Source organism: Pleurodeles waltl, chromosome 5, assembly GCF_031143425.1.
Source record: "Pleurodeles waltl isolate 20211129_DDA chromosome 5, aPleWal1.hap1.20221129, whole genome shotgun sequence".
In the NCBI taxonomy this organism is placed as follows: domain Eukaryota; kingdom Metazoa; phylum Chordata; class Amphibia; order Caudata; family Salamandridae; genus Pleurodeles; species Pleurodeles waltl.
In genome coordinates this window covers 996,807,652-996,879,740 of record NC_090444.1, presented here as the reverse complement: position 1 = coordinate 996,879,740, position 72,089 = coordinate 996,807,652, and positions in this window count along the sequence as shown.

The window sequence follows — 72,089 nt, the reverse complement described above, 5'->3', positions numbered from 1 at the left end:
GTGAATTGGGGTGTGGTGGAATGGATTAGAGTGGGATAAATTGCATTTCAGTGGATTGGAGTGGGGGGGTTGGATTGGAGTGGATGGGATCATTTGGAGTGGGTGGATCGGAGTGGTGTGGACTGGAGTAGGATGGTTTGGAGTGGTGTGGATTGTAATGGAGTGGATTGGATTAGATTGGATTAGATTGGATAGGATTGGATAGGATTGGAGTGAACTGTAGTGCAGTGGTTCCCAACCTTCTGACTTTTGTGAACCCCCACTTTATCATTACTGGAACCCGGGGACTCCCACTGAATCATTTTTGGAATCGCAGGACCCCTCACTGAGTCATTAGTGAAAGCAGGGCGCCTAATCTGTTAATATTATTTAATTTTCTAAGCAGTCATGGACCCCTGAAGGAGGCTTCACTGACCCCCAAGGGTCTCCGAACCACTGGTTGGGAACTACTGCTGTAGTGGAGAGGATAAGAGTGGGGTGGATTGTGTGGGGTGGGGTGGGGTGGGGTGTAGTGGATTGGAATGGGTAGATTGGACTGACTTGGGTAAGGTGGATTGGAGTGGGGTGGATTGCATCAAGGTGGATTGGATTGGAGCAGGGTGGAAAGGACTGGGTTGAATACTGGGGAATGGGGTGGATTTGATTGATTGGATGAGGTGGATTGGGTTGGATTGGAGGAAAGTGGGATGGACTGGATTGGAGTAGGGTAGATTGTGGTGAACTGGATTGACTTGAAGTGGGTGGATTGCATTGGAGTGGGGTGGATTAGAGTGTGGTGAATTAGACTGGTGTGGGGTGGATTGGATTGGAGTGGAGTGGGGTGGATTAAGGTGGACTGAACTGGATTGGAGGGGGTTGATTTGACTGGACTGGGGTGAATTAAGGTGGATTGGATTGGGATCGACTAGAGTAGCATAGGTGGAATGGATTGGTGTGTGGTGATTGTATTGTAATGGGTTGGGACAGATTTGAGTTGGTGTAATGGAGTGGGGTGGATTGACTTGGAGTGGGGTGGCTTCGATTGGAGGGGGTGGATTGAAGTGGGATGGGTTGGATTGGTTTGGGGAGGAATGGACTAGGATGGATTGGATTAGATTAGAGTAGGGTAGACTGGATTGGAATGGGTTCGACTGATGTGTGGTGGATTGGATTCTGGCAGTTTGGAGTGAGGATGATTTGATTGGTGTGGGGTGGATTGGATTGGGGTGGGTTGGGAGGGTTGGAGTGTGGTGTGGTACATTGTAGTGGATTAGACTGGGGTTAGTGGTGTTGATTGGAGTGGTATGTTGTGGTTTGGATTGGAGTGGGGTGGATTGTAGAGTGGATTGGAGTGGGGTGAACTGAACTGGTGTGGGGTGGATTGGATTGAGTAGGGTGGATTAGAGTGGGGTGAATTGAATTGGAGTGGGTGGTCAGGGGTATACTGCATGATTATGTGCTAAAGCATTATTTAGGAAATGACACATGAGAAAAAAACAATGTTGCTTTGCAATATTTAGAAAAGGATAATCATCATCTTTTTTTTTGAACAGCGTTCACAAGCAAAAACACAACGAAGCACGAGTGCAAAGTGAGAAAATAAGACTTTGTAAAAAAAAAACAAGAAAAGAGTTAACTATAGGAAATTAAACTTTGCAATTTTGTTTGTACTTCTGGCCATGTTTTTGCCAGTCGCATGCCCTTTGTTTGCAGAGCACTAGAATTGAAAAAGAAGTACCTCAATAACATCGGAAGCAGCACCTAATTAAGTTAAATCTGTAAGTGCTTGGTCCCTGCTCCACAGAAGGGAAAGACAATGATTCTAGGCCTGCAGTGACCAATTATGAGGCTGTAAAGAAGAGTGCTGCGCAAAACAAATGGTAAGCAATGGGTGGGCGCCAAGCCCTTTTTGTGTTAATTACAGTGTCTAACAAGCGAGACGCATGCACTGGCACTGGCACTCCCCTTTTTCTACATGTAAGTAACCCCTAAGGTAGGCCTTAGGGAACCCATAGGGCAGGGTGCTATGTAGGTAAAAGGCAGGACATGCACGCATGTCCTCTAAGTGAAAAACGAATTCATTTGTTTTCCACTACTGTGAGGCCTGCTCCTCTCATAGACTAGCATTATGACTGCCCTCATACACTTTTGGGTGGTAGATTCTGAGCTGGAAGGAGTGGCCCTGTCATGTTTAGTATAGCCAGAATGGCCATAGAAAATCCTGCTTATTGGTGAAGCTGGATTTAATATTACTATTTTAGAAATGCCACTTTTAGAAAGAGGAATTTCTCAGCACTTACTGCAATCTGTGCCTTTCAGCCTGTCTCCAATCCATATCTGGTCTGTGCTGATTGACAGCTCCCCTTGTGCATTCCACCCACACAACCACAAGCACAGGACACTCAGGGCCATATTTATACTTTTCGACGCACAACTGCGCCAACGCAGTTGTGCGTCAAAAAATCTAACGCCGGCTAGCGCCATTCTGAAGCGCCATGCGGCCGCCGTATTTATTCAATGACGTTAGCCGGCGTTAGCCGGCGGAGCTGCCTGGTGTGCGTCAAAAAAAATGACGTACACCAGGCAGCGCCGGCGTAGGGGAATATGGAGCTTGGGCGCCAAAAAATGGGGCAAGTCAGGCTGAGGCAAAATGTTCGCCTCAACCCGATTTGCGACATTTTTTTTTACTCCCAACCCCCATTGAAATGACTCCTGTCTTAGCAAAGACAGGAGTCATGCCCCCTTGCCCAATGGCCATGCCCAGGGGACTTCTGTCCCCTGGGCATGGTCATTGGGCATAGTGGCATGTAGGGGGGCACAAATCAGGCCCCCCTATGCCACCAAAAAAAAAAGAAAATTACTTGCCTGAACTTACCTTAAGTTCCCTGGGATAGGTCCCTCCATCCTTAGGCGTCCTCCTGGGGTGGGCAAGGGTGACAGGGGGGGTCCCTGGGGGCATGGGAGGGCACCTCTGGGCTCCTTCCGAGCCCACAGGTCCCTTAACGCCTGCCCTGACCAGGCGCTAAAAAAACGACGCAAAAGCGGCTGGACGTCATTTTTTTGACCCGGCGTGTAAATACGGCGCACATGCCTCGGAGTCAATTTTTTAGACAGGAACGCCTACCTTGCATATCATTAACGCAAAGTAGGTGTCCACGCTAAAAAATGATGCAAACTCCATGGACTTTGGCGCTAGACGCGTCTAACGCCAGAGTATAAATATGGAGTTTGTTTTGCGTCGAATTTGCGTTAAAAAAACGACGCAAATCCGGCGCAAACGGAGTATAAATATGCCCCTCAGTCACATCTGCATTCATCTGCAGACTGAATGGGTCTTCCTGGGCAGGAAGGGTGGAGGGGCTCACACTTACATTTCAAAGGCCAGTGGCCTGCCCTCGCACAAAGGACTAACACCCCACAGGGATCCTGGTAGACAAGACTGGGCTGAAAGGGGAACTTGTGTACTTCAAGACTGTAGGAGGCTGGCCTGGTTTGTAGAGGGTACTTTGAGTACTTACACCTTATACCAGGTCCAGTTATCCCTTATTAGTGAAGCAGTAGTGTTCTAGCAGCTTAGGTCGATAGAGGTAGCTATAGCAGAGCAGCTAAGGCTGAACTAGGAGACGTGCAAAGCTCATGCACTACCACTTATAGTTGCACAGTACTTATACAAAAGCAAAGACAATGCTCAGTGTTACCAAAAATAAAAATAAAAAATAAAGGTATTTATTTGGGTGACACAGTACCAAAAATACCTTAGAGACAATACTCCTTCTGGAGGTAAGTATTATATACAAGATATACACTAGACACCAAAATTATACAAGTAAATAGTCATAGAACAATGCAAGGAGGAGGAAATCCTATAGAATGCAATGGGAGAAAATAGGTCTAGGGGCAACACAAACCATATACTAAAAAAGTGGAATGTGAATCACAAATTCCCCCCTAGACAAGTGTAGTGTGTGCAGAATCGCTGGGAAAGTAAGAATGCAGTAAAGATAAGTAAACTTACCCCACCCTAGAGCCCAGAAAAGCAGGAGTAAAGTACTGCAAGTTTCCTTAGGACACACTACACCTCGTTTTGGGGATTTTGCAGCAGCCAACCAAGTCTGCAAATAACAACTGCTGGGTTATTGGACCTGAAGACCTGAAAAGGAAGGGGACCAAGTCCAAAAGTCAAAAGAAGTTCTAGGAAGGACAGGAGCCCCTGCCAACCCAGAAAAGGGTGCAAAAGAAGAGTCCCTGGTTAGTCGAAGACTGCAGAAATGCACCCAAGGAAGATGCCAGCGGGTTCCTGCATGATGCAAAAGATGTCCCACAGCATGAAGATTGTTGCAGATGAGATTTTGTGTTGGAAGGCACAAACAAGCCGTGGCTGCGACAAAAGTGCATTTTTCATCAAAATGGCACTGGATGGACCCAAGAGGGACTTGGGGGCCTCAACTCTGTGTGAGGAGGAAGAGGGGGCTCTCAGCACTTTTGAGAGCCCTCAGGATGCCAGCCAGCACCCCCAGAAGCCGCAGGATCTGGGTTCAAAGGAGGTACAAAATGTGGTTGATGCAGCACAACAAAAGAAGGTCCCACGCTGCCGGAGAACAACTCAGCAAGTTGAGCATCCAGGGTGGAGTGCTGGGGATCTGGGTCAGGCTGTGCACAAAGGAATTTTGCAAAGAGTGCACAGAGGCCTCAGGAGGTGAAGAAGACACAATACACAGGGGTACCGTCGTTCTCAGGGAAAGGCAAGGTCTTACTTTCTCCAAATTGCATCCACAGGACCTCAGGACAGTCTATGTTGATGATGTCTACCCTCTGTGTCCTTAGGAGCACGCTTGTTGCTGTGAGAGGAGTCCCAGGGTACCGATCGTCACCTTGGAAGGTGCCTGCTTGGACTTTGTCACTCCACAGGAGATTTCTTTGGTCCTTCTGGTGCAGGATGAAGACATGGAGTCCCCAGAGCATGCACACCATGGAAACTGTTGCAGTTGCTGAATTGGAGCTGAGGTTGCTGAAGAAAAGTGTCTCTTGTAGACACTTTGTTGCAGTTACAGTGTTTCTTGGAGCAGGCTACGGTTGATCCGAGGTCAGAAGAGTCTGAAGTTGTTGTAGAGAACTCCTGAAGGAAACTTGCAAGCAGAATCTGAAGAGAGCCCACAGGAGAGACCCTAAATAGCCCTGAGAGGGGGATTGGCTACCTTATCAGGTAGGACCTATCAGGAGGGGTCTCTGATGTCACCTTCTGGCACTGGCCTCTCAGAGCCCTCCAGAGTGCCCCCACACCTTGCAAAGCAAGATGGCTGAAGTCTGGGACACACTGGAGGAGCTCTGGGGACCACCCCTGGGGTGGTGATGGACAGGGGAGGGGTCACATCCCTTTCCTTTGTCCAGTTTTCCACCAGAGCAGGGGAGAAGGGGTCCCTGAACTGGTGTAGACTGGTTTATGCAAGGAGGGCACCAACTGTGCCCTTCAAATCATTTCCAGAGTGTGGGGGAGGCTGCCCCTCCCCAGCCTGTAACACCTATTTCCAAAGGTAGAGGGTGTAACACCCTGCTCTCAGATTAAATCCTTTGTTCTGCCTTCCTGGGACTGGGCTGCCCAGACCCCCGGAAGGGCAGAACCCTGTCTGTGAGGTGGCAGCAGCTGTAGCTGCAGTGCAAGCCTCAGGGAGCTGGTTTGGCAGTACTGGGGGTCCATGGTGGAGCCCCCAGGATGCATGGAATTGGCTCCCCAATACCACATTTGGAATGGGGGGACAATTCCATTATCTTAGACATGTTACATGGCCATATTCGGAGTTACCATTGTGAAGCTACATATAGGTATTGACCTATATGTAGTGCACACGTTTAATGGTGTTCCTGCACTCACAAAGTCGGGGGAAATGGCCCTGAACTATGTGGGGGCACCTTTGCTAGTGCAAGGGTGCCCTCACACTTAGTAACTATGCCCCTAACCTTCAGCAAGTGAAGGTTAGACATATAGGTGACTTATAAGTTACTTAAGTGCAGTGAAAATGGCTGTGAAATAGTGTGTGCACTATTTCACGCAGGCTGCAATGGCAGTCCTGTATAAGGGTTTGTCTGAGCTCCCTATGGGTGGAAAAAGAAATGTTGCAGCCCATATGGATCTCCTGGAACCCCAATGCCCTGGGTACCTAGGTACCATATACTAGGGACTTATAAGGGGGGGGTCCAGTGTGCCAATTGAAATTGGTAATTGAAGTCACTAGCCTACAGTGACAAACTTAAAAGCAGAGAGAGCATAAGCACTGAGGTTCTGATTAGTAGAGCCTCAGTGACACAGTTAGGCACTACGCAAGCATACGCATTAGGCCACAAACTATGAGCACTGGGGTCCTGGCTAGCAGGATTCCAGTGAGGCAGGCAAAACACACTGACATATAGGTTTTTCTATATGAGCACTGGGGTCCTGGCTAGCAGGATCCCAGTGACACAGTAAAAACACACTGACACACACTCACAAAAGTGGGGGTAACCATGGTAGAAAGAGGCTACTTTCCTACAAAGACCACCCTTTGAAGTTTTCCCAACTTCAAAGGCATTTTGGGGTATTTAAACTGGCTCCACCAAATCAGAAACTTCTCGACCTACACCTGCACTCTGTTAGAGGAACTACCTGGCTGTCCAAAAGATGCATCTGGACTGCTTTGCTGAGAAGGACTGCTGCCCTGCTTCTTGCCCTGTTGGCCTATGACTCTGCTGGAAAGTCTCTACCTTCCCCCTGAAGTGATCTCCAAGAGCTTGGGTTGAGCTTGAATCCTGTTTTTGAATTCTCAGGGCCAACAAAGACTTCATCTCTTCAAGAAAATCCTTGTGTGTCAAAAATCAACACAACACCTGTAGAAATCGACGCAAAGCCTGCATCGTGGCTGAGAAATCGCCGCACTGCTGACCAGAACAATGCAGCGCCTGCCTTGCAACGAAACATTTGACAGATCATCTACTGGATTGATGCAGCGCCTGCTCCATCTACCTGCACGTGAAGGTTTTTCAACGCATGGTCCCAGGACATCAAAATATCCCCACATCGCAGTGAGGAACCAAGACTGCACGCCTGAAAACCTACACTACCCCTTGCAGCATAGAAAGAAACAATTCATCATCTCTGCTGTGCCGGAAAATCCCACACAAAACCTTATTTTTCCACGCATCTCCTCCTCTGCGTTCTCCATGTTGTTATTTTGACACATCCCAGGTACTGTGTGCTACAAAGAAACAACTATTGATTTCTAAGGATTGAGACTCTTTTAAACCTTTTAAAAGTGATATTTCAACTTGTGCTTGTTGGATCTTTGTCATTTGGACCTTATGTTATACAGACAAATATTATCTATTTTCTAAACCTGTGTGGTGTATTTTTGTGGTGTTTTCACTGTGTTACTGTCTGATGTATTGCACAAAGACTTTACGCATTGCTTTCTAAGTTAAGCCTGACTGCTTAGTGCCAGCTACCAGAGGGTGGGCACAGGATAATTTGGATTGTGTTGTGCGTTACCCTGACTAGGATTGTGATCCCTACTTGGAAAAGGGTCTATACATATGCCAACTAGACACTCAGGCCCATATTTATACTTTTTGACTCAAAACTGCGCAGACGCAGTTTTGCGTCAAACTTTTTCCCGCCGGCTAACACCATTTCCTTGCGCCGTGCGGGCGTCAAATGTATACTTTGATGCACGGCGGCGCAAACCACTGGTGTGAGTCTTTTTTTTTTACGCAAACCATTGTGTCACGTCGTAAAGCAAAACAACGTTAACGTGACGAAAATGACTGTGAGCCGGTTTACGACATCGCAAACTGGTTATGCACCGTTTTTTGACGCAATTGCGTCAAAAAGCGGTGCAAACACAGCAAAATGTGCTGAGGAGAGCCAAAATTGATCCCAGATGCTTGCACAGACCCCAGGAAGATGACAACAGACCAGGAACCAGCCAGGAGGACCCACAGAACACCCAGGACAGGGAGAAGAAGAAAAGAAAGTGTCGCTTCAGTGCAGAGGAGCAGGAAATTCTGGTGAAAGAGGTGATGGAACACCAGCACCAACTGTTTGTCACCTCAAAGTTGCCAATTAATAGGAGAGACGCAATATGGCAACAAATTGTTCACAAGATCAACAGTGTGGCAGAAGTACGGAGAACAGTCATCGAGTGCAAGAAACACTGGCATGACTGCAAGCACAGGACCAAGGAAAGGATGGCCAGGAAGGCAGCACTGCAGACTGGAGGTGGAAGTCCAGCACCACAGGAGCCCCTGGACCACATGGAGGAGATGGGCGCAGCCGTCATCCCTGAGGAGATCGTCAAAGGGATTCAAGGACAGGACAGCGCAGACTACCAGGAGACAACACACATGCAGGGTAAGTTGCATGGGGAATTAAAATGCACAAATGTTAACTGCAACCAGGTGGGGGGACATACCTACTACAAAATGCATGTAAGTGATGACATTCAGGGAGTGGCATGGGTAAAGGGGCACGGCACGGGGGCATGGGCTGTACAGAGGAAACCTGGGGCACAGTACTACACTACACCAACAACCTTTGCATGAGGGTATGCTGCCATGCCAAGGCTGTTGGAAAGGTAAAGCCAGGCCAGGAGGGTAGAGTACAATGTCAAATTGGCAGCCCGTCAGACGTCAGCCAGTATTCTCCCTACACGAACTAGGGCCCAATTAACAACTTCTGGCCATATCTGCAAGTGGACTATAACATTGACAACAGTTGCCATTACTACCTCTGCTGTGTGTGCAGCTAATGACAGTAACGTCCCCATGGACCAAACACACCCAAATTAGAGGGTTCAGGATGACAACTTTATCAATCCCCTGAAATCAATACACATGTACCAATCCTGTCAAATGTGATTGTCCAAAGTTGCTACAAACATCAGCCAATGTCATAAACATTATGAGGTACACAGCACTAATGCCATACCCTTGCTGCATATGTCAGGGTCCACCCTGTGCCTGGGTCACAATAGCTCCAATTACACCATGCAACATCCCAAATGTCATACTGCTCAGACAACAGCATTGAGGGGAAGGACATATGTAACTGGTTACAGAAAAACACCCACACAGTCAGAGGAGGAAATGGAACACTGCTAGGACAATCAGTGCAATCCAATGTAGCACACATTCCCCAACATCAGCAGTACACATTACCAATGCTGACATCCGTATCATGCCATGCCAGTGCTATACATATTATATGCAGATCTCAGCAACATATAAGTGGATGTGAAAGATCAGAGACTGGGGCAGTTCCAGAATGTTAAGTGTGGTGCTCGTGCCATCAGAACACCCACAGCCAGTGAAAGGCCTCACCATGAGAATGGAAGTAGACGGAGTGTTGAGTAGGACAAGAAGGTGGCAATTCACAATCTGGCCAGAAACAACACCTAGAGGATGTGATGCTGACAAGTCCACAAACTGACCACAATACATGTGACATGCAGGTGGGGCATAGGCCTGGGAGAATGCCAATATGAAAGACAGGAACAAGGAACAGGAACAAAGATCACAATGTGAAAATAATCGGAAGGCAGGCATGTCACATTACAAATGCCACAACACAGACACACTAATTGTACCATATCTTGCAGAGGACGATGGCTCTCCTGCGGATATGCCTGTCCTGGACGACCCTGATGACATGGATGACGAGCTGACAAACTCACCCGTAAGAGTACCCGTAGCACTAGTCCCTGCCACATGGCCACCTGTTGCCAAGGTCCTGTGCTTTGTAACATGCCAGTCTTGCAACAACTGTACTCAAGCACTGTTCTTCAGCCCACTGATTATCTTGTCACCCTGCCCTGTGATTGTCTCTCACTAACTCATAGGCAAATCCTGTCCCTCTGCCCTGTCTGACACTTCACCCCAGCATGTCCAATGACATGTCCTTTTGCACATGTGTATGATCACAATGGAAGATGTCACACTAATGGACTCACAATCATGGACTATGTACAGATATAGCAATCACAATGGAAGATGTCACACTAATGGACTCACAGTCATGGACTATATACAGATATAGCACTACAGTCCTTTCAAATAAATAGCACTTACACAAAAACTTTGTCTCTGTGTAGTGTGACACATCAACCAAGGGAGATCAGTGATGTTTACCTCCGGTCAATGATTATGATCAATGATTACTGATAGTCAATACACCTGACCTGAACGAAAGTTGGCTGATAACTATGCACTGTGGTCTGGATTGTACCCTCATCTGCCCTTCCTGAGGGTTATTTCTGAGGAAATAGAAACTATACACCATAATGCTGTGCTGGACAGAATAACGCTTCCTCAAGGGATGTCTAAGCCAGAAAATAGTGCCTTCAATTTTTGCCCCAATTTTTACCTAACACACACCATACAGCATGAAGGGATGTGTATGAGTTTCCTTACAAATAAGTCACCGGGCTGAACACTGTAACAAATGATAGGTGTGAGTTATGTATACCATACTACATCAGAGAATACTACCACTCACATTATAATGCTTCGCTTGGACATCAGGCTGCAGGCAGACTTAACACAGTGTCCTCAATAACAAATCTGGTAGCAAAGTATGTGAGAATGAAAACATACTCCACAAATTAACAACACTTTGGGATCCATAGTAACCTTGAGTGGTGGGTGCAATGGATGGCAGAATATTAGCAAAGTAGCTTTGGTGTAGCTGCCAATGTAACAGCTCAGTTGGGATTAGGTTGCAGAATGGGACACAAAAGCTATTACTAAAGAGATACTGTTCACTCATGCCAAGGCCCGGATCTACAAGCATTTGACACATACTGTAAAGGGTGACCTAAATATTTATTAAACAGTAAAAACAGAAGCTAAACCATGGGAAACACCTTACCTAGCCTAACCTACCCTAACTACACATGACCCACAACTGGCCCTAACTAACCTAAGCTAAACTTACTTATCACATTTAACAAAATGATCTAAACATCAACCCCCCCCCATAAGACGGGACACATGGAGGACAACATATAATAACCGAAACACATACTATCTTATACTAAACAAATATATATTTTTTGGTATTTTTTCAATATATTTTTTATTTTTTTTATTTTTTTAAACACCAAAACCCCAACATTGTCCAACACACATAATAAAAAACAGTAGTAAAAAATATGATACCCCCAACCCCCACCCACTACTACTAACTTAACTAACAGCCTATACTAACCTAACACTAAGCCCCCTAAACCCACTAAATTAAAGAACCAGGAAAGAGGAGGGAGGGGAGGGAATCATGGCTGAGTATAAGCCTATAAGTTAGCCCTCCGCAAGGTTCTTTTGATAGCACGCACCCTCCAATTCACTTGTGCCACCTCCTGCTGCAGCCTGGTCATTTTATGCAACACACGGTCCAAGTTCCGTTGCATCTGGTTAAAAGCTGCAGGGTCTGGGACTGCAGCAGGGGTGGTCTGTGTGCCAGTGGAGGAAGTATGGGCCCTTGTCAGTGCCATGTCTGTAGGAGGGGGTACAGGTGGTGATGTGACAGGTCCTGGAGCTGTGGCTGACAATGGTCCAGCAAAGGTCCCTGCTGATGTTGGTGCCAACTGGGTGGTAGTGGTGGTGCTGATGGCTGTGGTGGACACCGAAGGGCCCCCTTGGGCAAATGCCCTCCACACTCCAGAGGCTCTTTCATGGCGATAACGCCTTGCCATGTTGCGATTCCCGACTCCACATCCAGAATGTGGCGGTAACGCACTGCCCTGCACTGAAACTCTTGAAGCTGAATGGGAGTCATATTGGCAGCTGTTAAGACAAATAGAAAACCAAACATTAGGTATTTCATTGTGTGAAATGGCTCAAGACGTAAATTAGACAACACATCTAATGTACCTGAAACAGCCCATATCATCATACAGATCACTGATTGGCCCTGAGGCAGTACATGCCTAGCCAGTCTACATATGTCCTACCCTCAAACAGCACATCAAAACCCTAAAAGATGGGTAACAACTGGAATGACTTTGGCATCATTGTTCAGCCATTTGTCAGGTAAAAATCATGCTGCATATCCTCCACCACTGACAGGCCAACAAATTACTGTGTTCTTGATTACAATCTAGGTCCACTAGATCTGGGAGCTGTAAATGGAATTGCCAGTATAGAATGCAGTTGCTAATCATGAGCGGGTATCCTAGGTTTGGACAAGTGATTTAGAGATTTACATGTCTGTGTACTAAACTTGAATCATCAGTCCTAGGTACACTATTCACAATCCTACGCCTGTGCCTAAGGGGGGGGGACAACCAACAAAATTTTCAAACAACAATGACACCCAGGAAGCTTTGGAAAGCTGTACATGGCTTTGGCCAGCACACCACATGTAAGGAGGAAGTCCAACTAGGATACACCCAAACCTTGGACAATCCCATCAACACTTATCTTTGGAAATGCAGACTATTGTCAACATCATTTCCTACCAGTAACCCATGACTTACAACAAACAGATAGATGCAAGCACACCTCTGGCCATGAGCTGCATGCACACCTAGGCCGTTGTACTCAAGAATCATACTCGTAGCACAACATGTGGAGCTACATGCTGCTAGGAAGTCAAACATACAGTCAAACATGTTCATTAGTGAATAGGGAAGCTAAAGTCCGTGGGTAAGACTTTGGCATCCCTATTCTGGGAGAATCAGGGTCTGACTTGCTGACAAAATCACTTATATGGTCCTCTGCTATATTTCCTGAGTTTAAGTTTTATCCACATAACTCATACCTATTCACATGGCCGTGCCTACAGGAATGACCGACAATCCCAAATTATGACAATATGCTAATGATTGGCCAACTCAAAGAGGTGGAAAAAACAATACTCCACTCAAGGAACATATACAAACATCGACCATCTCATCGCAACTTGCTATGTGTCCAACACACAGAAGTCAATCACACATCATCAGCAAACACAACACAGAACAGAAATATCAACACTTACTGAAGATGTCGGGGTCCGCAAATCGAGACACCTCTCCAATAGTGTAGGGTGCAGGTCCACCTGTAAGACGTGGAAGGGAGAAATGTGCTCAATGTCTGTGCACTGTACAACACTTCCAAATACAAATACTATGGGGGTCATTCCTAGATTGGCAGGCGGCGGTCGCCGCCGGCAAGCGGGAACCGCCAGAAGACCGTACCGCGGTCAAAAGACTGCGCGGTCATTCTGAGTTTCCCGCTGGGCTGGCAGGCGACCACCAGAAGGCCGCCCGCCCGCCCTGCGGGAAACCCCCTTCCACGAGGATGCCGGCTCCGAATGGAGCCGGCGGAGTGGAAGGGGTGCGACGGGTGCAGTTGCACCCGTCGCGATTTTCAGTGTCTGCCATGCAGACACTGAAAATCTATGTGGGGCCCTGTTAGGGGGCCCCTGCAGTGCCCATGCCAGTGGCATGGGCACTGCAGGGCCCCCCAGGGGCCCGACACCCGTTCCCGCCAGCCAGGTTCTGGCGGTGAAAACCGCCAGAACCAGGCTGGCGGGAAGGGGGTCGGAATCCCCATGGCGGCGCTGCTTGCAGCGCCGCCGTGGAGGATTCCCTGGGGCAGCGGGAAGCCGGCGGGAAACCGCCGGCTTCCCTTTTCTGACCGCGGCTTTACCGCCGCAGTCAGAATGCCCCCGGAAGCACCGCCAGCCTGTTGGCGGTGCTTCCTGACCGCCAGGGTAGGAATGACCCCCTATGTGTAAGATTAACTCAGAAAGACAAGCCTCTCAGACATGATGATACTGCATCCTACATACCACTGCAAACATGTACAGAGCCAGGGACTCCAATGAGTGAGACACACATATCTGCACACATGCAGTGGCCCTGACTATCATGTGGTGGCAAACATGCTCCTTCATCAGTTAGCCGAAAAATTCATGGTGTGTATTCCTCTCATCATGTAGATCCATGTGAGACATGCAAAGCCACTTTTCGTGAAGACTGCAATACCAGTCACCAATACATTGTGACTAAGACCAATTTAAGACACACCGGTACAATGTACAGAGGGCCAGGGACAGTTGTTAGCCCTCAATTTGTCTCATTTTATTCATTTGATGTGGCACAGCTATGGTAAGTTGCACCAACCATAGAGATATAAACCTGCGTGCATACCTTTTGCCATCCATCCCTAATTTAAATGTGGCACTACAAACTCAAAATATCATTCTAAGATGTTACCTCAGGTAAGCTATAACTTGTTACGTATGTGTCAGAATCCAGTTCAGACATGTATCCGAAAACAATTGAGGGACACATTATTTATTGAAAAAATCTGGATTTTAAACATATGTTTCCTGATACATTCACAGACCATACATGAAACATATGTTAGAGCCACGTTGGCATCTTCAATTGACATGAAGCCAGCACTAATTTACAGGCTCCAGTTGTGTTTTGAAAGTTAGTCTAGCTGTTGTGTCAACAAATGACGGTAATGTGTAGGAAATATTGTATACCTCACAGGCAACTGTGGCCCATATTTATACAAATTTTGCACCGCATTTGTGCTGCTTTTTGACACAAAGGCGGCGTAAACTTACAAAATACAACTGTATTTTGTAAGTTTGCGCCGCTCTTGTTTCAAAACAGGTCGCATCTGCGGTCCTAACAAAGTCGAACTATGGCCCTGTACGTTTAACTGGCATTCCACCTGTTCAAAAACATTGCCTGCAGCATATGAACAAATCAGCTACTGTCACTACAGAGCATTTAAACATGAACATTACTCTGATTTGTACTCACCAACAGGGCCACCAATCACAATCCCCAGGTGGTCCAGCAGGTCTTTCTCCCTGGAAACAAGGTCAGCCCAGCGGTGCTTCAGCTGGTGGTCATTGCACGGTGTGTTGTAGATTCTCTGGAGATGGTACAACACCTTTGCCCACCGGAGCCTCCTTGCCTCTGTACGATAGCCTTGTATCACACGACCACCTGCCTCTATCATTAAGGGTAGGAAGTGGCACACCAGCCAAATAAACCCACCCAGCTCACCCATCTCCTCCTCTCCCATCCTGCCCAGACGAGGTCTACCCAACATGCTTGCACAAAAAAAAGGGAATAAAGGGGTACAGAGGAGAATAGAGGGAAAGTAGGACAGGGAAATGCCAAATAACTAAGAACACAGCCCAACTATATCCACACTCCCACTACCCACAACTGACTCCTGACACAACAAAGACAAATGTTGACACTACAAATGACCACAAAAACACTAAGACAGGATGCCACAGATAGTTATGAAACAAAAAAAAGACAATTTAAAGACCACACTGTAGACAAAATCACAAAATGCACAGAGAGACAAGTCAATACAAAGCCACACAGTCAGGAAATATCACAGACTTCAAAGTGAAAGTACACCCACTGTACCAATTCTGTAAAAAGGATATCCGATTACATCACTTCCTGCCTCAAATGCGGTGCGTCTTTATTGTTATGTGTCAAAATATTATGACGCTTACAGTCTGTGCGTCATTTATTTTTGATGCGCATGCTTAGAAATAACCCCGCATCCATAGTTTGAAATATGTATCATGCCTAACCAATTTCTGGGGGTACAGTGTGGGAATTACCGCTCAGGGCCAATGGATGTTTCCTGGCAATGTGCGTCATATTTCGACACATATGCGTCATTTTTTACGCATGTGCTTATTTTTTTGACACGTATGCGTCATAATTTCTGTCTTTAACAAGGTTTGGGTCATTTCTCATTTTTAGTAGTACATGACAGTTGTGACAATACAGAGGTAGGCTGATTGCACCCACATTGGGCATTACGGTGTATGGGCACATGTGACAGATCATACAGCTGTGGACCATGATCCTCTAGTTGTTGTACCGGATTTGCACTCTTCATTGATGCAATAGATGGCCAACGTGTGGGATACAATTAGGTATTACCCAGTTTGGGCATGTTTTGCGTCAAGAGAGGATAGCAAGGTGACGCAAATCAACACAGTGACTCAATGCCTATGGGTCAATGTGTGTGATTTGCCTACTACTATTGTTGTTGTCCCACTGTGTGACCATCACAAGATGCGCTTTTGCAAATCTGCTTGTATGCATGTGGGGTCAAGGTGTCCAAGCCTCAGATTCTAGTCAGTGTGGAAATGAGAGAGGACGTGTTAGTCATACACGTAGCAAAAACTGCTGTGTGCACTTCCTAGATTTTTGGGAACATAAGCACCGCCAATGACAAAGCATGCTCAGGACTGATAGCAGACGGTTGTTCATGGCAAGGTTCCAAAACTTAGCCATCACATGTCCTGGAATGTTGGATACTACTTCCTAGGCACTTGTTTGTTTACCCACCATGAGTCAGGCATGGGATAATGCTATATGGGTACCGTGTTTGTGACACCGAGTCCCAAATATCATACACAATTGCAATACTACGCCACAGTTGGAGTCATATAACTGAGCCACGTCTCTCCTGTGGCAGTGGAGGACCAGCAGACAAACCAGCATGTGTTCACATATTTCCTGTGGTAAAATGCACAGAGGTGTCTGGTTCATGTGTGTGGGCCAATGTTTAGCCTGTATCATTATTGGGGTCTATGTTGTCACAGTTACGTGCAGGTCTAGTCATGCATCTATGTAGCCATTTCATGTATCTACAAAGTATCCTTCGCAGATCAATAGAAGAAAAGCCAATGAGGAATTGAGAACACACATGGGGATGGTCCAGCTCCGTCACTGCAGACGTTTTATGAGACTGTCAACAGGGCAACCTTGGTGTGCTGACAAAGTTAATGGATCAGGATTCTTGAACCTGCAGGTTTCCTCACAACATTTGTACACGGGTTGGCCTCTAAAATTCCCACTGCAACTGGGAACATCAGTGCCTCTGTGCTGATTAATCTCACAGCTATTCACCACACAAGCCCCATCAAGATGTTGGGAGCAATATGCATCAGCGTGTGGACTGTCAGGGTCCTAACATGTGTAGACATTTCATGCACATTATCTGACGATGTTTGTTGTACTGGAGGCCCCATACCCAATCCATGCATACAGCCATTGTACACTTTCACTATTTGTCACTCATGCGTACATGAAACCCAGACAAGGGATAGGCCATAATTCGGCTATTTGGAGACAAGTTCCCCCACATGGTACGATGAATAAACAGATTATGCTATACAATGTATTTGAGTATTCATTGTAGACCCACCTGACACAATACCCCAGGAGGAATGTGAGGGTTGGGAAAGCAACTATGATACAAATGTAGCCACAAGGAACCTTTATGGTGACGCAAAGACAGGAGCCAGTCAGGCTAACAGGACGCAGGGGCAATCAGGATCCCAACATTTGACAAGGTAAATACACAGTGGTCAGACTGAGACTGGTCAAAGGTGGAACAACACTGTGGAAACTGACAACTGTGTTTCTCCTGTGTGTTGGAACGTAACACATTAACCCAAGGGCTGTGTTACACAGCTGATTTTTATGGCAAAGCCTAACAGTGTTATAGATAAAATGGCAGCTTCTCTGATGTTCCAGGCGACGCATGTTCAAATGGCTGGTCTCCATCGAGGTGCTCACAGGTGTGTGCAGCATCAGTCTCTCACAAGTCCTGTAGGTGAGATTCAAGTTCAAAGGGCCAACAGTCCCTTTCACATGGTAAGCAATGTACAGGTAATTACAGGTCCTACAAACTACAAGCCAGTGAATTATTTAACCTGACGTCCATGCAGACAGAAGTACAATGACTATGGCATACCATACTAAAGAAGGAAGCACACTGGCTTAACATTGTGAGTCTTGGTGTGTGTAAAGGAGGGATTATCTGGGGACACATATTCCCATTCCAGGGACCTCTGAAGAAGGGAGGGATGAGACAGGGATCATGGCTGTAGCTGGACTTATGACCTGGGCTGCCATGTGCAGGGGATGTCATGTGAGCAAAGCTAGTCATACCTGGGGCACCTGTGCTATCTATTTGTTGCATATATGGAAATCTTGTCACACATAGTCCTTACAAAGATAGGTCATGGAAATCTTACTGCTGTCAAGGGTCTGGTCATACCTTCTTGTCACCAATGCAATAGCACATCCACTGCCTCATGTATGAGGCATTTTTTTCCCTTATTGATTGATGGTGTCTTAGCTGTGTGCCATTTGCTGCGATGAACTATGTAGCCAACATGTATGTGTGAAATTGGTGTGTTCCTCTGGTATTGCCCTTCAAATGTGAAATGTACAGGATATATGTCATTTACAGAGTGTGAATGTGGCTGTACATTCATATGCATCACATTAGTTTTGGATGTTTCTGTGTCCTAATCTGTATTTCAGCAATGCTCCATGAGGCTACACTCTGATTCTGATAGTTAGAGATGATGTTATGCAAAAATGATTACCCAGACCATGATATAGTGAATAGAATAGGTGTTTATTGACATATGGTAAGACAGTGGTGATGGTGAGTAGAGTCAAAATAAATTTTGGACAATATGTTGGCGCCGACGCAATCCTGCTGCTGTGTTTGGATGGTCCCCCTTATGTTGAAGGGCAGCATCCTCCTCTTCCTCCTCTTCAGGCATTTGTGGGTCAGGTTCATATAGGGGAATGTTCCTTCTTACACATATGTTGTGCAGGATGGCTGAGGTCAAAATTACTTTGCACACCATTTCTGGTGAGTATAGGAGGCTGCCTCCAGTGATGTCGAGGCACCTGAATCTTGACTTCAGGATGCCAAAGGTCTTCTCGACTAGGGTGTGTGTCCTCCTATGTGCCTCGTTATAGGCACGCTCTGCTGCAGTGCCTGGGTTTGGAAATGGGGTCATGATCCACGGCTGGATCCCATACTCCTGATCAGCTGAAAGATAAAATGAGTGAGAACATGTTGATGTACCTTGCAACATGGTTATCACTTTGCATGGCAGTTGTTCTCTTGTGTTGTCTATGACTCATCTGTGTTAGTGTTATTGCGTGGAATCCTAGGCTTCTAGGATGTACCATCAGCATTGGGTTGTTTCCTTATCTGAACGGGTGTTTGGCTGTTGACCGGATGTCAGCAGTATTTTTGTAGAGTTGCAGTACATTGTGTACTCCCTTGCATTGCGTCATGCGAATTAGGTGTCCCTGTGTCTTACCTGGGGGTGATATGATACTTCCACACACAGAATCAATTCCACAGTGGTGGTAGCACAGTTGCATCTATATACCCTGGACATCCCATCCAATTGCACATATGCAACAGAATTATTTGAACATCAGTGAGACCCTTGGAATTGGCAAGGTTGACAATGTGCAACACATCTCCGTACGTTGTCAGCACTGACGTGTTGACATTTGACTATGCATAATTTCACATGTATGACAAGTTCACTGCAGACCTATTTCTCTGCCCTTGCCAAGTCGACTCAGATTCTAATGTGTACCTGTACTACTGAACATGTTCTAGTTCAGCTGGCTAACTTGGTTGTGAGGTTGTGTACTGCCATTTGTTAAATTTTGTTTTGACCAATGACTTTGTGTTTCACCACTGCGCATATTAGTTGCTCAATGTTCACCAGTAGCACATGGTATGTTTTGTTCAGTTGAGCCGCCTATTGGCTTTGACATTGCATTCCTATTGGCTTTGACATGATGTATTCAATTTAGCTGCCTATTGACTTTGACATGCTATTAGATATTCTGCCTATTGGCTTTGACATGATATCATATATTATTGGCTTTGACATGATATTATATATTGCATTTTGTATTCAGCTCAGCTGCCTATTGGCTTTGACATGATATTATACATTGCATTTTGTATTCAGCTCAGCTGCCTATGGGCTTTGACATGATATAAGACATTGCATTTTGTATTCAGCTTAGATGCTTATTGGCTTTGACATGACACTAGACATTGCATTTGATATTTAGGTTAGCTGCCTATTGCCTTTAACATGACTTGCATTTGATATTTAGGTTAGCTGCCCATTGCCTTTAACGTGGAGTTAGACATTGCAGTTGAGAATCCAAGCTGTATTTTTCCAAGCTGTGTTTTTGCACCAGAGAACCAAGATGTTTTTCTCACAGTAGACTAGACATGATAAGAGAGAGTACATGGGTGTTGTTTTTTCTTCGCTTGAGCTTGGGAACAGGAGTAGTCTTGGAGACCTGGCCAGTCTCCTAAAGGCTTGCTCAGTTTCCCAGGTCTGAGAGGAGGGGGCACACCTTTGTAACGAATGTAACAGGCTGCAGAGAGTCAGATTCGAATCTGCCGGACCTCGTGCTGGAGCTTGGCGCAGGCTGCCAGCAATCCCGTGTGGGTAGATGAATCTCTCTTTCTTGCGGCTGACAGGGGTCATCAGCTTGCAGACCTTAGAAAGATGAAGCTGTAGATAGTTCCCACACGGTGAAGTATTTGTTTTGCTTTGCATTCAATATCTTATAAATATAACCTGCTGTGTATATTGCAAACTGATATATTTTGTTTGATTAACGCGGACTTGAAAGCTACTAATTCGTCATACATAAAATATTGTGGTTGGGGAAGAATTAACAACAATAAAAGTCTTCTTTGACCTCACAAGTGCATTTCTAGTGTGTTATGTTAGTGCTTAGAAACTAAATAAGAGGAAAGCACTACAATTGGTACCAGGAGTCGTGGGGTCGGTCATTAAGAGGTGATTAAGAGGGTGTTGACGAGTTGGTAGATTTCTAAGTGCACACTTTAAAAGTGTAATTGTTTTTTTTGTTGTTTGGAGAATTACAGAAATTGTTTTTTTTGGAGAATCACAGTAGCACCGCAGACCATGTCTGAGAATGCATGTGTTGATAAACTGCCTGATGGTGCTAAGAAAAACTGTGAATTGTTTTCTGTTTGGGGAATTACAGAAGAAAATGCATGTGTAGTTAAAAGGCCTGATAATGCTTTGAGAAATAATTCCTGTTGTATATATGTAGAAAACGTGTCTTTTGGAAGTAATGATGACAGAAAGGTCTGGATACCTTTATCTGCTTACAGAGAAATGCAGGAGAAATGTAGGAAGTTGGAACATGAAAATAGGAATTTACGTGAGCAAATTAGCCCGACTGAAAGTTATAAGAGGGCTGTTTTTGAAGAATCTTTCTTGTCCCATTCCAGTAATGAGGGGGTTAAGACAGCTCCGAGCTGCACTGAGTTTTCGTGTGAGCCAGGGTTTTTGGCAGCCAAAATGCATTCCTTAACTGATAACACGGACGAGAGAGACCAGAATGTGATTTACGAGTTACCGTTGCAAAATGCACAAGTAAAACGAAAGATTTTAGAGCAAGAGCCGACTTTCATTAGCTTGTTAGATTTTTGGAAAAAGAATAGCCCTCATTTGAGTGAAATCCTAACACTTTTGTATATGGTCACTGTGAAAAATTATATGCAGCTGCGCGCTTGTGATTTGGCAAATGAAATAATGCAGACTTTAGGTTTTTGCGCAGTGCAAGAAGGAAATACTTATGTACATGTAATTCAAGAACAAGGGAAGAAAATAGTGCCCCTAGCTAGAATCATACAATGGATCTGGTACTTGCAAGACAGGGCTAGAGTACCACAGGTAAAAGAGTTATCAATGAAATTGTGTGCACCATTTGAATTCGTGTCTACTGAAGATAAAAAGCATGTTTGTTTTACTAATGATTCATTGACTGAAATGTTGTTTTCTGGCACAGGAGAAGGAATGGAGTTGTATAATGTGTGTCAGATTTTAAAGCAAGAGCTACGTGAGATGTGTCATTTTTACGCTGATTTTTGGTCCATTGCTAATGTTTTAGCACCTAACTGGTTCAATTACCTTGCAGATGTTAATGAGAAAAATTCAGAGAGAGAAGTGTACACCCAGAATTCTGCCTTAGTGGGGATGGCTAAGTGGGTGCCCCAGAAATGTGAACAGTTGAGAGAAAAAGCCACTTACAGGTGGGCAGAGATGAGAGGGATGCACATTCCCCTAGATTTGATAAAAACTGTGCAGCACGCACAAAAGCAATTTGTCATGCAAGCAGTCACAGAGCAGTTGGGGAGAGGAAAGTTACCAGGACAGAAATAGCAAATTGATCAGGTTTTAGGGAGAGTGATTGCTGCAAATTACCAAGGAAAAATCGAAATTATGCTGATACCTAGAAAAGAATCTGATTCATTCATACAAATTGGAGACAGAATGGCCCAAATTGGCAAAAATGCAGTGAATGGAGGTTTGGTAAAGAAGGAGTCTGCCCCAGCCCTTCTGACAGTGCAAGAAAAGGGAAGCTGTGGCGCAGCAGATAAAAACCTCAGTGCTGATGTGTGGGCTGAAGCCCCAAGTGATCCTCCAGAACCTGCAGAAAATATAACAAAGGGCCCCAAAAACGTCCTGCTGATTATAAAACAGGGAAAGAAAGAGGAAGGGTGCAGTTTAAATGAAAAATGTTATTTGCAAGAAAAGTCATACTTGTTTCTTTTGCAGATCCTACCACGTTTCGCCACTGTCCCTGAGTGTGCTGTGTGGTCCCCCTTCCGGTGTGTGCGTGTGGGGTCGGGGAAGGGACCGAATCCCCAACCTGAACCTGGCTGAGTAAAGTGCCAGCACCATGGATCCATTTTGCGCAAACTGCGCCTTCAGTTCAAGTTCAACTTGTTTGATTGCATTCTTCCACTGGAACTAAGCTGTGTTTTTTTTTTTTTCCCTTCTCGTATGGAACTCTGACTTTTGCTTATCTTCCAGAAAACCTTTCAAGTGGACCGTGCACCTTTACATGAGTAGTACTCATGCCACATCAAATTGCTAACACTGTTGAATTAGAGACTTATTCAGAGTACAAATTGCTCAGTCTTTTCTATGTAGATGTATCTGATGTGAAAGGTTATGAGATCAATGTGTTAATTCACTTCTATTGCTTTACAGGGATTGCTTTGATCATTCAAATCTGATTGGCTGATAATGTTTTTTTTTTGTGCTGATGTTTTTTTGTTTTTGTTTGAAACAGGAGATATGTGAAACAAAAATTCATTGGTCAAAGGGCGGAATGTACTGCCATTTGTTAAATTTTGTTTTGACCAATGACTTTGTGTTTCACCACTGCGCATATTAGTTGCTCAATGTTCACCAGTAGCACATGGTATGTTTTGTTCAGTTGAGCCGCCTATTGGCTTTGACATTGCATTCCTATTGGCTTTGACATGATGTATTCAATTTAGCTGCCTATTGACTTTGACATGTTATTAGATATTCTGCCTATTGGCTTTGACATGATATCATATATTATTGGCTTTGACATGATATTATATATTGCATTTTGTATTCAGCTCAGCTGCCTATTGGCTTTGACATGATATTATACATTGCATTTTGTATTCAGCTCAGCTGCCTATGGGCTTTGACATGATATAAGACATTGCATTTTGTATTCAGCTTAGATGCTTATTGGCTTTGACATGACACTAGACATTGCATTTGATATTTAGGTTAGCTGCCTATTGCCTTTAACATGACATTGCATTTGATATTTAGGTTAGCTGCCCATTGCCTTTAACGTGGAGTTAGACATTGCAGTTGAGAATCCAAGCTGTATTTTTCCAAGCTGTGTTTTTGCACCAGAGAACCAAGATGTTTTTCTCACAGTAGACTAGACATGATAAGAGAGAGTACATGGGTGTTGTTTTCTCTTCGCTTGAGCTTGGGAACAGGAGTAGTCTTGGAGACCTGGCCAGTCTCCAAAAGGCTTGCTCAGTTTCCCAGGTCTGAGAGGAGGGGGCACACCTTTGTAACGAATGTAACAGGCTGCAGAGAGTCAGATTCGAATCTGCCGGACCTCGTGCTGGAGCTTGGCGCAGGCTGCCAGCAATCCCGTGTGGGTAGATGAATCTCTCTTTCTCGCGGCTGACAGGGGTCATCAGCTTGCAGACCTTAGAAAGATGAAGCTGTAGATAGTTCCCACACGGTGAAGTATTTGTTTTGCTTTGCATTCAATATCTTATAAATATAACCTGCTGTGTATATTGCAAACTGATATATTTTGTTTGATTAACGCGGACTTGAAAGCTACTAATTCGTCATACATAAAATATTGTGGTTGGGGAAGAATTAACAACAATAAAAGTCTTCTTTGACCTCACAAGTGCATTTCTAGTGTGTTATGTTAGTGCTTTGAAACTAAATAAGAGGAAAGCACTACAGGTTGTCATTCTGAGTTTCAGAAGGTCCGTATGCCTGTACATCTGTTGTGTGTGTGTTAATTTGTCGCAATGTGTATGTGTAGGACTGTGCTCTTTCAATATTGTCCCATGAAGATGTGTTCTTCGCACAGTCCACTTGCTTATTGGTAGTGGGCAATGTGAGATCAGGAGTGATGTGATATTGGTACATCCTCAATGATTGCATGTGACCTTCATTGTAGTCATCATCATGCTATGTGTGTCATGGTGTTTGACCTGCAGCAAAACACATTACACACCCCTTACACAGTACGTATTGTTTGGAAGGGTGTTTGATTGAGTGTTATTGATGTTATATTGAAAGATTAATCTTCCAAATTGTACTGCCAGTTGGGGCCATGTCTTTGTCATTGTGTTGTTTTAAATTGTCCCTTTGTGTCTCTGGAGTGGCATCAGTTGTTATTTGGAACTGTCATTTGTCCCTAGGTGTGTATCCCATTGGGTGAGGATATCAAACATGCCTAGCAGTGTCACAACCTAAGTGTCTTCCTGGCCACGAGTCAATGTAGTGGTGTATGTGTTGTGTGTCCTAGAGGGTTGTAGTGCAGTGTGTATATTAGTAGGTTTCTGTACTTACCAACAACTAGGCCATTTCCATATCGTCCATCCTGGCAGTGTTGATTGATGGTGCAGTGACGGAAGATGAATGAATCATGTACACTCCCAGGATACTTTGCCACGATGTTGGTGATCAATCCCCGGTGATCGACAATGGCCTGCACATTGATGGAGTGTGTGTGCTTACTGTTGCGGTAGAGATGTTCGGTTGCAGAAGGTGGCACAAGGCGTACATGTGTGCAGTCAATGGCACCGAGGACGTGTGGGAAGCTGTTAATTTGGTAAAACCCCTGTTTTGTCTCCTGCTGCTTCTGCTGTGTGTAGGGGAAGCAGATGTGGCAGGGTGTGAGGGAGATGATAGCATCCAGTACCTTGGGTAGGAAGGCGGAGAATGATGGCTGTTAGATCCCAGCAACCAGGGCACCAGTGGTTTGAAAGGAGCCACTTGCCAACAGGTGGAGTACAGCTAGCAGCTTGGTTTCTGGTGGAATGGTGCGGGGTGTCTGCAAGCTGGGTGCCAACTGTGGCTCAATATTGTGCAGCAGCTGCTGAATGGCTTGCCAGTTGAGCATGTACCTTTGAATGATGTTGTGTTGGAGGAGTCCCAGAAGGGTTGTCCTGGTGTGGAATATCCTCTCCTGCCTTCTGCGTTGCCTTTGGGGTCCCTGCTGGTGTTGTGGAAACTGCTGTTGTTGGTCCTGTGCTCTGCGTCGGAGTGCATGCTGGATGAGAAGCACCTCCATGTCTTCCTTTTGGAGCTCTGCTGTTGCTTCTGTGTGTTTTCCTTAAATACAGGTGTGTTTGCCCCATTTTAATGCCTGCCCTGACCCATGCGTTATTTTTTTACGCAAATCGGGCTGTGCGGCATTTTCCACCTCCGCCTCCTGGCCGTGCGTCATTTTTGCGCGGTAGCATAAATAAGGCGCACAGGAGTTTAAGTCATTTTTTGGACGGGAACGCCTACCTTGCATGTCATTAAGGCAAGGCGGTTTCCCGCAACCAGAAAATGACGGACACAGCGGAATTTTGGCGTTCGCGGACTCGGGCGTCAAAGTTTAAATATGGTGCATGGTTTGCGCTGAATGTGCGTTAAATATTTTGAATCACACTCAGCGCAAACAGAGTATAAATATGCCCCCCTATTTCTAACAGTTACTGAACGTTTTTGTTCTGTTATTGTGGTTTAAGTTATATGAGTGGGAACATTTCCATGCATTGTGGGAGAGAAGACATTGGAGCGGGGGGCTGGGAGGGAAACTCTTCACTTTGGACACTTCAGAGGATGGAGCAATCAAAAGCTACAAGTCATACGAACCACAGGGTCACTAATGAGAACAAGTTTGTAAAGAGAAACCATGGTCTTAACTACCCTAACATGGAATATTAAAAGTTTAAACTCTTCAGTTAAACATCAGATACTCTGGAAATATCTCCTAAACTGGAGACATGATATAGTAGTTCTGTAGGAAGCTCACCTCAAATGTAGAGACGAACACAGGTTGCGTCACAAAGCATATTCCCTGATTTATCGGTCCTCTGCTCCCACGAAGCATAAAGGAGTAGCACTATTATTTCACTCTTCTTTGAATTTCCAACCAGTCTGCTGCAATTCCAACAATGAGGGGAGAATTATGCTAGTTAAAGAGACAACAGTGGTATATGCCCCAAACACTAATCAAGCTACCTTTATACATTCACTTATGTCCTTTTTAGGAGGGTTTGCAGAGTGAAAATTATTAAGATGGGAGACTTCAATCTCACATGGGACCCTGTGCTGGGTGTTCCTCATTCCCATAGATCCCAAATGGGGAGTTTTAGTATAGCTTTGAAGCAAGTCATCACACAAGTGGGTCTAATAGATACTTGGAGAACAACCCACCCCACAATGCAGGACTACTCTTTTTTCTCCCACTCCCATTGCTCCTATTCTAGGCTTGGCTAGACTTTTACTAGCCAATCCTTATCACACTCCATTGTAGAGATCAGATTTCTCCCTATCACAATTTCTGATCATGCCCCGATAGAGCTTATATTACAATGGGAGGCTCCAACGCCCAAATTTAGACTGTGTTTTTTTCAGGGGTCCCTTGTGAGAGACAGCCTCTTTCACAACAAGCCCTGGAGATCCAACAGACAATTTTTTCAGTTGAGTGATCCTTTGGATACTAACCCAGCTACCACCTGGGATGCATTTAAGGCAGTACTCAGGGGGACATGCATCTCTTTGATATCTACCCTGAAGAAACAGAAACTGAAGGACAGACTAGCACTGGAAGCCAAACTCCAGGTGGGGTAAAGGACACACAAAGAATATCAGACCTTGCCTACACAAAGGAAAGTCCCCACTTTGCGGGGACAGATGCTTAACAGAGCTGAATTAACTCTGTTACGACTTAAAAGAAGGCCTTATGAACAGGAAAACAAGGTGGAGTCAAATTTGTTGTGGTTATTCAAAGGCAAACACGAGAAAGAATACATTGGTTCAATTAATTTAGAAAACGGGGAAGTGGCCACGTCAGAAGACTGTCAGGCAGGAGCCTGTCGTGATTTTCATAAAAAGTTATATTCCACAGAACCTAGGGGAAGGAGGATCAGTGGGACTATCTTGCTGGGGTTAATCTTCCTCAAGTGATATTCGAACAACACAAGACCCTGGGAGATCCCATCCAGGATAACGAAGTTCAGGCAGCCAGTGATGCCCTTAAGCTTCATAAATAATAGGGTCTGGACTGGCACACTGCAGAAGTTTATAAGACCTTCAGTTCAGACTTGGTACCTCCACCTGACGGCTTTGTTTAATGATATAGCTGAGACTTACAGGGTGACACACATGATGGGAGAAACTTTGATTTCAGTCATGTTAAATCCTAGAAAAGATCCCCACTTCTGTGCTTCCTACAGACCCTTTGCCTTCCTGAACCTTAATGCTAAACCATATACTAAGGTCTTGGCCAGCAGACTGGAGGACATTATGCCAAATCTGATCCATCCGGATCAGTCTAGTTTCATTAAAGAGAGGAAGACATCACAATTTATAGAGGGTGATCCAACTGGTAAAAAAAAACACCAAGAAAGCCTTCGACCAAGAGGACTGGCCTTTCCTCTTCCATACTCTTTACTGTTTTAGCATTTGGGAGCAGTTATTGCTATGGTTCAAGTGAATTACACCAATCCTCAATCACAGGTATTAGTGAATGGAGTGGGTTCCAATCTCTTTAGATTAGAATGGGGAACACAACAGGGGTGTCCTTCATCCCCACTTTTATTCACCCTCAGTACTGAGTCCCCAACAATTAAGGTGCAAGCCACACCAGCTATTCAAGACCTCTCCTTCGGGGGCATCGAACATAAAATGTATGTTTGTGGACGATGTATTGTCTCTCACATCTCCCCAGTCATCTCTAGCTGCCTTGCAACTTGAATTAAAGGCATATGAGGCGGTGGCATAAGTCCTTCACCCTCAACCTAACCCTGACCATGCCAGAGATGGAATAAATAGTCATTTCGACCCCTTTCCATTGGGCTAAAAAGGATCTCATGTACCTGGGAATTAAGATTACCCCTACGGTGGCAGATCTCTATTGCATGAATTATCCTCTGCTGCTCCAACAACTTAAAACTGACCTCAAGAGGTGGGCACCCATGTATGCAATGTGGCTTGGTCGCATTAGGGCGATTAAAATGACTGTCTTACCGTGATTACTATACCTATTCCAAGGACTCCCCATTGAGTTAGAATGAGATTTCTTTCCTACCCTTCACTACATTGTGACATGCTTTATATGGCAGGGTTGGCAAGCCAGGCTCCCTTACAAATTACTAAGACTACCAAAAGATCCTGGGGGCCTGGCTTTGCCAGACTTTCAGCTTTAATGCAGGGCAGTACAAGTGAGAGTGATTTCAGAATGGTCTTTACGGGAATCAGATAAACAATGGCCCCATATGAACAGAGCTGTAGTGGGTAGATAAATCTGGGACATTTTCTGGAATCCAATGTCATGGGATGTAGTAACTAATTCCTCTCATCCCTTACCCTAATACACTATAACCTGACGCTGGGACCTTTTGATCTTTTGGATAGAGGGGTGCTGCCTTACTATTTCTGACTTATTCCATAACTGGGATATTTTACTTTCGACAATTGCAAACAAGACTTTGCTCTACCGAGTTCGAGAGCTATCGTTATATACAATTGAAACATTAGGTACTTAATTCAGAAATAAAAGCAGGTGCCACTACAGAAATTTGCTCAACAAGTGTTCTTATACTCATTATTGGTAGCAAGCGCCCCAAAATCAGGCCTCACCACAGCTTTTTGGGCACGAATATTGAGGGAACTAGTTAGTCCTGAACAATGGTGGAAACTGTGGAGAGAAATGCTGAGATTCAATTATTCAATAGGTAAGAAGGAAGCTCACTACAAAGTACTTTTCGATTGGAACCTATGTCTTTTAAACTTAAAAAAATCTACCCCAACATAACTGATTTTTGCTGGAGAGGGTCCGGATTAGTAGGAGATTTTCAACATATCAGGTGGGACTACCCAATTATTTAGCCTTTTTGGTCTGAAATTCTATCTCAAATCAAATATATCTTGGGATATCTGCTCCCAGATGCACCTGGATTTATCTTACTGGGGTTATGGAAGGACCCCCTGAAGCACCAAAACTCGGGTGATTGGTCAAATCTGTGGCTCTGTCTTGTACATCTAAGATGGCATTGGTGGCTCCCTCAATATCTCAATGGCATGTGTGGTTATGCAAGCCATAACTATGGAAAGGATGACTGATATTCTTTTAGACTACTACAAAAACATTGAATACATCTGAGGTCCACTGGTGAGATTCCTTTACGGAGGCCTCACCATTTTTTACATGTCTGACCCTTGCACGAGTGCTCCACCTCTTCCAGATTTGATACTGCAGGAAACAGGCGGCAGTGCCAGCCATTTCCTCTATTCTTCCACACAGCCTTCTCAAGTATTATTACACTCTGTCTTCTAGATCTGATGTATATTGTTTTATCTCCACCACTTTTGTTTTATTGTTTAGGGATATTGGGGGGCAGTGGGACTATGCTGAACAATTATACTTATGTCCTTCTTTGTACAATTGACAGAGATTCCATTCTTTGATTCCACCTTGGTATTCTAAGCTACATTTTTTATGCAAACTGTGTATATCATTGGCATTCATACTTGTGACTTTGATGGTCCGTATTCATACCACTGTCAATGTCTGATTTTAAGCCTGAAAAATTAATTAAAGGCAATTTGAGAAGAAAAAAACTTTAGCTTAGGGCAACTTGTGGGCAATAGCATTGCCCACGTCTGCAGTGCAGAAGAGACCAAGCAAGAGATCATCATCTGAGAGAAGCAAACCAAACAGAAAGCACAGCAGCACCAAAGCAGTGTCTAGGGTATTGGTGAAGCAGGAGCCTAGAGCTGTTCTGTCGTGGCAGGCACTCATCGAGCCCTTGAAAATTCCAGTTTTCAGCTCTGACCAAGAATTCTGCATTTCCCACAGTAGCTCCAATGAGGCCTTTCGATGGAAATCATCAACACTTGTGGAGATGCCCCCACTAGTCAGCAGATGTACTGTACTGCCCAGTCACTTCCCCAAGGCAAACAAAAGGAGAGGGGCAGGAGGGCTACTCCTTCGCACCCAACAATAAGAAGCACAAAAAGTGAGCAGCCCCAGTTAAATGAAAGGGTCAGAAGGAGGTCAATTAAGGACATTGAGGATGTCAGGACATGGAGACACCTGTACATGCCGAAAAGAGAAGCTGTCTACACTGACGCACAGTGCACTACAAGAACAATTAAACAGAAAGGCTGTGGACCATCACACCTCCCATGCAGCCAACAAAGGAGGAGCTCACTCTCCAGCAACAAAGAAAGGAGGTACCCGAATGGTAGCCCACTGGCCCCAGAACACTTCCTAGTGCTGAAAAAGGTAAAGCGACATACGTGCAGCCTAGCTTGACCACAGCCAGGAAGCAATCACGCCTGTGATGCAGGCAATGTGCTGCCAGGGTGTCCATACACTGATTTGCGGCACAACCTGGATACTGTGCCATTGATGTGATACAGCACTTTTGGCCCCTTCTGGACACTGACCCAAACCTGCTCAGAGGCTGGTGCCTATCAAGAGTGGATTAGAGGAGCCAAGCAGGGAAAGTGAGGAGAGTGCGCCAACCCTGCCTCCACATGACGAAAGACTGAAGATATCATCGGACAACATCTGAAGCAAAAAGTGCAACCTACCCAAGGCCACCCAATCAAGAGATTACTTATCCCAGAAGCACCACATCATCCATCCAAGCCTGCCAGAAGGACACAGCCCCAAGTAGGAGAGCGCCCAAGGAAAGCAAGCCTGGGACAGAAGGTGGACAGAAGCACCCCTTGCCACAGCTATGGTCCAGACACTAGGACTACATCATCCTGCAACCCCAGGGCACACTGTGTCACACCCCCCCAACCATGCCTGAAGTCAGTGATGCCTTAAGGTGAAAGTCCTGCACCGCCCAGAGAATGGAGGAAGAACCTCAGCTCCCTACTGCCCACAAAAGAAGGTCAAGAGAGGGGAAACTGCTTAGTAGGAACTCCAAGAAGGTCCCAAAAGTGGGAACACGTGGCCAGACACCACAAAGTCCTAAAGAGGGAAGAGAATGCAATCAATGATTGCCCTGATCACTGCAAAGTTGGCACCCAAGGTGGCATGGCAGGACTACAGAGACAGTCAACCACTGAGAGGCCCTGATAGCTAGCCCCAAAAGACGTTGCACACCATTGTCCCAGAAGAAGAGACTTGAGGAATGAGAAGTCTTGGCAGCATAACTTGAAAGGTGATGGCTGAAGCACCAAGCAGAGAAGTAAGTGTGACCTACTGGTGCACACTAGGAAACCTGACAACCAAACAAGGTCAGGAGGAAAAGTCAAGAGAGGCCAGTGCCTGAAAGGTATGCTCAAGAAGACTCAAGTTGCTGCCGGAGCTAGCTAATCATACAAGCAGCAAGCCACCAATGTGAAATAAGGGCGATCTGGTGACAGCACAGCGGGAGAACCAAGAGTAAGCCTCAAGCACATGTGAACCATGTCTCTGCCCCATGCTTCCCAGCCTATCCACCCAAACATACAGACCAAACGATGCAGGTGCCTCCACAAAGAAAGTATGAAAACACCTGGCCACTATCACTCCAAGTTGTTAACGCCCCAAAAAAGAATGCCTGTGACTAGAAAGGCAAGTCTTTGCCATCTGATGTACAGGTCCACCACATGGCTGCCAAACCCATTATTCCAGTCCCTGTCAAGTGTATCATCCCAACCGCCCATAGAGCATCGAACAACCAGAGCGCAGTTCAATACTGTTCCCACACCTACAGACAAGGAGCATCAGTGATACTCTAAAGAATCAGTCAACAGCAACTACTGGCTCACAGGGCCTGCATCCTGACCCTGGTGTGAGAGCAAGTTTTAATCAGGACTGATTTACCCCTGTGGTGGCACGAGCAACTAGGCAGTGGTTCCTCAATGGTTTTGTAGAAGTCCAGATGCAACACACACGGTGACCCTGCTTATAAAAGGGACAGGGGCGCACGTGCCCATGGTCACTTACCACCCATCTGACTAGGGTCTGTGTTCTGATTTCCTAAACATGTGGGCCTAGCACCCAAAAACATTACATCTACATTGTACTGCTTTAAGAAAATGTGCAACAAATTTCAGACCCGTTATGCTAGCGAGAAATATGCTCCTGTCACTTGAGGAAATCGTAAAACAGCAACCTAACAGTTTTAAATTAAGTTTCTTCATCTCCCAGCACTATCACATAACAGTAGACATGGCATGCCAAAGCTGCACCTACAAAGGAAAATAATTAACAAAGAGGAAGTGGCAGAGAAACACCACTACATGGAAACAAAGCAAAAGAAATTGAAAGAAGACTTTCAGTGAAACAAAATGTAATGTACAGCCAATAAAATATGCAAACAGAAAAAAGGTTTCTTTATAAAACTCAGGCAAACTATCTGTAGTGATGTATGCACATGTGATGGTATAAAACACACATATTACTTAAGGGTGGCCAAAACGTTGCTGCCCCATATGTATTATTATTCCGCCTCATACCTTTAACCATTAATCATGCCCGTACCGTTTTGCTTTCTAAAATAAAGTGAAATCATTTCATTTGGCTTCGGTACAAAGAGAAGAAAAGAGAAGCTTAGTCCCACAAAGGTTAGTTTCAAATTCGGCAGCTCCATCTCTGTGAGAGAAATTGTTCCCTCAGTTTCTCTGCCTGCATCTCTTCAAGCAGAGAATCTGTGGAAACCTCTGCTTCCAGCAAGTGAGAGCTGTTTGACACCTCTCACATGCTGGAACCAAAGTGTTTGCTCTGACTTGGAGGGAGCAATTTAAACTCCAGCCAAGTCAGAGCAAACAACTATGTCCCTGGGGTGGGCACCCTGGGATTTAGCAGGAGTCAGCCCTTGGGGGTGGTCCCCAGGGCCATTATTGGTTCCTCGAGGGGGCTCGTGCAGCCTGCCTCCAACTTATTCAGCCCTGGGGAGGTGGTGGTCCCCGATGCCAGGGGCCCAAAACCGACCTCCTAACTTATTTAAATTTAGCCCAGGGGAGGTGGTGGTCCCTGGGGCTGCAGGAGGTGTAGGTGCCACCTCGGCATTCCATTACAAATTCTGATCTAGGGAGGTGGTGGTCCTCGGAGCTGCAGGGGGGCAGCACCCCCCCACATTCCATTACAAATTCCTCCCCTGGGAAGGTTGCGGTCGCTGGGGCTGCAGGGGGGGCGGCCCCCCGCATGCCATTACAAATTCTGCCCAGGGAGGTGGTGGTTCTCAGGACCATTACTGACTCATCAAGGGGGGGCCACGTCACCCTCCCTCTTGTACAGCCCGAGGGAGGTAGTGCTCCCCGGGGCCATGGGCCCAAAATGGACCCCCTAACTTATTTAAATTTAGCCCTGGAGAGGTGGCAGTCCCTGGGGATGCCAGGGGGTTGGCACCCCCCACATTCCATTACAAATTCTGCCTCGGGGAGGGAAGGGTCCCTGGGGCTGCAGACAGCCCGAGCATTCCAGTACAAATTCTGACACACGGAGGTAGCAGTTATCAGGGCTGCAGGAGGCCGGGTAGCCCCTCTGCATGCCCTTACAGATTCTGTACCAGGGAGGAGGGGGTCCCAAGGATGAGGGGGGGCCAGGTGGACCCCCTGCATTTCATCACAAATTCTGCCTCTGGGAGGCAGCGGTCCCCGGAGCTGCAGGGGGGCCAGGCGTCCCCCCACTGCATTCCATTACAAAATCTGCTCCAGTGAGGAGGCAGTCGCCAGGGCTGCGGGGGCCGGGATCTCATTCCTAAGTCTGCTCTGGGGAGGTGGCGGTCCCAAGTGCTGTGGAGGGCTAGCACTCACCCGCATTCAAAATTTCAACTCCCAAGGGGCTTAATTCAAAGAAGCACAGGAGCCCGCGCTATGATTTTTTAAATATTTTTGGCAGATCCGTGTAGCCACCGCATCTCCTGACAATTTTTTTTTTTTTTAAATGCTTTTTGCTCTGGGTGAAGAGGTCCTTCTGTGACCCCAGCACAAGAGCTAAGTAGTCAGGGTGTCCTTACCCTGGCCCCTTTTATTTTTTTAATCCTTTTTTCTGGGACTCAGAGTCTCAACATGCCGAGTCCCAACATGGATGCCAACACTTCCTTGTTGAAGTGTTGGCAGCCAATCAGATCACAGCACGAGATCGGGAGGGTTTGCAGAGCCTTTGCGTCCCTCTACATACACATTTGTTTTGTCTTTAATTTCTAAAAAATTACTGCATGATGCACACCAAATAACAAAAAGGATGCCTTCTGAACCAAGAGCTACATTTCTGCCAAATTTTGTGTAATTCCTTCCAGTGGTTCAGCAGCTCTTCGTGTTCAAAATCCTAATGGAAAAATGTATGAGGAAATAGTGTTTTGGGATCACCCCCCCTTTTTTGTGACCTCCACCTGACGGATCACCCTGAAACTTTCCAGACAGATGCTGAAGCGAGCATAATATTTTTGGGATAATTTCGTGAACCCAAAACACTTTTTAAACTAGGTCCTAACTTTAAATATCTAGTTGCCACTGGCACACCCACTCACTCACTAATGTAGTCATTCACACAACCACTCACTCACACACACAGCTACTCACATATCTACCTGTGCACCCTTACAGGCACTCACACACCCACTAAGACTCCCATACAGGCAACTCAGACACCTACTCACACACGGATACACACACTCACACAGTCACTCACATAATACATGTTAGATATAGTATCACTGATTATTAGAACAGAACGTATACTATTTTAACTTTTCGAATACTTAGCGCTATCTACTTAACACTTATAAACTTTTAGAAGACACTCACGCTCACTGGATGATGTCATCAGTGATTTCATTTGAGATGTCATCAGTAATGTTAGCAGTGATGTCACTGACCATGTCGTCAGTGATGTAATATGTGAGGTCATAACTAATGCGTGCAGGGGCATCAGTAATAGTTAGCTCAGGTACTCATATCTGCTGAATTTCTATGGTTTGTACTAGCGAAATGTGAGCCTAACTATAACGTCCCTGTAAACTTTGGGGTTTTTTCAGTGAATTGCTAAGGTTTTTTTAATTTTATTTCCTAACTATAAAATTGCTTGTAACTTTTGTTTTTTCAGTGATATTCTAAGGTTTTTCAAATTCTATTTCCTGACTATAACGTCCCTGTAACCTTTGTTTTGTTCAGTGAAATTCTAAGGTTCTCAAAATTAAATTTCGTAACTATAACGTCCCTGTAAACTTTGTTTTTTCAGTGAATTGCTAAAGTTTTTTAATTATATTTCGTAACTACAACGCCTCTGTAACATTTGATTTTTTGAGTGAATTTAAATTGTATTTTGTAACTGTAATATGTATGGCTTCAGAATGGGTGTGTGAGTGATTGTATAGGTTGGTAAACAGGTGTATAAGTGGACGTATGGGTCTGTCAGTCAGGGTGTGAGAGGTTTTGTGGGTCTATAAGTGGGGGCATAATTCTCTATGTAGGTCTCTGAGTGAGTGCATGAGTCTCTGACTGGGTCTGTGAGCGAATGCATGAGTGTCTAAGTGGGTCTGTGAGTGGGTGCAAGAGTCTGAGTGGGTCTGTAAGTGAGTGCATCAATGTCTGAGGGGGTCTGTGAGTGGGTGCATGAGTGTTTGAGTGGGTCTGTGAGTGGCTGTGTGCACGAGGGTCTGAGTGGGTCTGTGAATGGGTGCATGGGGGTCTGAGTGAGTCTGTGAATGGGTGCATCAGTGTCTGAGTGGGTCTGTGAGTGGGTGTGTGGGGGTCTGACGGGGTCTGTGAGTGGGTGCATGAGTGTCTGAGTGGGTCTGTAACTGGGTGCATGAGGTTCTGAGTGGGTCTTTGAGTGGGTACATGAGTGCCTGAATGGGTCTGAAAGTGGGTGTATGACTCTCTGAGTGGGTCTGTGAGTGGGTGCATGAGTGTCTGAGTGCTTTTATGAGTGAATGATTTAGTGTATGAATGAGTCTGCAAATGTTTTCATTTAAAACAATTTTGCTGATATTTGCAAATTTGTCATGCTACACGGGGGCGTGCTGAGTGTTGGGACAGATTAGCGATTTTCGCTCAATGTGAAAAAAAATGTTTCAAGGACTTAATTTGACCCTCAAATACCCCTATTTCACAGCCCTGGGGTCAGGGTACCTCCATCCTGACCTTTTATTCCACATTTCATTTTAGTTTTCAGCCCTGGGGACAATGTCCTGTTACCCAAAATGTCAGCTGCAACTTTCTGGTCAGGTTGCGGCCAGCCAATCATGGCATTCCTGTTGGGTCGGATTCACAGCCCTATATACACAAATTTATTTCCTCTTTAATATCTCAAAAACTACTGAACAGATTTACACCAAATATGCAAAATAGTAATCTGCATACGAAAACGTACCTTTCTGCCAAATTTGTGTAATTATGTCCAGCAGTTCGGGCTGTAGTGATGTTCAAAACTCCTGTATGAATTAACATGAGAAACATGTTTTTGACCCCCTCCCCTTTTTTCTCTGCCTCCACTTGAGGGATTACCCCGAAACCTCCTGTGCACAACAAGAATTACCGGCACACTTTTTTGGGAAAAGTTTGTGAAGATTCGTCAAACGGTGCCAAAGATATAGGCAAATCAAAAAACGAATCTTCTGTGGAAACATGGTCCTAATTATAACTACCTACTGACGACTGCCAGTACATATCTATCCATCTATCTATATGTGTGTGTGTATAGATATGTATATATATATATTTATATTTATATATATATATATACAAAAAAGAATAGAGAACTCTGGGTAGTTCCCAAGTTTAGGTGGAAAGCAGCTCTAGTAAGGAGCACCCTGCAACACCAGCGACACTCTAGATTTGCTCACCTCAAATGTCTGTTTATCTAGCAAAGTTTTTAAGCATAGGATAAGCACAGTGCTATCCAGGCTGAGCTAGATAGTGACAAAGCCTTTTGCCATTTGTACAGCAAAGTCTTTAAGCATAGGTTTGACACAGTGTCAACCTTGCCGAGCTGTAAAATGACAAAAGCCATATACCACTCCAGGCACAGTATTACAGCTTTGGACTGGTACAATACCATCCAAGCCAACCTGGAATGAGTAAAAGCAACCCCTGACACTTGGTTCGCTCTCATTAGAGCTCATCAGAGAGGTTTAGCTTTGTCCAGACGCAAGGGAGCACCCAGTATAAGTCAGAACAAATCCCTTTTAGGGTTAGAGTGATGCATAAATTATGCAAAAAAGAATAGAGAACTCTGGATAGTTCCCAAGTTTAGGTGGAGAGCAGCTCTAGTAAGGAGCACCCTGCAACACCAGCAACACTCTAGATTTGCTCACCTCAAATGTCTGTTTATCTAGCAAAGTTTTTAAGCATTGGATCAGCTCAGTGCTATCCACGCCGAGCTAGATAGTGACAAAGTCCTTTGCCACCTGTACAGCTGCCAAGCTATGCTTGAAATGTGAAACCTCTAAATCAACAGACAGAAGGGAAGAGTGCAAAAGGCTATTAAGTTTTCATGTAATGGTACAAATGGTTCCTGGCACATCAGGAAACAAGTACATCCTTTTTAATTGAGGGTTCAGACAAAATACGTGGAATACAAATCACATTTATACCGAGCTGCTGAGGCGAATCTGCAACAGTAAACAAATATTGGCAGCAAAATAGATAGCTAAAATGAAGGAGAGACTTACAGCTCAGGGAATACACATCATTGTCAATCACCAGTACCTACATTGGAGGCTTCCACAAAGATGAACATTCTACCTCTTTACACCTTTGTTTGGGCAAAATGGGATGCAATGCTCTCTGCATCTAATATTCAAATTGAATATGATTCAGCACTTAGAAACCGGAGTTTCTACAACACCATCAGACAGCACTGAAAACTCTACAGGCCCGCTCAACCTGCTGCAGGCTAAACACACAAATTGCAAGTATGCTTCTTGTATAGTCATGGAAGGAATGTTCGAGGGTTGTGAATGCAAACCCTTTAACACTTATATAAAACCTTAAGTGGTTTCACTGCTCAGATAGCTGGAATACAAGCATTATCATTAGCCATACCAAAATTCAACCCACAAGTACCTTGTGTGATGACGTCAACCCAGCTTTGTGTGGTAATTAGTATTTCAAGCAAAAACAACTAAACAGAATCCACTAAAAGCTTTCCCAGTCAAGTATGTGTGAATGTATGTATGTATATATATATATATATATATATATATATATATATATATATATATATCTGCACACCAGCTTGACACTACTGTCAACGACGCAGCACTCCCAGGATTTTCACAAAATCTTCATTTAATATGAACAAATGATACCAGGCAAACACCAACGCGTTTTTACCTTCACGGTCTTGATCATGTATATATATGTAGTTATAGTTAGGACCTAGTTTCTGTAGAAAAAAAGTTTCTTTTACTTGCCTATATCTTTAGTGGTGGTTAAAGAATCTTCACAACATTTTCCAAAAAACATACAATGGCCACATCAGCTGCTGTCTTCAAAGTTTCGGGGTGACCCGTCAAGCGTGGGACGAGAAAAAGGAGGGTCCAAAACGTGTTTTCTCCATGGTAATTTCTGTAAGGATTTCAAACAAGAATAGAGGTCGAACCACAGGACTGAATTACACCACCTCTGTCAGAAAGCTAGCTCTTGGTCCAGAAAGAGTTATTTGGTGTAAATCCCATTCAGTAGTTTTTAAAATATTGAAGAAAAATGTAATTTGCACATATAGGGATGTGAACACTTCGTGAACCCTCCTGATCTTGTGCTGAGATCTAATTGGCTGCCAACACTTCAAAAAGGAAGTGTTGACAGCCATCTTGGGACCCTGCTTGAGCTGAGTCCCATAGAAAAAGATAAAAAATAAGAAAATGGGCTAGGATAGGGACACTTTGACCCCTAAGCTCTGATGCTGAGATCCCAGAGATACCGCCCAACACAGAAAAAGTATATTACATTTTTGCAGCAAATTTGTAATGGGGTTGTGAATCTGCTGCAAAAATTTTAAAAACAAGTGAGGTCTCCAGTCCTTGTTTTAAGAAAGTCCCCAGGTGTGCCGGGGCCCGGGAGCATGCTAAAAATAAAGGATAAGGGCGCACTGGACCCCTCACATGGGCTTAGTTATGCCCTGTAGACCGGCGTCTCCCAGGGGTTTGTTTTCACAGTATGTGGGGGGAATGTGGCCCCATGCCCTGGGGACCAACACCTCCCTGTGTGTGGCAAAATGAGTAAAATAATTAGAGGTCTTCACCTCCACAGAAGATGTGGAGGTGAATGCATCTTCCATCTTTTGGAGTGCAATCAGACACTCGCACACCCTCTCTCACACCCACATAGACCTTCAGACACCCAGACAGACACTCTCACAGCCACTCTCACATCCAGAGACACCCTCTTACACCCATTCTTACACCCAGAGAGAGAGGCTCTACGGCAAACTCCAGCTACGCATGGCCAAAAGTTATGTGCAGAGTGGGGTTGCGTGACTAAGGGGGTTGGTCACAGGGTATAGCCGCAGACTCGGCCCTGTGGCTAATCCCTGCTGTGCATGACCAAAGGCCATGCGTTTCGTGGAGTGTGGTGGTTATAGGGGGTTGGCTGCCGGGGCCTGGCTCAGTGCGGCATGGTGCAGCTTTGGTTGGATTAACGTATAATAATGAAAATTACCTTAGTCAAAAAAAACATAGAAATTCACAGACAAAAACTAAGGTAATAGGGATTTTATATCTAGGAAATATAATTTAAAAACCCTAGAAATTCTCTAAAAAAAACAAGGGTTACAGGGAAGTTATAGGTTCTGAATTTACTCACACAAACAATAGAAATTCAGCACTTATAGTTAGAGGTAATTCAATTAACTACAACTCGCAGCCTAAGGTAACTATAACTTGCGCCCTTGCCATGTACTACTAATTACCCCAGATATTACAGCACTCATGACAAATTTTATAACATCAATAAAAATATCAATGAAACATTAGAAGTTAAATTATTGAAGAAAAAACTGTGCTGCTAGGAGGTGTTACAGTCGCAAAGGCTGCAACAGAAAGTACTATTTCTGCTGACTTGTTATTTGGCTTTGAATAAATATTACTAAAGTGGGTCACCCACTCGCTTTCGGATATAGCAACCTCCAAACTCATGGCAGACTCATCTTTCAAAAGTGAGCAATTAATCCCTTGCCAGAAAGATGCATCATATTTATTGCGGCTATCTTCGAATTGGGCCACTCGTGTCATCCTTAAGGGCTATTTTTCTCACCTTCTAGGACAGATCTGTACATCTCTTGGCCCGCACTTCCTTTGGGCATCTGGGGGTTTTATGTAAGGCTTCCTTAAGATGTTTAAGGGCCTTGCCGCAGGTTGAATCAAACCACCCTTGTCGAGCCCGAAACAGGCGTTGTCTAGTGGCAGAGAGACCTTACTTGATCCCCTTTGTAATATTAAGGAAGGATTTATAATATCACTCGGGCTAGCACTATCATCCGGCCGTTTCAAAAGACATTCTATGCATGGATATCAACGTACCCAAACAAATCAACAGGATTAATTTGTGACCAACACAAGTAGAGGTTGTTAATAAGAGTAGCAATCTGCATATTATCCACAACACATAAACTAGTCGATTTGACTAGGGGGGACAAATTCTTAGAATTAAAGTCTATGCTTTGTAGGTAATGATCATTCATGGCTATACTGTGCGTTATGAAATTAGACATCATAAGCGAATACCTGTAGGAAGATAATATGTAATCAATGATAATATTTTCCCCTCTGCCACTAAAAGTACATTTGAAAGCAACATTTGAGCACAAATTTAGTTACAAAAAGCCAGGTCATATTTAAAAGGCATTTCATTTAATTTGTCACTGTGAAAACTGTGTGACAAGTGGGACAGAATGCAGTCATGAGTGTCACTTACACCACAAATTTTATTCGAAGTTGACGGGCACAAGTAAATGTTACAATCACCACCATAAAATGTGAATACATTATCCAGAGCTACCCTTATGAAGCTTCTCGAGGTCATGGTCGACAGGCCAAACACAGATGGCAGATCACTCATTGATACGTTGTTATAAAAAATAATCATCACAGCTTAAAAAAGTGGTGAAACATCAATACTAATTACTGGAAAGCGCTGGGAGGTTGACACACTGGAAACATTGCAAAGGGGCAAATAATTGGAAATATAAACTGCTTGACCACCCTTTGTTCTACCAAATGTCGTGGGTGCTCCTGGAGCATGAAAAGTTCTATACCCCTTGCTATCTATAGGTTCAATGTCCCATGTTTCCTGGAAGCATAGGATCTAAAATTTAGTAACACAATCCCCCCAGTCTATAATGTTAACCTTCCCACGTAATTCTGTCACATTCCAGAAAAATTATCTACAAGGGAAATTTGGAGTACTCTCCTCAAAGCATGCATTAGGGGTAAAATAGTCGACATGTTGCTGGCAGGTACATGAGAAGGGAAACTCAACCTGTCGGGAGACACTTCTGATGTGGATACGGGAGGTTGAGAAGATCCTCCGCTCATAGCATCATCAACATTACCTAGGGGTTAGGCCAGAATATACTGAGTGGGAAGAGGGGTGCAGCTAATTCTGTCACGGACTCTCCAAACATTAGTGAGTAAGATAATAAACATCCTTCATTTGTTATGACACCATTATAGCTAACAGCCGCACCCTGATATAGATGTACACCAAGTCAATCTACCCCGTCTAACAATGCCAATCTTTCAAAACGATTATTGGTTGGAATGGCAACAAACGGAGCGGTGGGGTAACTGGGAGAAATTAGTGGTCTAGCATGAGGGTCTTGGACATCGGCAAGATAGTGCGGCTGAAAGAAAAAGTCAAGGGAGGGAAGAACTAATATTTGGTGTGGCAGCAGAGTGGGGGAATCTAGGGCCAGATGTATGAAGCATTTTTCAAGTCGCAAACAGGGCGATTCGCAGAATCGGCCCATTTGCGACTTGAAAAATGCTTTTTGGGATGTACAAAGCCCAAACTGCGATTTGGTAACTTGTTACCGAATCGCAGTTTGGATTTTGCGATTCGGTATTAGGAAGGGGTGTGTCAAGGGCGTCCCTTCCTAATACCGAATCCAAATGATATGTATGATTGTTTTGTGAACGCGAATGCGGTCGCAAAACAATCGCAGTTAGCACTAGTTTCAAACTGGTACTAACCCATTTGCAAACGGGAAGAGGTCCAGAGGGGACCCCGTCCCCTTTGTGAATGGCAGCAAAAAAAATTGTCATTTTTGTTTTTGCAATGCATCTCGTCTTCCTTTAAAGAAAACGGGCTGCATTTAAAAACAAACTGCTTTATTTAAAAGCAGTCACAGCCATGGTGGTCTGCTGTCTCCAGCAGGCCACCATCCCTGTGAGGGTGGCCATTCCCAATGGGGTCGCAAAGCGCGACCTACCTCATGAATATTCATGAGGTACGTCATTTGCGACCCCATTGGGAATCGCAAACAGTGTAAAGTACACTGTTGTACATCCGGTTTTGCGACTCGCAAATTGCGAGTCTCTAAGACTCTCAGTTTGCGACTCGCAAAACCTGATCTTTGCACATGTGGCCCCTAGTTCTGTTCAAGATGGAGAGCACTAAATTGGGGGATTTAAAGGACAGAACTACACAATCGCCCTGTAATCTTTTTGGGGCTTTTCACACCCATTGAGCTCTTCTCGCCATTTTAAAGTCATCAAAAAGTGCCCTTTTTCCCCAGCCAACTTAAAGACTTGTTTTGCTGGGATTCCCAAGATCCCGGTAGGGACCCTGTTAAAATAGGTACATTAGCCAAGATTACAACACAAGGTGATGCTTCAGGGGTTAAGTCCAACATGACTACATTATGGGGCCGACGTCAACAGATTACAGAAGAGCAGGTGGACCAGTGGAAGAAGCATCTCCAGTGGTGGACTTTGTCTGTGTGTTAACAGAAGGAGTGTAAGATTTCAGCAAGTCTAGGCAGCTCTAAGTAATACTTTCTCTGCGCATTAAGATGGGTACAATAGAGTTCAAAGAGCCCTTGACTATAGATTCCAATGCTTGAAACATAGCACACAAACTTTTTAGTTCTCCTGATGATGACCTTGGGTGTGTTGCTCTGCTCTTATTGTGAGTCAGTCTGAAAGATCCTTAAGGTGTCTTAGATTTACTTGGAACCATGACCCTACTTGGTTGATTGCTCTCAGTTACACTTGAGGTGGATCCCAGAGTTCTCATCCGTTTTGAGGGTGGTTGTAATCTAGGGTCAAGTGGGGAGGTGTGAGCTGACATGACGTGTGGTTTGTGCATAAGCGTTTGACCCATCTGTTGTGACAGACCCGGGAGCTGTTACAGGGTCATCTTGTGTGCAGTCTAGTTTTGAGGTGACTCGGCCCTTGATTATAAATAGACAGTCTCTTCTCGATACTAGAAATTTCCTTTTCAATATCTCCCATAGCCCCTGTTAAATAGTTTGTGGTGGTAGTACACAATTTGCCAGGTAATTTGAATACCACTCCAGGGAATTTCGGTTTGGCTGAAGAGGAGAGGTGCTTTCTCTTTCACATTATTGAGCAGGCAATATAAGCAGGAACTAAACATTTCTAAGAGTGGCAAATCAAAGATTTAACCCTTTACCTGGGGCCCGAGGACAAGGACCAGACAGCAAAAGTTCCTGCAGCTATACCATATGATAAATGTCTGGCCCGCAAATCAAGAGGGAGACCTGTCTCAACCCCCTGTAAGTCTGTCCTGCAATGCAGGACTAATGTGACAAAGCGGGGGGGGAGTATTAGAAACCAATGGCAGGTGAAGGAGAATAAGACAGCTACTCACAAGTCTCCTGTGATGTGGCAGGATCAGTTCACTTGTCCACGAGGCTCAAAAAGCAAACAATAGGGGGGTTGACCCAGTTTACTTTCCTATGGTTGATGATGGGCACAAGACTGGCCCGCCCTTAGCCCGGGCGCTTCCTGCGCATGTCCCGTGCATCAGGGCATCACAATGCGCTATATAGAGCCTATTAGCCCGCAGATGTGACAAGTGGGTTGGGGCCGCGTCCTGGCCCAATGGAATCCTGGGACTCGCAGTCCTGCAAACAATGTCCTTCAGCTTTTTTGTATCCATTTGATGGATCCATGGATGCACTGCGATGCCACCACAAATCTTTCGCAATTCCATGAACACACCCAAAAATCAACTTCTCATTGGATACATACACTAAGGGGCATATATAAGAAACGTGGTGCTGCACACAGTGCAGCCCCACTTTTCCTGCGCACTAAAGCGCCCCCTGTAGGAAGCTGGCCTGGTGTGTGGTGAGCACCTATGGTCCTGGTATCCCCTATTAGTGAGGTGTAGTCAGTGTCTAGGAAGCCAGGGCTCTCTAGAGGTAGCTGTAAATGAGCAGCCAAGACTTATCTAGGAGACATGCAAAGCTTATGCAATACCACTGTAGTTGCACAGCACTTACACACATGAAAGGACAACGCAATGTTACTAAAAGAAAGGTACTTTATTATGGTAACACAATTACCAAAATGCTGTATAGGCAATACCCCATTAGCGGTAAACACACTATTATGTACATATTAGGAGTCAGGGTTTAGCATAAAAGGCAATAGAAACAGTAAAAACACTAGCAAGTACTGCACGTCCAAGGGGGGAACCAATCTATATACTAAGTAAGTGGAATGCGAAAGTCGGACCCCCACTCAAGGAAGTGGAATTGGTAACGGGGAGCTGTAGGAACTAGAAACCCCAAAAGGTAAGTACCAGAGTGCCCCCCAGTGACCAGGAGAAAACAGGTAAGTATCTGGTGCTCCCAAAACCCACCAAAAGGACTTCAGAAGAGGATTTTGCAAGACCCAGACAAGACTGCAAGAAACCAAAGGTGGATCCTGGTATAGGAAGACCTTTAAAAGAAGGGGACCAAGTCCAGTTTGCGTTGGAGTGTCTAGTTGTGGCAAGAGCTACTACCCACCCGTCTGTGGATGCAGGACAAGGTCGACAGTGGACGAAGACGGTCATCAGTGCAGCACCGAAGCAACAGAAGAGTTCCTGAAGTGATGCAGTCAATGTCCCATTTTAGAAGGAGAGTTGCAGTTGGTCGTCAGTGGTGTGGAAAAAACACCAATAAGCCTTGGCAAAGGCAAGAGTCATGGATGAAGAGATGCAGGACTGCCAGGGACCAGCAAGATCCAGGGGACTCAACCCATGAAGCGGAGCCCAGGGTGACCCTCAGCAGTGAGGAGAGTCACAGGGAGAGGAGGCAGCCCCCACAGGCGACCCACAGGTGGCGAGCACAGAAGTCACGGTGAGGCCCACACAGCACACCTAGAAAGGAGTCCCACATCGCTGGATCAGCACGCAGTGCGCTGTGCGTCGCAGGAAAGAGTGCTGGGGCTACACAAAGCCCGAAGATCCCTTGGAGGAGATGTCAACAAGTGTTGGTAGCTGCAAGAGACACGGTTCACAGGAGTACTGTCCTGGGTGGAGAGGCAAGGGCCTATTGTCTCCCAAGTTGGACAGCTGATAGAGAGAACCAAAGGGACCACTCCAGATTACCACCCATGATGCAGGACACACGCAGCTCTGGAGGTGAGGGGATCCAAGTAACTGGTCGTCGTTGCAGTTGGTGCCTGCGGATGCAGGGAAGTGACTCCTTCACTCCAAGGGAGATTCCTTTTTGCTTCTTGTACACACTGAAGACTCGTTGCCCTCAGAGGATGGACAGCTGGGGAAATGTTGCAGTTGCTGGAAGGAGCCTGAGAAACAATATTGCAGAGCAGAGCTGTCGCTGTGGATGCAGATTGTCAGTTCCTGGAGGGCCTAGTTGCAGTTCCAGTGGCCAGAAGTTGAAGTAAACAATGCAGAGGAGTCCTGCTGTAATCTTGCTCGTCAAATCTGAGGACCCACCCAAGAGGGAGACCCTAAATAGCCTAGGAAGGGGATTGGTCATCTAGCAGGGTGATCACATATCAGGAGGGGCTGTGATGTCACCTGCCTGTCCTGGCCACTCAGATGCTCCCAAAACACTCTTCCCACATTGGATTAAAGATGGCAGAATCAAATGGGGTGGTGATGGACAGGGGTGTTGTTACTCCCCTTTCCATTGTCCAGTCTTGTGCTGGAGCAGGGATCCAGGGTCCTTGGACTGGTGCAAACCGGTTTATCCAAGGAGGCACCAAAATGTGCCATTTAAAGCATACCAGTGGTTTGGGGAGGCTACCCCTCCCAAGCCATGTAACACCTATTTCGAAAGGGAGAGGGTGTGGCCTTTGTTCTACCTTCCTGGGCTTGAGCTGATCAAGCAGCAGGAGGGCAGAAACACGTCTGTAGGATGCCAGCAGCAGAGGCTGCCCGGGAAAACCCTGCAAACTGATAGGAGCAAAGCTGGGGTCCTTTAAGGAGCCCCCAGAGTGCATGGAATCATACAGCCAATAGTGGCAACAGTATTGGGGTATGATTCCAACATGTTTGATACCAAACATGCCCAGGTTCGGAGTTGCCATTATGTAGCTGGACAGACTCATGAAGTCCATAAAAAAATGGAATTGGAGTTCATGGGAGCACCTCTGCTCATGCAGGGGTGTCCTCACCCACAGGTACTTGCACCCTGCCCTCTGGGCTAGGAGGGCCTGTCATAGGGGTGATTTACAGTGACCTGGTGCAATGATCTGTATTGAAAGGGTGCATGCATCTTTTCACACAGGCTGCAATGGCAGGTCTGCAGACACATTTTGCATGGGCTCGCATGGGTGGCATAATACATGCTGCAGCCCATGGGGAACCCTTGGTGTCCCAATGCCCGGGGCACCTAGGTACCATATACTAGGGAATTACATGGGGCCCCAGTATGCCAATTGTGGGGTGTACTAAGTCAGGAACAACCAAATTTAGAGGGAGAGAGCACAGTCACTGGGGTTCTGGTTAGCAGGATCCCAGTGAACACAGTCAAAACATGCTAACATCAGGCAAAACGTGGGGATAATCATGCCAAAAAGAGGGTACTTTCTTACACCCCCCTTATTGCCACAAAATGTGCGTCGTATTTAAAATACGGTGCACCATGACACAGGGTAGGGGGCAATAGTGTCTTTTTTTACGCTATTGACGTACTCTGCAGGAGTAGTGCCATAATTCTGGTGCTACTCCTTCAGAGTACATAGGGGCCCATTGTATTCAATAGCATGCCTCATTTAATACCTACTCTGAGCAGGCATTAAAAGTGCAGGAAATAAAATACGCAAGGAAATCTGTTAGATTTCCTTGTGCCATTTTTCCTGCTCCCCTAATGGGGGAATGCACCCTTTGCATACATTATGCCCGGCGCAGGTATAATGTAGCGCAAAGGTTTACAAAGTGGCACATTGCATGCATTGCGCCACTTTGTAAATATGGCATGGCATTTTTGGCCTTCTAGAGCCACAGTAGCTTACAAAATGAGGCTAATGTGGAGTTAGAATGGCGCTAGGGGCTCTTAAATATGCCCCCTAAGTCTCCCCCCATCCACATTGCAAACCATACCCTAAATCAGTTATTTGGGTTTCACATCTCTCTGGAGGCAGACTCAAAACCACAGCTCCATCTTTATTCAGGCTTTCCTTCAAAAGAAGAGAGCTTCAAGATGTCTTATGCTGATGATAGAAGAAAAGGGGAAGAGCAGGACCAAGAAGTCTTACCACCTCCAAAGAATTTCTCCAATGTTTGAAAATATTTCTCCATCCCTTCAAGAGAAAAGAAAGTTCTTCCTAAAATGTGTCTAATGTAATTTATGCAGCAAAAAACTGTCAAGAGGTATAGTGAAGAAATATTCCCATAGCACATATTCTATTTGGAAACACCTGACACCATACACAGAAGGACATATCACAACATGATAAGAGAGAGGGAGGGTAGTGCATGATGCATCATCATCAGCAGCTGGACCATCTGTGGGACCTTTACCTCTTGACCAGATGTTTACCATCGACATTGTTTCACCAAAACTGGAAGACATTGTCGCAATACATTGTAGCAAAGACCATTTGCCAGTTGCGATAAAAATGTTATTTGTTTACCAGATTGTGGATGCTGTCAACAAGCATCATTTTTAGTTTTTTTCACCTCACCATTCTATCTTCCATTCCTTTTTAAACACATGTAGACATCTGAAAAGCAAATATAGAATGCATTTACCATTATATTACATACCATTACATTACATACTATAAGCAAGTGAGTAGTTACATAAGTTGTTATGTCAGTGTGCAACAGACTGTGAAGTGTCTGAGTATGAGTGTATAAATGGGTATATGAGTGGCTCTAAGGGCTTGTGACTGTGTGTGTGAGTGGTTGAGTGGATATGTGAGTGAGAGTATCAGTGCCTATGTGGGTGTTTCACTGGGTATAAGAGGCTGTGTGGATGTGTGACTGGTTGTGTTAGTGACTGTATGGGTGTCTTTATGAGTATGTAAGTAGCTGTATGGATTGGTAACTGGCTGTACTAGTGAATGTTCGGATGTGTAAATTGTGTGTGTGCAAGTGGCTCTGTTAGTGGTGGATAAATAAGTGCTACATGGGTACGTGAGTGGACGTGTCGCTGTCTGACTCTGTGAGTGGATCTATGCTTTTGTAAATAGGCATGTGAGTAGCCATACAGGTGCATGACTGGGTGTATAACTGGGTGTATGAGTGTGTAAGTGCATTTGTAACTGACTGTCTGAGTGCTGGGTACATGAATGACTGTATAGGTGTGAGAGTGGGTGTGACAGTGCATGTATGGGTTTGGGAATGATTATGGAAGTGGAAGTATAGGTGAGTAAATGGGTGTGTGAATGGTTTTATGGGTATGTGACTGTGTCAGTGACTATCTTTCTATATGACTACGGGTATATAAGTGCTTTTGTAGGAGTGTAACTCTGTGTGTATATGCCTGCCTGACTATGTGAGTGGGTGCAAATTGCATAGTATAAAATTACATTCTATAAGTAAACACCCACATCTAATTTGAAACACAATCATTCATACTGGCTTAATGACTGAATATTTTTAGTATAGCAATTCCTCAGTAGAAAAGTACCAACAATGGCTTCCCTTAACATTGTGCTCTCACTCATACTGCTGTACTTAGCAAATCACAGACTTCCTTTCATCTTTTATTAGGGCCAAGAGCGCAAAGTGCTCTGTCCCTGGTGTAATCTCTCTATGGGCTTTTAACCACACCCAGGTCACGCCCATCGCTTTCCTTGGTTTGTGGGCTTGCCTTTTAAAATTCGCTTGATTTCATTAGTGAAAGGCATGCACACATCATGCCTTTTCCGGTGTTTAGCCCTCCTCGAGTGCACCGGCCAACTACTGAAAACATACGAAGCTCGATGTTTTCCATATGGTTTCTGGACTACTTTTTCTTTTTTATTCGTAGGGGGCACGATCTCGCGGTGCAGTAATCGAACGCTTTGCATGACATCGACCCTGTTTCATGGATAATTGCACTTTTGCTGATTACATGGATAATTGCACTTTTGCCAGTTACATGGATAATTGCTTTTTTGCCAATACGTTTAACTGCAAGCGAACTTCTGTTTCCTTTTGTGTGTCTGCTTCATGTTTGGCGGATGTCAGGTTGCTTATGTGAAACTGTTTTAGTTTTCAATTTATGTGAGAAGAAAAGTCTGGTTAGGAATTTAAAACTCTAATAGCTCTAACTCACGCAAACGCGAGACCCATTGCATTGAAAATGCTTGTTTTTGTTAGACCACTTCTAAATGGTCACTGGTTGTTAACCCTTTCCATGTTTCCTGTAAAGGAAGCCAATTTCTGTAGGTTTATTGCATATCCACGGCTCCACTGAGGGGCTCAATGAGGCCCCCCCATTTGGTCCACTGTCGATCTGTGGATCCACATGGCAGCCCATTAAAGCATTCAACAATCTGCTGTCAATGCTTTTCATTTATATACTGTTTTGTAAAATATTGTCAATTACAAGATACACCCTCCCTACTGAATTTTTTTTGTACACCAGTCTGCTTTTCAGTTTCACACTGCACTCTCTTTTGTTCCCTCCCCCCACACTCTTTTAGCTCTGTTTGCATAGTAACCATTTCTCCCATAGTCTCTGCTTGCCAGCAGCTCAAATGTTCAAAATATTTTTTCTCAACAGCACCCTAGCTTCACGTTTAGTGTAGCAGGTGTGGTTGACTGTTTGCAATTCAAAGCATTTCCCAAACAACATAACTTCATTTTATTTTTCCAAAGCCAATCACAGAGTTAGTTACTTTTTTCTTAAAATCACTATCTAATTTTAGTTCTCTGTACATTTCCACCATCCATTCAAATAGGTTCTTTTATAATTTACTTGCTGTCCTACATTTTAATTGCCTTTCTTCTTCAAAACTGCCTCATTTTCCTGCAGCATTTTCCTGTATACTACTACTGTCTGTCTCCACATGGTGAGAGTCTGGATTGCGGGCCACAGTTTTGTGTTTTGGGCAAAAGAGAGTGCTAGAAAAAGTAGCATTGACAGGGACCTAGGTTTACCTAATGTAGACATTACTTGGGTTGGTCAAAAAGGGTTAAAGTGGCATCAATTGCTACATATGGTTGAAAGCATTGTGGATTGCCAATATCCAGACCTCATGATTGTGTTCTGTGGTGGCATTGACCTAGGCACAGTTACTGGGTAGGACTGGAAATCCAAATGAAGGATACCTTTGGTAAATTAATTATTCTTTTCTCCATTCTGCCTTGGTGTTCTCCAACATTTGCCAAAGACAGAAGTGGCAGCAGTCAACCAAATCTTGTTATCAGATAGAAAAATGCAGGAAACATGTCAATAAAACTGTTTGTGCACTCCTCTGAGACCACAACATGGGCTCTATATACCATAACAACTTACACTTCGATATGAGCAGGATATATCAAAAAGATGGAGTCCATTTCACAGATGGAGGCAACAGGGAGTTTCTCAACAACTTAAAAGACTGCATCCTGTTCTATGTGTAATTATCATCTACACATCATAAACACACTCTTTTCGGAGCCCACCCTTTTCTCAAACACTGGTTCTTTTTGTTTTCAACTCCTTTTTCTAAATTTCTCATTGGGGTCTGTGGATCCATTGCAGATCCGCGGCCAAATAAGGGGTCTGCCTGTTATATTGTGGGAGAAATCACAAAGGATCTGCTGTTGCTATAAGGGTGTGTGAGTGGTTGTATAAGTGCCCGTGTGGGTCTGTGAGAGGGTGTGTAAGTGGCTGTATGGATGTGCATGTGGTTGTGTGAGTGGGTGTGTGAGTGCCTGTGTGGGTCTTTGTGTGGTTCTCTTGGTCTCTGAGTGGATGTATCGGTGACTGCATGAATGTGTGAGTGGGAATGTGAGTGGCTGTATGGGTCTGTGAGGGTTTGTGGCAGTGGTTTTGTAGGTCCGTAAGTAGATGTGTTAGTGTGTGAATGAGTGTGTGAGTGCGTGTGTGAGTGTGTGGATGGGCATGTGAGTGGGCGTGTGAGTGGCTGTGGGGTTGTGACTGGGTGTGGTAGTGTTTTTTTGGGGGGGTGAGTGTGTGAACAAATGTGTGAGTGGTTGTATTGATGTTCTACTTGGTGTGAGTGTGAGTGAGTGTGTGAGTGTGTCTGTGAATGGGTGTATTTTTTTAATAGGGGTCTAGATCTCTGGATGTGTCACTGATTCAACCGGGGGCCTGCACTGAGCACCATGGTGGATTGAGAAGCCTCGTGCACCCCAGAAAAACATTTTTGGACAATTTCCTACCCATCAGAGGTCCCTCACACACCCTTCAATCAGACCTATGGGGTCGGGATACCTCTATCCTGATCCTGTATATCCTATTTTATTTTTATTCTGCCCCACCCCCCACTTGCGAACTGTGTCCTGATTCAAAAAATGGTGGGTGCATCTTTCTTGTAAGGTTGCAGCCAGCCAATCACAGCATAACTGTTGTCATGTGGATTCACTGCTGATTTGTGTCTCTAGATATACATAAATCTTTTTCTCTTTAATAACTCTAAAACTACTGAACAGATTTCCTTTTCCACCATATTACACTAAGAGATCTTTTTGGACCAAGATCTAGCTTTCTGCCAAATTTGGTGTAATTCTGACCAGCGGTTCAGACTTTAGTCTTGGCTAAAATCCTTATGTAAAATTGATTGGGGAAAATGTGTTTTGGGACCCCCCTTTTTCTTGGCCCATGCTTGACATATCACCTGAAACTTTCCAGACAGTAGCTGAAGTGAGTGGCAAACTAGTTTTGAAAATTTCATGAAGCATTAGCAAACTGCGTTAAGGTTATTAGTAACACAAAAAATGCTTTTCCTATGGAAACTAGGGACCAGATGTACGCCCATTTTATTTTGCAACTAATAATTTGCAGTTTTGTCCAACAACAGTGTTTGCCACTCCCAAATGGCTTGCAAGGGACCCCAAATGGGTCCTCATTAGTATTTATTAGGCAGGTTGCAATTACGACCCATTTAGAAATGGCTGCAGTCACATGGATGCTGGCCTGCTGGGGTCAGCAGACCAACATGTGTGTGACTGCTTTTTAAATAAAGCAGATTTTTTTTTTTAAATGCAGCCTGTTTTCCTTAATGGAAAACAGGATGCATTTCAAAAAGAAAAATGAAACAATTCAGTTTCATGTTTTAAAGAGTAGGCATTGGTACATGGGACCACTGCCTGCTCAGAAAAAGTGTTGGCGCCCCATTCACAAAGGGGAAAGGGTCCTTGGGGGACCCCTTCTGGCTTGCAAATGGGTTACTACCAATTTGAAATTTGTGGTAACTGTGATTGTTTTGCGACTGCATTCACGGTCACAAAACAATGATACATGGGCCTGCGAGTTGCAATTAGGAAGGGATACCTTTAGAACACCCCTTCCTAATAGCGAGTCACAATTCCTATTTTGAGAGTCGGTAACAAGTTACAGACTTGCAAAATAGGAATGGTACATGCTACAAGTCCATTTTGCTGTCGCAAAAGGCAAATTTCACTGTTTGCGACTGCAAAATAGCTTTGTACATCTGGCCCTAGGTCCTAGCTATAACTACCTACTGGTGACCGCCAGTAAGTAATATATATATGTCCTTCGACCAAAGAAACACTGCACTCCAGGAACTGTTAGCTTTATTTATTGAGGGCTCTCCAACAGACGCATTTCGACACAGTCTTTCTCACAGTTAGCAAGTTCATTGTCTCTCTGTCTTTTTATATCATAGCCCAATATGCATGTTATGGTGCATCCTGGGAATTGTGGTTTGAGAGACCAAAAATACAAAAACAAAATTAAAAGCATTTCTATAAACTACTGCGTGTTTCACAAGATACTTAATGACCCTATATTTCGTAGGCTTTTCAGATTTTAAGCATTATTTCTAATTACATTGATACCGCATTTTTAAGAGATTAGTATTCAGTTACATCATTATGAGTAAGTTATGATTTATATTAGCCTATGTGGCTGGTTCATCAGTTTTAGCGTTTGTTATTAACATTGTATATGCTAACCATATTTCCTCATTTGACGAAGTTAACTGTGGCATAGTTCTCATCTTAAACCTTTCTTTCATTATTTATATCACAGGTTGCAGTTCCTAATTCATCCTTTCACAAGTGTACATACACTTCCTCGTTATTATTGAACCCAAGAGGAATCTTAGTTCCCAGTCTGATAATGTATTTACATTCTAGCTAGTAGCGTTTACGTTTTCTGTTCCTTCCTCTCCCGTTTTTAGTGACCAAGTCTATCCCATAGTATTTCATAGTTTCCAATTGCAGGTGTGATATGTCATGTAATGTAGCATTCGCGTAGCTTGTATCTCTGTTTTCCAATGCACAGATGTGTTCCTGAATTCTATTTTCTAGGGGACATGTTGTGCTTCCCACATACTTCAAGTCACAATCACATTCTATTATGTACACCACATTTTGTGATTCACGCATTATTCTTTTTCTTATACTGTATTTCTTATCCGATTATCATGATCCACATAAGTACTTGTGTTTTTTCCAGTTTTAAAGGCTTGGTCATACTGAATTGTGGGTGGAAAAGCTACAATGGGAGGTGTGCAGGCACACACACCCAAATGTGTTACACCAGCAAACAGTGGGTGAGTTGGAATGTCCGTGAGGAGCTCGATCTTCATTCCGGCTGTATCTAAAGTATGAAAAGTAGGTCTAGAACCAGAACTCAAATGGACGTAAGTCAGACCTCTGATGTGTTCAAATGAGCTCATAAAAGCTGAGGAGCTTGTAGGAAGTCCTCCGCCAACGGGGGACTCCTCCCTACACCAGTTGCTCTGCACAAAGCAGAAATATGTTCTGCAGCACTTTGCTGACACTCAATTTTGGCAGCAGGTAACTGACTTTTTTTATTTCCCCAAGTAAAATATGAAATTATTTTACCTTCCAACACGTAGTTACTTACATAAACATAGATTGTAGTGCGGAAGAATAATTAACAAAGATGTATTTTTTCAATGAATGGGCACTTGTGCAGCACCCTTTCCCCAGCTGAGACTCAATCTCTCAGCATAAGTTGTACAAAGTGCTAAATAGCATATCTTGAGTTAAAATCCCATCTCGACTCACTATTTAGTTTCTCAAAGGTTGCTAAATTGAGTAATCTGACATCTGTTCTTTGTCAACAAGTTATTATTGCTATATGCAGATAGTGCAGAGCTAACTGTTCTATTGCTCCCCGCAGGAGAGCAGCTGAAGAGGGAGGGTGCAGGAGAGAAGGTGTGAGACCCCCTGAGTGGGTGTAACCTAACAAAGGCTAGTGAGTTGAGAATGTTCTATTGCTCTAACATGTATATTGAGCATTTTTATAATTTTACCAAAGTAATTTCCTGTTATGTCATCACTGCCAAAGTAATGCTAATTCATTCTCATTAAAAGAAAAAAATTGAAAATAAGGCAGCTCTGAAACACAGGGCTACAAATTACAGAACGCAAAGAAAAGAAGCATTGGCAACACTGATTGATTTCAACTTTTGGCTTTGCCAGGACAAACATATTGCCCTTGCTAATGCTTTTACCCAAAGCTAAACAGCATCAACAAGAAGGAAAATGGTGTGTATGAGTCTAGATGCTGGGGTGACCCCATTGTGACGACAACGTATGTGTGATGTTTCCACGTATGTGTGTGCATACATCATGATGTGGCAGCCATTTTGTGTTTTTCATTTACTGTTCCAAGTGGCAGACACCCATCTGCAAATGGTAAAATAAAAATAAAATGGGAGTAAAAGTGTATTTACAGAAAGGAGCACATAGAAGCTCCCAGGGCTCCCTAAAAGGTAAGAAAAATTGAAAAGAAGGAGGGTGAGGGAGCAATGGAGGAGCGATGGGTGGGTGAGAAATTAAACACTCATGATGAGTGAGAGAGCGTAGCTTATCCACTTAGAAAGTAACATGAAATGTTTATGAACTAATGCATAATAATGCCACATAGAAAATGTATTAATGTATTTTGCTAAAACGTGCGCTTGAAATGTGCCCACGGGGAGTGGCCGCCAATATATACAATGACTAATTAAACTGATTAATAATGATGAAAATGTTATGTTAGAGTATGATTTTGCACTAATAATAAAAGGTTATATGTTAAAGTTCTGCTAATAAATCATTAGGCCTTAGTTAGCATGAGTCGAGGCCTAGCTGTCTGGTTTCATATTAAATGTGTTTTTCTAACGTGCAGTGTGTTGACTTGCTGAAGGACATGAACTCGAATTTTTCAAAAGTTAGAAGATGAATGTAACTGTAGTAGATCCGTTCTCATGAAATTCGACTTGCTTAGTGAAACATTCTTGCTGAATGCACCAGTGTACACTACTTGCAGGTACAAGGTCGCCTAAACCGGTACAGACAATGGAACCACTGACTAAAGATGCGAAGAGGACCACAAGAGTATGAAATCATACTGGACATTCTACCCGCTGAAGACGTCAATCATAAGGACCAATAAACTACGTGAGAACCGTTATGGGGTGACAAATTTAATGAAGCCATTGAAACCCTATTGGAGGGAGATAGTGGGGTACAAACCCCAGACCAATGGAAAATTAGGGGACTGTACAACGGAAAAGGGATAAAAACCCTTGACACAAGGAAATGAGTTAGTTAGGGAGATGCTATTGTGATTTGCTATGACCCAGACACTTTGTTACTCTGCATAGAGACTTTGCTGTTTGGTTCTTAAAACCATCCTTGCCTTATATTGCCCATTTACACTTTACCTCCTTATGAGGGAAGTGCCCTTTTACCCGACTGCTGAATTCCTGATGGCAAATCAACTGATGTCCTGAGGACGAAGACCAAACCTGAATGCTGACCCAATATGGAGGGTAACTATATGACAATGAAATTGTAATTGTCTGTTTGCTTTTCCTTTCTAGGTACCAACTGCTTCTTTTGACAGAGACTCTAGTTTGGATGTTTTTCTAAATTGGTGTTGCTAAATTGTTTTGCATGAAGCCCAACGTGCCAATGCTAATTCAAGGATAGATGAGGGGTTCACTAAACTGACGCAAATAGACAAATGACTGAATCTATGCTTTGTTGAATAACATGATAATGATTCTCTGCCAAGGATAACTTATATTGACCTCGTGCTATATTCTAATATTTGTGATTCTTGCCTTGATTAAATCTTATCAGAGTTGCCATATTGTGACTATGCTAATGTGTTTCTTGGTTTTGAGACTAATAAACTTACTAGTAGAATTGTAATCAATAGGGAATAAACTTCATATAATAGTACTAAACTGGTGTGTTTATTCATGACTGCAAGGTCATGGTGGTTTCTGAGTATTATTAATGTCTTTGACTAATCTGAATTGTCTTATTATGGTCAAAAGTGATGACGGTATTGACATATTGATTGACATGCTGATCAGTTATCTCGTCCTAAGGTGTCTTCAATCAGGGTCAAAAGATTCATTGGCCTAAAACGAGTCCCAGAGTGAGTAAATTAGTCATAAAGGGATGCGTTATCAGTTCTGGTAGAAGAGCGACGGTTTAGGCCCTCTGGGGCCCTAGGACGAGGGTCCATTGTTTATAAGTGTCTCCCGAAATAATGCAAATTGGAGGCATGATGCGTTTCTAAATTCCCCATGACTATCCCGGAACCTCGGAGCTCGCCTAAGTGAGTTGGGTATGTTCTCGGCGTTTTAGCATGTGTGGTGTAGAATTTGCGCTTGCTCAGCGTATGCATATTGCAGGTGATTTGTGAAGCTTGTGTGGATTTAGGTCAGGTAATGTTATTTTAGTAGGAGTGGGCGTACTCCGCAGTATGAGAGTAGGGAAGTCGGCGAACTTCATGTGAGTGTGGCGCTCTGTGCTAAAACATTATGCACATGGTTGTTGGTGATGTACGGACCCGTCGTGGTCTAAGACTCCGGAGTATATTGACAAGTGTCGGAGACACTTGGGTTTATGTTGGAATTTGTGTGGTTTTATAGGTCAATCGAGCGTGGTTGACAAGTCGAGTTTGAGTCAAATTGTGTGAGTGAAAAAACTTCGATGGAGATTTGGCAAGTTCTAAAGTGCACTAGAACAAACCATTGACAAGTCGAGAGTAGGATTTGCGGGTCGAATTCTGCTTGCGAGTGCGGGAGCTTAGAAGGAGAGAGTAGCGGCCGAGGCTTCAAGTGAAATCTCTGTAAAGTTCTGAAGCGATTGTGTTACCCTTCCTGTAGTAAACTGGCAAATTTTGGGTTTTTGTTGTTAAAGGTGCTCGCAATATGTTGCATTAGTTTTGTGTGAGGAGGACAAGCCCCAAGACTTTGTCAGCTGCAGTGTGTGAGTGTGACGTCAGTGGTGCCGCGCTGGGATAGGTCAGTTGCTGAGAGGGGTCGCGCACGGATTGGCAGCTGTCCGTGAGAGGCAATTAGTTGAGAAAGGTGGGTGAAGAGTGTTCTGGGAAAAGAAGTCATTTCCTGATTAGATACTAAAGCAGAATAAAAGACGCAAAAATGAAGTTTTTCAAGGCTCTGAAGAGTGCTTTGAGGGGAGATACATACATTACAGCGAGTGTGGGGGAGCCTACACCGCCTGAGGGTACTCCAGCTTATATTGTAATGGAGGAGAAGGGAGTCGTGCCATGTCTTTGGTAAAACAATGGTGCAAATTGACAGAGAAGGAGGGATGTTTAGCGTTTCTGGAATACGGGACGTTTAATGTAAGAATTTTGGAAAATTTCGAATGATGTTAAGTGTACAAAAACCGCCTCCAAGACCAGCTCAGTATGAGGCATTAGCAATCTGGGATTTGATGGCCATATGACAAAGACAGCAGAAATTTGAAAGGAGAAAGAAACGAGCAGAGAAGACTTTAGCTGAGGCTAATGGGATAATGAGAGCAGGATGTGGAGAAGGGGAGTAGTTGATGGACTTAAAATGTTTCTGGCAATAACACAAGAAGACGAGACACGGGGAAAGAAGGCTACTTGTAAGACAGACAAGGGCTCTAGTAAGCCAAAGGAGACTCAGAGGTCTTGGGCAGACGCAGATGATTCAGACGATGAAGAGTTTCTTAATCAGTTGCTACATGATAGCCCGCCACCATATGCCATAAATGATAACGTACAGAGCACTAGTGTGGGTTCTGAAGACCCGGCACAAAAAAAGGGCATTACGAGTACAGTACAGACAAGTGATACAGTTTTGATACAGAATGGTGTCAGTGTACCCACTGCGCCAGACACACAGATACAGTTGCAGCCACCACAGATTCAGAGGCTTTATCCTGATGTTCCAGTATTAGAAACAACTACGATTCTGATGGTGCCGCCTGATCCGGTATACACAAGATCAAAGTTAGTGCAGATTGAGCCAACTCTGCAATTGCTGCCCCAGCCGCAGCAACAGCTGGTTCCAAGTTACACTTCAGTTGCAGGACCGCAGTCAGTACCTACAGCACCTATGATGAATCAAGCTATGGTAGTTAATGCTCCACAGGGTTTGGGACCTGGTCAGACACCAGCTGCCATATCATTGCCAATTACTGTTGGTCCACTAGTACCGCTGTATGCGCAAGGTAAGCCTGGCGTATGTGATCAGGGAGTAATGACCCAGAAGGCAATAAGAGGAGGGTCTACAGGATACCTGCAGGGAATCCCTGTTAGACTTTAGTCTGATTGGGGTTCCTTTGGAGACAATGAGGCAAGCAGGGTTGGGAACACTAACCCCACAGGTAATGAGCACAAATACGACACAGACACCAATGGTGCAGTCTGGAAATATTTTGTTGCAGGGTTTAACAGCGCAACAATTGAACGAGTGGTTAGACAAACTCAACACTCCGCAGAATACTGCAGTGACCGCAGAGAGGTCAGAAAGGGAAGAATACCTGAATTTTGTGAGACTGGGTGCAGAAGCCATGGAGCTAGTGGAAGGAACAATGGGGGTGAACAGACTAGAGTCATACACGGAAGCAGAATTCAGGTATCTGTGCCCCAAAATAACTAGAGAAGTGAGCAAGGTGCATCAGAGGTTGGCAAATCTGGCAGATAAATACAACATAGACATTGAGAGTACTAAACATTTGAAAAGAAGTTACAGATTAGACTTCGAGCCTAAAGATTTTGAACACATGAGGTCTACCGGAATGAAGGCACACCTCAAAGAAATACTGCAGAGTGCTCAAATTTGGGGAGCCTTAGACAAATGGGAAGGTAGATGGGCAAAGAAGAGAGATAAAGAGAAAGGTGATGGTCCGGAATCAAAGCAGGCTAAAGCCGCACCGGACAGGGGGACAATAAAAATGTTACCCATGGGAGAGACAGCCGGAGGGGTTCTAGTCCATGTACCGTGGTCTAGAGGTGACATTCTGTCATTTACAAATGACTACCCCCGGCTGAGGGAGAAGGCGATAGAGTGGTATCAGCAGACGGACAGATTTGTGAAGCTTGCGAAATGTCTCTGGGAAGACTTGAATACCCTGTTTGAGATTATAGTTCCACCTGATTTATGGCTTGAGTGCAAGAGGGGCGTAGATTGGCCGACAGAGGAGCCGGCAAGGGATAAGGTTACTGGAGCACCATCCGCAGAAGTGATGAGGTATTATCATAAAGTAATTGAGTTTTTAAAGCAGAAAGTGTTGCCGAAAGTGACTGATTGGCAGAAAATTGATCGAACATCACAGGAGGCCAAAGAGTCGATTCATGCTTACTATGAGAGATTGTTGAAAGCATTCAAACATTACAGTGGCACTGAGGTCATTGAGCCGAAAGACATGAATCATCTTGTGTTCAGGTTTGTTGAAGGGCTGAGACCAGAAATTAGGATGATTAAGAATCATTTGATCTGTTGGCAAGCAAAGCCAATTGATGAGGTGTTGCAATATGCGAAATACTGTAGTGACAAGATTGAGTTGAAACAGAGAAAGTTGAAAGAGAAGGTGATGGTGATGCAGATTAAGGCAGCGCAAGCAGGGATGCAGGGAAATGGAATACAGCAGGTGATACAGCAGCAACCTCAGGGAAATGGAATGTTTCAGGCACAACCAAGAGGTCGAGGACGAGGAGGTTTTGTGAACCGTGCTCCAGACTTGAATACTGTTGTGGTTCAAAATGATGTGCAGGGGATGAAAAAGGTGTCACCATGTCACGCGGGCGGGGCGTTGGGCATTGGAAGTGGGAATGCCCAATGGTGGTGCAGGATGGTGTTGTTCAACAAAGCAATGATGTAGGTACATTTTAAAATGTGAAGGGTCCAGAATTGAGGGGCCAAAACCCAAACTTTCAGAATAACATGGTGCAGATGCAGGGTCACCAACCTGTGCAACAGATGCAAATGCCACGTGTTCAACCAGCACAAATGCAGCAGGTACAACAGCACATTCCCATGGTACCTAGACAGCAAATGCAGATACCATTATCTCCAATGGGACAGCAACAGGTGATGCTTCCTCAACAGGTCACAGGTCAAACAATGAGTCAAAATAACACAGTACAGCAGTTCCCATTGCGTGGTGAGGATGGAATAAACCATGAATGGTCAGATGATTGTTCAGACAGTGAGGAGTGCAGGCTTGCAGGGTCTCTAGAAGTAGACCAGAGGGGACCCTATGTAGAGGGGAAGGTGATGGGTCATAAGGTTTCGTTCCTAGTTGATACAGGAGCTACACGATCTACAGTCAGAAGTGCAGAGGTTCTGAAATTACCACTTTCGGGGCATACCATAATGGTGGTAGGAGTAGCAAATCAGTTTCTGACAAATCCGATTACAGATCCGGTCCAAGTTGAGATTGGTAACTTCCAGGGATTACACAAATTTGTAGTCTGTGACTCGAGTCTTGTATCCTTACTGGGAAGAGACTTAGGGGCATATTTATACTCCGTCTGCGGCGAATGTGCATCAAAAATTTTGACGCACATTCAGCGCAAACCTTGCCCCGTATTTAAACTTTGACGCCCGAGCCCACGGACGACAAAAGTCTGCAGTGTGCGTCATTTTTGGATGCGGCAACCAGCCTTGCGTTAATGATATGCAAGGTAGGCGTTACCGTCCAAAAAATGACTTAAACGGTCGTGTGTCGTATTTATGCTTTCGAGCAAAAATGACGCACGCCGGGAGGCAGAGCCGGAAAATGACGCACAGCCTGATTTGCGTCAAAATTTTACGCCTGGGTCAGGGCAGGCATTAAAATGGGGCAAACACACTTGTATTTAAGCAAAACACACAGAAGCAACAGCAGAGCTGCAGAGCAGCAAAAGGGAGACATGGAGGTGATTCTCATCCAGCGTGCATGCTGACGCAGATCCCAGCAGCTACAACAGCAGCTACCACAACACCAGCAGGGACCCCAAAGGCCGCGCAGAAGGCAGGAGAGAATACTCTGCCCCACAACAACCCTTCATGGCCTCAGGGAACACAACATCATCCAGAGGTACAGGTTGAACTGGCAGGCCATTCAGCAGCTGCTGCGAAACATTGAGCCGTCGTTGGCACCCACTTTGCTGACACCCCGCACCATCCCAACAGAAACCAAGCTGCTTGCCGTACTTCACATGCTGGCAAGTGGCTCTTTTCAAACAACTGGTGCCCTGTTTGCCGGAATATCACAACCATCATTCTCTGCCTTTTTGCCCAAAGTACTGGATGCAATCATTGGACTTACACTCTGCCACATCTGCTTCCCTAACACACTGCAGAAGCAGCAGGAAACAAAACAGGGATTCTACCTCATTAGTGGCTTCCCACACGTCTGTGGTGCAATCAACTGCACACATGTATGCCTTGTGCCACCTGCTGCAACTGAACACCTCTACCGCAACAGGAAGCACACACATTCCATCAATCTGCAGGCCATTGTCGATCACCAAGGATTGATCACCAACATCGTGGCTAAATATCCTGGGAGTGTGCATGACTCATTCATCTTCCGTCACTGCACCATCAATTAACACTTCCAGGATGGACGGTATGGCAGTGGTCTACTTGTTGGTAAGTACAAAAACCTACTTATATACACACTGCACAGCAACCCTCTAGGACACACAACACATTCTCCACAACAGCAACATGTCGACAGGAACACACTGAGGTCGTGACACCGCTAGGCATGTTTCTTAGGTCACCATTGAACCTGTCACACATCTGAAATTAGTGTACAGTCTAATGTTAAGATGTCAAAGATCACAACGTGTGGAGTGGGTTGCCTAAATGTCACCTTGCAAATTGTAAGTGTCCCAATGATGTTTACATTAATCCATTGTATAAGTCTAAATGTATGGGATGTCCAGGGTACATTGATATGAACGTGTTAACAACACTGTCAAAATGAATCTGTGTATGGAACTATCATCTCACCCCCAATGAAGACACAGGGACACTTGTATCACAAGTCACAATGCTAGGGAGGGCACACTGTACTGTAAATCCCAAAACATACTGCTGACAAACTGTCAGCAGGCAAACACTCGTTCAGCCAAGGAAACAACACAATGCAGATGATACTAAGATGCAACATAATAACACAAAAGAGTTACAGACAACACAAGACAACTACTGCCATGAAAGGTCATTTCAATGGGGCTAGCTACATCAACATGATCCTCTTCATTTTCTCTTGCAGCTGATCAGGGGTATGGCATCCAGCCACGGATAATGACACCTATTGGCAACTCAAGTACTGCAGCAGAGCGTGCCTACAATGACGCACATAGGGGGACACGCACCATAGTCGAGAGGACCTTCGGCATCCTCAAGTCAAGGTTCCGGTGCCTCGACATCACTGGTGGTAGCCTCTTATATTTCCCGGAGATGGTCTGTAAGATCATCCTAACATGTGCTATTCTGCACAGCATTTGCATAAAAAGGAACATTCCCCTCCTGGAACCCGAGCCACACATGCCTGAAGAGGAGGAAGAGGAGGATGGTGGCCTGCAACATGAGGGGGAACAACAGAACTCAGCCGCTGGTTTACGCAGGCGGCAACATATCGTGAACAATTTCTTTTAAATATAATCACCATCAACACTTTATGAACTAATTTAAATAAACACCTGTAATAATCACCATATCATTGTTTGGCTATTCATTTTTGCACACCATCATCTCTAACTATCAGATTAAGAGTGTTGCCTCATGGAGCATTGCTGATATACCGATTAGGACACTGAAAATCCCAGAGCTAATGTGATGCGTATCATACAATGGTCACATACACACACACTGTAAATGAAATATATCATGCACATTTCTACTTTGAAGGTCAATAGCAGAGGACCACACCTATTTCACACATGCATGTTGAAATCATGGTCCAACGCAGCATATGGCACACAACTAAGACACCATCACTCAATAAGGGGAAAACAAGCCTCATACATGAGGCAGTTGATGTGCTTTTGCATCAGTAACAGGAATGTCTGACCAGACCCTTGTAAGTAAGTCCAACTGCATCCAATATTTGCAAGGACTATCTGAGACCAGAGTTCCATAGAAGCAGTACATAGACAGCACAAGTGCCACACATATGAGCAGCATTGCACACATGACATTCCATGTACATGTCAGCCCATTTCCTAACTCCTGACACACCCATGCACCTGGTCACAACCCACCTGTCTGAAGAGGTCCCTGGAATGCTAAGATGTGTACCCTGATATTCCCTCCTCTACACACACAGCTTGTCAATAGCAATCCAGTGTGCTACACCCTTTCCTATGGTATGCCATTGTCATAGAACATCTGACTGCATGGACGTCAGGTCAATTAATACACTGGCTTCTAATTTCCAAGCCCTGTTAGCACCTGTCGGTTGCTTCCTGTGTGAAAATGTCTGTTGGCCATTAGAATGCAAATCTCACCTACAGGACTTGTGAGAAACAGATGCAGCCCACACCTGTGATCACCTCCATGCACACCACCCATTTCAACAAGCCCTGCCCATGTTAATGCCTGTAACAGCATAGGAGTTGCCATTTTGTCAAATACACCGTTAAGCATTGATACTAATTAAGCCGTGTAACACAGCCCTTGGGTTCATTTGTCACCTTCAAAAACACAGGACATACACAGTTTGACATGTCAACTGTCTAGTTCGTCCTCCAAACAGTCTTAATCAGACCACTGATTATGTAACTTGTCAAATTGCTGGATCCTGGTTCACCCTGCATTCTGTCAGCCTGACTGGCATCTGTCTGTGCGTCACACTAAAGTATCCCTGTGTCTACATATGTACCACACTTGCGTTAGCAAACCTCTCATTCATCAGGGGGTATTTGGGCATGTGCTTCTTCAATGCATACCCAAATACATTGCATAGCATCATCTGCCTTTTAACTGTACCATATGAGTTAAATCCTCTGTGAAAATCAAAATTCATGGCCCATCCCTTGTCTGAGTCTCATTTATGCATGAATGACAAAGTGTGACAGTGTCCCAGGGCCGCATGCAGGGATTGGGTATGGGGCCTTCAGCAGAACCAGCAAACTCTGATAATGTCCATGAAAAATCCACACATGTCAGGACCCTGACTGTTCACATACAGAATTACATTGCTCACAACATATTGATGGGCCGTGTGTGGTGAATAGCTGCGAGAATAATCAGCACAGAGGCTATGATGTTCCCAGATGCAGTGGGAATTGCAGAGTCTAACCTGTGTACAAATGTTGTAATGACACCGGCCGGAACATGACACCTGAGACGTTATCTCACTCAGCACACCAAGGTTGCCCTGTTGACAGTCTGATTACACGTCTTTAGTGACAGGGTGGGACCATCCCCATGTAGGTTCTTATGTCCACATCCACTTTGCTCACATTGATCAACAAAGGATACTCAGTAGATACAGGAATAGCTGCCACTGACTCATGAGGAGTCCTGGACCGAACTGTGACAAATTGCACCCCAAACAATATACAGGATCAACATTGGACCACACACATGAACAAGACACCTATGTGCAATTGATCACTGGAAATATGTGGACACGTGCTGCCTCATCTGCTGGTCCACCACAGCCACTTGAGAGTTGTGTCTCAGTTATATGACCTCAACTGTGGTGTCATCATACATTTGTGATTCACCTTGGTCTGTCTGGGCAAACAACATGGTACCCACTTCCTCAATGCATGTGTAAGACTCACTGTGGGATTCACCAACTAGTGCCTAGGAAGCTGTTACCAAAACTCTAGGACATAGGATGTTGAAAATGTGGACCATTGACATGAACAAGCGTCTGCCATCTATCTGGTGCATGCTTTGTCATATGTGGTGTCTACGTTACCCTAAATCTTGGAAGTACACATTACGGATGTTGCTACATGTATGACTAACACATGTCCTCTCTCATTTCCACAATGACTTGCATCTAAGGTTTGGACACATGGACGTCACATTCATACAAGCATATGTGCAATAATGCATCATGTGATACACACACACTTGGTCAACAAATACATTAGTTGCCACAGCACACACATTGAGCCAAAGGCATTTAGGTATTGTACAGATGTGCGTCACATTGCTATCCTCTCCTGATGCCACACATGCCCAATTTGTGCAATACATATATGTAGGCCACACATATGGCCATATAGTGCATCAGCCAACCGTCAAAATACTGTGAAGGAAGTAGCGGATCATGGTCCGCTGCATTATGATGTCTCACATGTGAACATACACCGTCAACACCATAGTGGGTGCCATCAGGCTATCTCTGATGTGTCCCAAATATAACATAACAGAAAAACAGAAAAAAAGCCCAAAACCAGTACATGCACTGAAATTTTCACGTTGCTAGCGTTATGCGTCATTTTTTGTACACCAATACAGAATTTGCATCATTTTTTTTTGACGCACAGGAGTGAAAATTAGGCTGCATCCAGACAATTGTACAGGCTATGTACTATTATTTGAATGCGGGCTAATTTTCACTCCTGTGCGTCAAAAACAATGACACACAAACTGTATGCGTGAAAAAAATATGACGCATAACGCGAAAAAGGGCAGCCATTTTATTCAGGAAGTGATGTAATAGGATATCCTGTTTACAGACAATGTACAGTGGGTGTTCTTTCACTTTCACTTTGCAGTCTATGATTCTTCTAGACTGTGTGGCTGTGTAGAGAGTAGTGTCCAATGATTTTTGTGCTTTTGTGTCCTAATATTGTTGGTGTATACTGTCCACCACTGTGTTTTGTGTACATTTGTCAATTTTTCTAGTGTTTTTGTTGTTTGTGGGAGTCTGTTGTGGGTAGTGGTAGTTTGGGGATAGTTGGGCTCTTTTAGTGGTTGAGTTTACTTTTCTTCTGTATTTGTACCCCTACTTTCCCCCTTTTCCCCTTTCTATTTCTATAACCCCTATTCCCTTTCACATTTCTACAATGTCTGGTAGGCCACGTCTTGGCAGGATGGGTGAAGAGGAGTTGGGGGGCTTCATATGGCTTGTGTGCCATTTTTGCCACTAATGATTGAGGCAGGGTGATAAAGGGGTATCACACTGAGGCGCGCAGAATCCGGTGGGGAAAGGTGCTGCATTAGCCAGAGGAGTGACCACCAGGTGACCCCATCACCAGGGAGCAGGATCTCTTGGACCACCTGGGCATCGTGATTGGTGGCACTGTTGGTGAGTAATAATCATGTAAATGTGCAAGATTAAATGCTCTGTAGTGACATCAGATGATTTGTACAATGTCTGCCAGCTAAGTTGCTGACTGTGTGTAATGCTGGGGAAACATACTGGGTAATTGATGCACTATGGGAAGGATCAAAATTGCTAGCTGTCAGGTAGCACGTGCTCAGCAAACTTACAGGATACTTTTCCGTGAAGTAAATTGGTGCTGCCTTTGTGTCAGACAACCAAACAAAATAGGAGCCAAACATGTCTATATAGGCCACATTTGTCAGAGAAGTAAAGATGTACCAACATATTGGCTAACTTTGTTGACGCAATAGCTAGACTGACTTTAGAATCACTACATGATGCAGAAAATGAGTGCTGGCTTCACATCAATTGATGATAGCAAAGAGGCCCAGACATATGTGTCATGTGAGTCTGGTGAGTATGTAAGGAAAGCGTTCACGGAAGGTCCATGAACGTTAGGGATTATTGTGGTCCTTAATCTTTTTGGATACATGTCAGATATGGATTTGGAAACATCGTGAAAAGGTGTAAGGTACCCTCAGATAACATCTTAGAATGGTTGTTGGAGTTAGTTGTGCCACATTACAATTAGAGATGGCAGTCCAAAGGTATGTACATGGGTTCACATCTCCATGGTTGGTGCAAATCACCATAGCTGGGCCCCATCAAATGAAGAAACTGTAACAACATGAGGGCTTACAAAAGTCCCTGTCCCTCTGTACATTGTACCTATGTGTAATAAATGTGTCATGGCCACATAGGCTGTTTGACTGGTAATGCAGTCCTGAAGTAACCAGGCTTTGGATGTCTCTCTTGGATGCACATGATGAGACGATTACACTCCATATTTTTTTCTGGTCACTAATGACGGGGCAGGTTTGCCACCACATGATAGTTAGGGCCACTGCATGTGTACAGATATGTGTGTAACTGTCACTGGGTGGCTGCCATTTCCTTATTCAGCCTACACATTATATATTTTTATGGAATTGTTGGTCAGAGCACAGATTTTGAGCACATTTCTGCCTTCCATGTCTTACAGGTGGACCGGCACCCTACACTGTGGGAGAGGTGGCTACATTTGAGTACCCCGACCACTCCAGTAAGTGTTGATATGTCTGTTATGTGTTGTGTTTGCTGGTTATGGACTCCTGTGTGTTGAATGCATAGCAAGGTGTGATGCGTTGGGCAATCATTTGTCTTGGTCCATGAGTGGGATTTCAGTTTCTCAAATGTTTTGAGTTGGCCAATGCGTATCCTATTGTATTATCTAGGGACCGAAGGCCATTCCTGTAGACACCACAGTGAGTACTGGGGTGAGTCATGTGGTTGACACTTGTATCAACAAGAGTCACGCTGGAAGTCAGCTCAGATTTAGTCAGCCTGTCAGACCCACATTCTTCAAGATTGGTACAGCAAAGTGCTTTCCAAAAGACTTCTGCTTCCCTATTTACCAAGGTACTTATTAAACTGTAGGTAGAACTTCCCAGCAGCATGTACTTCCACATGTAGTGCTACAAGTATGTGGAACTTGAGTGCAATGGCCTAGGTGTGCATGCTAATCATGATCATGGGTGTTCTTGCAACTCTGTGTTTGATGTAAGTCATGCCTTACTGGAAGTATTTGTTGTGTACCAAGCTCTGCATTTCCTTGCATGTATGGCGCTATGATTGGTCAAGGGTTTGCAGACTCCTAATTGTTGATAGACCTTACCTGTGGTGTGTGTGTAGAGCCAAACATGTGTGGAGTTTTCTATACACTCCTTGGTGTAAATGTTGTTTAGAATTGATAGTTGTTTAACCACCCCCCCAAACACAGGCATGGGTTTGTGAATAGGGTACCTAGGACTGATGCTACCAGTATGTTACACATACATGTGAAAAAGTGACTGTTTGGTTGGGCCCTAGTATACACACTCAGGTTTGGCACATGGGTACTATACTGGCAAGTCCTGTTACAACTTGCAGACCATGTGGCTTTAGTTTTGCATTCCGTACACTGACATTTGTAGCCCAGGTATTGGCGGAGGATATGCAGCATGATAGTTAGCTGATAACTGGCAGAACTCAGATGGCAAGTCAATGGCAGTTGTTACCCATCTTGTAGGTTTTGGATGTGCTATGTGTGATGTGACATTTGTAGGCTGGCCTGCCATGTACTCCCTCAGGGACATTCAATGATCTGTATTGTGATATGAGCTGTTACAAGTACAGTAGATGTATTGTCTAATTGACCTCTTGTGCCATTTCACGCAATGCAGTTCCTAATGTAGATTATTTGCATTTGTCTTCACAGCTGCAAACATGACTCCAGACCAGGTCCGTGAGTTCCAGTGGCGGGCCATGAGATACCAGCACATCCTACTGGTGGAGTGGGGTTCAGGAGGATGGCCCGTCGATATCACCATGAACGGGCCTCCGGGGCATGGAGGGCCTTCCCACAGGGTGGCCCTACTTTGCCCACCACAGCCACCACCAGCACAACCACCACTTCAAGCCAGGTGGCCCCACCCACAGCTGGGACTGTTGTCCCTACATCTGCCGGACTTCCAGGCCACAGCATTGCTACAGGTGCAGGACAGCCCACTGGCCTTGGCTCCACACACACACAGACCTCCTCCACCGGTACCCAGACTGCCCCAGCTCCATCTATTGACCCTGCAGCATTCCACAAGATGGAACGGAAGATGGACCGTGTGTTGCGCAAGTTAAGTCATCTGAGTCGGGATGTTTGCCACATTAACCGGCGTGTGAAGTCCATCTAGAGGACCCTCCGGAGGGCCACCCTCTAGACTTTTCAGAGTCAAGCCTGCGTTGCATGCGCTCGAGCATGCGTATTGCAGCGAGGCGCTTTAGTTATTAGAAAAGGGCTCGGAGCCCTGTCGACGTCACGTCAGTGTGTTTGATTGGTTCATGGGCTTGCCTAGTAAAATCTGCTTGCTTTCATTAGTGGAAGGCATGCACACGTCATGGCTTTTCTGGTGGTTAGCCCTCCTCGAGCGCACTTTTTCTCTATTTTCCTAGCGCGATTTCGCTTGCCAGAAGTCGAGCGCTTTACACAGTTAATTTCTTTTTTTTTTGGGTTACGTACATAAAAGCACTTTTGCCGATAGATGAAAAGTCAGGTTAGGAGTTTACAACGCGATCAGCTCTAACATGAGCAAACGCGAGACCCGTTGCATTGCAAATGCTTGTTTGATATGGACATGATTCCCTCCACTCCCTCCTCTTTCCTTGTTCTCATACTTAGTGGGCTTAGGGGGCTTAGCGTTAGGTTAGTATAGTCTGTTAGTTTAGTTAGTGTTAGTTGGTGGGGGGTCCTGATTCTTTCTATTTTTACTTCTTACGTGTGTGTTTATGTTGGGGTTCTTGTGTGTTTAAAAAAAAATATATATATATATATATATATATATATATATATATATATATATATATATATATAGTATAGGATAGTATGTGTTTAGGTTAGTATGTGTTGTCCTCCATGTGTCCCGTCTCATAAGGGGGTGGGGGGGGTGGATGTTTAGAACGTTTCGTTACATGTGATAAGTACGTTTAGCTTAGGTTAGTTAGGGACAGTTGTGGGTAATGAGTAGTCAGGTAGATTAGGGTAGGTAAGACTTTTCCCTCAGTTTCCTCTTCTGTGATTAGCATTTAATAAATATATAGTTAACCCTTAACAGTATGTGTTGGAAAATGGGTTATTGGTAGGGCAGGTAGGTACCTACACCTAGCAACAAGCCACAAACCTCCACAAAAGTACAGTTAGGTCTCAGTAAATTAATCCCAGCTCTACCCTTGGTAGCTTGGCATCGAGCGTCAAGGCTTAACTTAGGAGACAAAGTGTAAAGCATTCAAATATCACAAAACAGTAATTAAATAAAACACAGGAAACAGTTTAAAAATCCAAAACCAATTTATAAAAATAGCTTATATTTTTATCTTTAAAATGACACAAAAACGATTAAAATCGGTTCAGGGGAACCGGAGATATGAATTTTTAAAGTATTATTATTTTCTAGCGCTTAGAAACAAAAAGCGCCAATCGGGTCATCTGGTTGCACCAGGACCGGGGCAAAGTCAAACTTTCAGGCCGACCGCGATGGAGCCCTGCTCGGCTACAGGTCGCGGAAGGCCTCGGTTAAAAAGTTACCTTCTGACTTAGTCTTTATTTTGAAGTTTTTCTTCACCGGGACGAACCTGCCAGTTGGATCCGACCTCCTGGAGCCCTTGTCCGGATACGCGAAGTCGGTTTCCTCGGTGGTGATTTCTACCTTCGGACTTAGTCGTTTTTTCGAGATGAAAATCCTTCGACCGGGGTAAACCTGGATCTTGATCCGACGTCCGTGGAGCCCTTCTCGGATACGATGGCTGGAAGGTCCCGGTCAACTTTTTACGTTCGGACTTAGTCTCTTTTTCGGATGTTTTTCTTGACCGGGGCGAACCACGAAGTCAGGCCGGGTCGCGGTTGAGGCAAGCCGGCTAGAATTTCCGCGTCGGGTCGGTCACTTTATGGAGCTTTTTTCGAAAATTTCTCCAATCTTTTCCAAACTTCTGGGGCTTCACCCAGATGTTCTTTTAAGGTTCTTTTGGGGTCCACAGCTCACCCCAAGGGTCCAGAAGTTCTGTGATG